Source organism: Pyrus communis, chromosome 2, assembly GCF_963583255.1.
Source record: "Pyrus communis chromosome 2, drPyrComm1.1, whole genome shotgun sequence".
NCBI classification, from domain to species: Eukaryota; Viridiplantae; Streptophyta; class Magnoliopsida; order Rosales; family Rosaceae; genus Pyrus; species Pyrus communis.
In genome coordinates, this window is record NC_084804.1 from 19,627,847 (window position 1) to 19,698,316 (window position 70,470).

General features: G+C 37.7%; 8 protein-coding genes and 1 pseudogene across 9 annotated transcripts in view; 4 read left to right on the forward strand and 5 right to left on the reverse strand.

Annotated features, from left to right (window-relative positions):
• Positions 1-26,962: 26,962 nt before the first annotated feature.
• LOC137725901 (small ribosomal subunit protein uS14z/uS14y/uS14x) lies at positions 26,963-27,775 on the reverse strand. The gene is made up of 3 exons (XM_068464739.1): positions 27,616-27,775; positions 27,269-27,368; positions 26,963-27,153 (listed from the first exon to the last, which is right to left on the reverse strand). Exons 1-3 carry the CDS (start codon positions 27,675-27,677, stop codon positions 27,145-27,147), a joined length of 171 nt encoding a protein of 56 aa, XP_068320840.1. The 5' UTR covers positions 27,678-27,775; the 3' UTR covers positions 26,963-27,144.
• Positions 27,776-35,412: 7,637 nt separating this feature from the next.
• LOC137726513 (uncharacterized) lies at positions 35,413-36,868 on the forward strand. Its single transcript, XM_068465447.1, has 4 exons — positions 35,413-35,541; positions 35,634-35,776; positions 36,294-36,419; positions 36,528-36,868. Exons 1-4 carry the CDS (start codon positions 35,509-35,511, stop codon positions 36,655-36,657), a joined length of 432 nt encoding a protein of 143 aa, XP_068321548.1. The 5' UTR covers positions 35,413-35,508; the 3' UTR covers positions 36,658-36,868.
• Positions 36,869-37,041: 173 nt separating this feature from the next.
• Positions 37,042-38,594, reverse strand: LOC137724922 (FAD-linked sulfhydryl oxidase ERV1-like; annotated as a pseudogene).
• A 1,231-nt stretch (positions 38,595-39,825) lies between these two features.
• On the forward strand, positions 39,826-42,142 carry LOC137725604 (probable polyamine transporter At3g19553). Of its 2 annotated transcripts, XM_068464347.1 has the most exons (3): positions 39,826-40,078; positions 40,173-41,226; positions 41,422-42,142. In XM_068464347.1, the coding sequence occupies exons 2-3, from the start codon at positions 40,244-40,246 to the stop codon at positions 41,966-41,968; spliced, it is 1,530 nt and encodes a 509-aa protein (XP_068320448.1). In that variant the 5' UTR covers positions 39,826-40,078; positions 40,173-40,243; the 3' UTR covers positions 41,969-42,142. The 2 variants fall into 2 exon arrangements, with proteins under 2 accessions (XP_068320448.1, XP_068320449.1); XM_068464348.1 differs by having other exon boundaries at positions 39,826-41,226.
• A 1,423-nt stretch (positions 42,143-43,565) lies between these two features.
• LOC137726546 (uncharacterized) lies at positions 43,566-45,694 on the forward strand. Its single transcript, XM_068465478.1, has 2 exons — positions 43,566-43,661; positions 44,102-45,694. The coding sequence occupies exon 2, from the start codon at positions 44,242-44,244 to the stop codon at positions 45,295-45,297; it is 1,056 nt and encodes a 351-aa protein (XP_068321579.1). The 5' UTR covers positions 43,566-43,661; positions 44,102-44,241; the 3' UTR covers positions 45,298-45,694.
• Positions 45,695-46,734: 1,040 nt separating this feature from the next.
• LOC137726770 (protein SYM1-like) lies at positions 46,735-48,779 on the reverse strand. Its single transcript, XM_068465733.1, has 4 exons — positions 48,350-48,779; positions 48,019-48,250; positions 47,329-47,453; positions 46,735-47,166 (listed from the first exon to the last, which is right to left on the reverse strand). The coding sequence occupies exons 1-4, from the start codon at positions 48,689-48,691 to the stop codon at positions 47,080-47,082; spliced, it is 786 nt and encodes a 261-aa protein (XP_068321834.1). The 5' UTR covers positions 48,692-48,779; the 3' UTR covers positions 46,735-47,079.
• A 12,196-nt stretch (positions 48,780-60,975) lies between these two features.
• Positions 60,976-63,248, reverse strand: LOC137725215 (leucine-rich repeat protein 2-like). Its single transcript, XM_068463829.1, has 7 exons — positions 63,090-63,248; positions 62,759-62,891; positions 62,577-62,648; positions 62,203-62,346; positions 62,032-62,103; positions 61,832-61,903; positions 60,976-61,222 (listed from the first exon to the last, which is right to left on the reverse strand). Exons 1-7 carry the CDS (start codon positions 63,166-63,168, stop codon positions 61,156-61,158), a joined length of 639 nt encoding a protein of 212 aa, XP_068319930.1. The 5' UTR covers positions 63,169-63,248; the 3' UTR covers positions 60,976-61,155.
• Positions 63,249-66,518: 3,270 nt separating this feature from the next.
• On the forward strand, positions 66,519-68,700 carry LOC137726786 (mediator of RNA polymerase II transcription subunit 28-like). Its single transcript, XM_068465746.1, has 4 exons — positions 66,519-66,657; positions 67,001-67,213; positions 68,204-68,316; positions 68,401-68,700. The coding sequence occupies exons 2-4, from the start codon at positions 67,036-67,038 to the stop codon at positions 68,533-68,535; spliced, it is 426 nt and encodes a 141-aa protein (XP_068321847.1). The 5' UTR covers positions 66,519-66,657; positions 67,001-67,035; the 3' UTR covers positions 68,536-68,700.
• A 264-nt stretch (positions 68,701-68,964) lies between these two features.
• LOC137726950 (uncharacterized) overlaps positions 68,965-70,470 on the reverse strand; it is a 4,674-nt gene continuing 3,168 nt past the window's right edge. Inside the window, exons 4-5 of the mRNA XM_068465899.1 lie at positions 69,313-70,470; positions 68,965-69,200 (exon numbers count right to left, since the gene is read on the reverse strand). The exon at positions 69,313-70,470 is cut by the window's right edge and continues 925 nt beyond it. Of these exons, the coding sequence (XP_068322000.1) occupies positions 69,141-69,200; positions 69,313-70,470 (1,218 nt within the window). The 3' untranslated portion in view covers positions 68,965-69,140. The remainder of the gene's footprint in view (positions 69,201-69,312) is intronic.

Consider the following 70,470-nt stretch of genomic DNA (forward strand, 5'->3'; position numbering starts at 1 on the left):
AACTGCACAAAATAATTAGTTAGTATCTAATTCTACTCTATTTGTGGAGCAAAATAAGTTTCATAATGGTCAATTAATAATAATGTATAATGATTATAGAAGCTGCACAATCCTCTATATGAAGTAAATACATACAAATAGGAATGAGCTAGCTAACCTCCATGAAAACAGCATTCAAGCAAAAACCAAAGTGGTTGATGACATCAATTAATGATCCTTAAACAAAGCTAGAGGGTGACTAAATTGCAGTGTGTCATTTTTGCAAGCTAAGTCATTTAACCCATTCTATAGCATTAGTTTTGTAGAGAGAGAGAGAGAGAGAGAGAGATGCCACATCTTTTTCAGTCACTCTCAGTTTTTATAGTTATGCCTTTGCTTTCAACATATTCCCTCTCTTCTTATAAATCCTAGACTTTTCTGTGGGTAAATATTGATATCCCAAATCACCACTGCATTAGATCTCAGAAGAAATTGGATGGTCCGAAGGAAAATTAGTTAATCACTTGTGGTTAAATTATCCCATCTACCTAATAATTTCCCTTTCAAGTGAAAAAGCAACAAACAAAATATGAACAGTGTAACCAACTTTTCTCTCATCTTCAAGAATTGCTATTTCACATTCGCTTTCTTCTAATTCAGAAGAATTTAGCAATAGTTGATACAATCCTAAAATGATAAAGTGGAATGAAGTTCCTTTACCTAAATGATAGAGATTGCAAGATGCAGCTCCACCTCAACCAATTCCAAAAAGAGAACCTAGCCATATAAATCAATACAAAGATGGAGACGTTGAAGCACAATTTTCTACAGATAGGATGGTTAGATTAAGCGTTGGTTTCTTGATTAAACGTTGATTCTTTAAACGCGCCAAGACCCCTCTTTTCAAACAAATTCATTTAGAAGGCGAACAACAAGGTCAAACTCTTGTGAGCAAGATCATGAGGGAGTTGTTCTTGAAGGTCTTAGGTAAACTCGTGCAGAAGTTCAAATCCCGTTATATAAGGTAGAATCCTTAGAAAGTATTGCTACATTAAGAAACCCCCCTTAACCAGAACCATCATGGTCAGATGTTAAATCTAAAGTCTGTGCCGTACCTAAGTTTGAAATTGATAGAAAAAAAAATTCATGAATTAGATTATAGTGTGAAGAACACTAAAAAAAGAAGGGTTTAAGAAAACTTATAGTTGTGGAAAACACGCATTCCTTCATAAAAGCTCATTTTCAATTTATGAAAGAAATGAAGTTTAATGCAAGGTTCTTTACTTGGCATGAGTGGTGTGCTAAGAAATGGAAGTTCCTTGAATATGCGTATGCGTTGTTGAAAATGCCTTCAAGACTTACATCACTAAGGAGGGAAAAGAAGAAGAGGCAATCCACCAACCAGAAAAGACTATTCAAGTGAATAAAAAAGGAACCACTCCATATAAAGAAGTACCTAATGTGCAACAGGATAGTCAAACAACTACCACTTCTTTAAATGATGGAGTTTCTGCTCTTATACAACAGAATAATTACACCAACAATTGTCTCCAATCCTTTGGAAGGCAATCATCTAGAATTTGATAATTCTGAAATGGGAGCCTAGGGAACCAAGGTGGATGGGTTCGACTTCTAGTTCCATTGATAACAAGAAGAAAAAAAAAGAAGATAAACCCAGCCAAGCCCTGTTTAAACCATCATATCTTCCTAACGTAAAAGATTCGGTCATCATTGAAAGTTTGAAACCCAACTCTCAAATTTATACGAGCAATCTACTGAGACAGTGCCTAAACCGGGACTATAGGATAATATTTGGTAGAAAAGTTCTTATCTAAGGCCATCACCAATATATTTATAATTTGAAGAAAATGACATGGATGATAAAGTCTAGTATGATGGAAAATCAATTGTTGAATGGAACATGATGGACAAACTGAATATCAAATAGTCAATACCATGAGGCATATGATGAAGCTCTCATATGCGAGTAAGTTGACCGGAAATTGTGATAAAGGAATTGCTCAGGCCATAGTTGTAGGATTTATAGGTCAACTTTGTGGACAGTGAGATTTCCATCTAGCGATCAAGCAAAAGAACAAATCTTTGCAGCTACAAGTGTAGTAGGAGACAGTAATGGTGAACCAATATACCACGTAATAACATTTCTAAAATTAAATAAAACATGGCATGATAGGCATAAATCAATACGAAAGCATATGTGGAAACTATAAAACTTTATATATATATATATATATATATATATATATATATAAAAAAAACAAATGCCCACTCATTGATGCATCGATGGGTTGTAGCCTCCTAGCTTTGTTAGTCCTCGTACCTCCTCGGGGTAAGTCTCACCTATATGTGAAATAACTTTACTAATTAATTAATTAGGACCTACACAAAAAGGCTAGGAAAATCCCCCATAGTTTGCTCAAATAAAGGGTTTAATGTACAAAAACGTTCTACACAAAGTCACGGACTCGTACACGTCAGTCGGAGGTCGGACACACCCTCACGTGCCACCTAGCCCACGACCACACGCGCGCCCATGCGTGGGCCACATGCTGACAGACCCAGAGAATATTCTATCAGACTTGATGAACTATTCCGCTAACGGTAACGGCGTCAGTTAATGGCGTTACCTAACGGCGTCAGAATATTTCGTCAACTTTGACGGAATATTCTCCTTCTTCTCCGATGGTCCTCCACCATCCGCCGCCACCAGCGTCGCTTTCTGGTTTGCCAGTTTTTGGAAAAAAATTCAAAATCTCATATTTTCTTCATTTCTTCAACCATTTTTTATGCACTTTATATGGAAATGAAGCTCATGAGGAGTAGAACAAGTCTATACCCTTCAAAGAACAAGTCTATACCTTTCAAAAGTCCAAAAAGTGGATGGAAATTATCTGGAAATTGCTTGAAGTTATGGGGTCAAGTTCCAACTCCTTGAAACCGTGTGTTTTAACGTCGACTTGGCTTCAAGCTTGTACTAGGGGCCTCGAGGGGTTATGTCGGAGTTCCTAAGCTGCCCAAAACCTTGTAACTCAGTCAGATATTCGTCGAGTGAAAACTCACAGAGTTGGAGCTTCCGAGCTGAACGTTCAAAACTCAACCATTGTTTAATCAGCTTGTATGGATGAGTTCGTGAGGATGAGAATAATGTGATTATGGTGGTTTGAAGTTCGATCTAAGAGCTTGGGTGTGTGTTCTTAGTGGTCGTAGAGAAGAGAGAGTTTCGGTGAGAGAGAGAGAGAAGGAGACAGTTTCTGATTGGGTGAGACAGGTGAGGAAAATGACTGATTGGTTAAGGGAAAAGAGGGAAAGTGAGTGATTGGTGGTGAGGGAGACATGGGACAGATTTAAAGAAAGAAAGAGGATAAGATTTCATATTTTTGTGCAATATAAAATGTACATAAAATCTGGTTCACCTTATCAAAAACAGTAATTTCCCACATTGAAAAATTTACGCACACGTGTACAAATATACCCATTGTTAACGCACTTTAATTAAATGTAACTTTTCGTTACAAGTCCGTTTCGGGTTTAGCTCGCACTCATATGTTCGTAACGAGTACTACTTAATTACAATAACAAGAAAAGTAATTTAAAGCCGAATAACTAAGTCCACGTCAGGTTCCACTTTGCCAAAAAGGGCATAAACGTCAATTTACACACTCGACGAGAAAATTACATGGAAAACTAGGGACGGGTCGTCACAACCTACCTCCCTTAAGAAAATTTTGTCCCCGAAATTTTAACACTACTAAAGATCAGTCAAAGAACAAACGTCGATAAAGATCTTACATACGCTCATCTGTCTCCCAAGTAACTTCCTCAACAGAGTGGTTTCTCCATAAGACTTTCACCATGCGAACAGTTTTGTTCCTGAGAACTTTGTCTTTCCAGTCAAGAATCGTCACTGGAACCTTATCATATGTCAAATATGGGTTAATCTCTAACGGCTAAGGAGGAATCATATGTGATGGATCAGGGACGTATCTCCGTAGCATAGGCACGTGGAACACATTACGCACTCTTGACAATTCTGGAGGTAGATCAAGTCGGTAAGCAACTTTACTAACTCGTTCAATAATTTGATATGGTCCTATGTAATGAAGATTTAGCTTCCCTTTTTTCCCGAAACGTACAATGCATTTCCATGGTGACAACTTTAAAAATACCCAATCTCCAACCTTATATACTTTGTGGGTCGAATGTCTGTCAGCTATACTCTTTTGTCAATCATGTGCTGCTTTCAGGTTAGCTTTTATTGCTTGAATATTCTATGTCGTCTCATCTACAATTTTAGGACCCACCAGAACTCTTTCACCTACCTCGAATCGACATAGTGGTGTTCAACATGGTTTCCCATAAAGCACTTCAAATGGTGACATACCAATGCTGGAGTGGAAGCTCTTGTTGTAGGCGAATTCTATCAAAGGTAAGCACTTATGCCATGCATCTTCGAACTGCAAGACTAAAGATCTCAGCATGTCTTCCAACGTTTGAATATTTCTCTCTGACTGCCCATCGGTCTAAGGATGATAGGCGATGCTGTAGACTAATTTCAAACCTAAAGCTTCTTGAAAAGCTAACCAAATTTTTGAGTAAATCTAGGGTCCTGATCAGAAATGATACTAACTGGAATACTGATGCGGGATTTATACGCACACAAATTAAACCCTCTTTTCGTCAAATTGTAGTATATGCATAAGTAGGGATCGTTCTAGACCGGGGATTAGGAGGGATTGTTAATCACTTGGATTTGACTCAAAAACGTAAAATAACAATATGAAACACTATACTAGACTCAAAGAATGCAAAACTAAACTTTAAAACACTCAAACAAACCAAAAGACTCAAAACAACACAAACACACTCAAATCTGCCTAAAAACCACTTTCTGGGCAGATTTGAGCACAAACACAACTTTGGACGAAATTAAGTTATGACTTGACTCAAGACTCTTAAAAACACAAACTAAATGTAATTCTAACTAATCTAACACTTTAAAATAAATGGGGATTGAGGTTTGGACGAAAATAAACTAAATGGACAGATTCTAATTAAAACAGATTATAAAAACGAAATTGATGAAATGGAATGAATGGATGATAGAATAGCTAAGGGGTTCTTCTCCACACATGTTACACTTACATAATAAAAAGATTTCCAATTGCATTTCAATAAATTATTAAACTCATCACCCCGGGTCAATTAGGTACGCTTAAATTAACCGTCAAGTTTTCCTTAAGTTAATGAATTGGATGGGTTAGCGCAACGCAATTCACTACATTCTCCAAAAGTCCTTTACGTGAACAACACAATAAAGATACAATCAAAGATCATTAAGCATTATGAAAACTATAAGTGTTGACGAGGCATTCGTTACTATGATGAGCATGAAACTCGTGCCAAGAATTCATTTAACGCGATTGTTTATAAGCAACCTCCACTACTTGTGAATATAAGTTCATAACGATTAGGTGAAACTCACTTATATTCTAGCGTCATATTCATGCATGAAAATTAAGCGCGCATTCTTAATAAACAAACATAAATAAGTTATCAATCAAACGGTTAAACAAATTGAATCAACAACTTATGAAATTCCAACGAAAGTTAATCAATTCATATTGCAAACATAAACATAGTTTCGAATCACCCCCTAGCTAAAGGGGGTTTAGTTCCTCATAACTTTGAAATCAAAGAAACACCTAAACATTCCAACAACTCAAACTTGAATTGTATGAACGTTTAGGCACTCTTCTCTTCCATTCCTCATACGTACAAAACAAAGAGAATTGAATTTAAACATTGAAATCAAAGAAACACCTAAACATTCCAACAACTCAAACTTGAATTGTATGAACGTTTAGGCACTCTTCTCTTCCTCGTTGTTGTAGCACAAGGTCTAAGGAGATGTTTACGGCTTTAGGTGTATGTGCAATGGAGTGGGGAATGGTTGGAGTGGCTGCAATGGAGGAGAAGAAATGGTGCAGAAATGGAAGGGGATTTGCGGCAAAGGGGAAGTGTTTGTGTTGTGAATGGAATGAATTGTATGAATGCATTGCATGGTTTTATAGGGAGAGAATGGATGGGAGAACATGTGAATGGCAGCTAGGAATGATTAAAGAAGGGAATGCATGTGTAATGACAACTAGATTGGTTGGTGGAAATCTGAAAATGCAAATGGGAATGCTGGAAATGCAAGGGATGCCACGGCAAGGTGGGGTTTGGTGTGCATGTGGCTGATTTGTTTGTTGGGAAAGCATGTGGATACAAGCTAGGGTGAATGATTAGGAATGCATGTGGATTAAAGAGGGAATATGGAAGTGAATGTGCAGAAAATGATAGGATGAATGCATGTGGCTGCAAGGTTGTGTAATGATGGAGAAAAATGGGATGGATTTTGCACGGCAAGGGTGTGTGTGTGATGTGTGAATGTGGTTGATTTGTGGTGCAATGATGAAAGGCAAAGTGCATGTGCAATGTTGGAGGATGAATGTGTGATGGTGTGATTGAATGATTTAAAGGGGCATGTGGGTGAATTAAAGGATGAAATGCATGTGAATTAGGTGGAAAGAGGTGGGTGTGCATGTGAGATGAAATGCATGTGTTTAAATGGTTGAAATGTGTTGATATTTATGGGTATGATAATTGATAAGTGTATGGTTATGATAAGTGATAATTGAATGATTATGATAAGTGATAAGTGAATGATATGATAAGTGATAAGTGAATGATATGTTAAGTGATAAGTGAATGATATGTTAAGTGATAAATGAATGATATGTTAAGTGATAAATGAATGATATGTGATTATGATAGTTTGGTTTTCAATTTCGTCCATTCCTTTTGCTCCAAACATAAGCTATCCATTCCGAGTCCGATTTTGCTCCAAAATGCTCCAAAATACATCTTTTTGCTTCCTTAGCCATATGAACCTAAAAACACACGAAAGAAGCGTAAATGACTAAAATATCTAAAGAAACATAACGTAAATGTACGAGAACAAGCCATTTAAGTCGCATGAATATGGTCCTATCAAATACCATGATACTTGACAATTTCAGAGATGAAAAGTTCAGCCAACCAACTCAATGGGTAGTTTTCATGAACAGGTAGAAAATACACTGACTTGGTAAGCCGATCTACAATCACCTAGATACCGTCATAGCCATTTTGCGTACGAGGCAACTTATACATGAAATCCATTGTGATATCTTCCCATTTCCAATGGGGTATGGGAAGTGGCTATAACAACCCGAAATGTTTTTTTCGTTCTGCTTTGACCTGCTTACAGACCGAACAACTACCCACGTACTCCGCAAATTTTCTTTTCATTCCTGGTCAATAGTAGAAAGGTCAGATAGTATGATACATTTTAGTACTCCTGGGATGCATCACATAAGCTAAGATATACGCTTCATTGAGTATTTCTTTCTTCAGTTCTTCCACATTCGGTACATACATTCGATCGCTCTGCATAAGCATACCATCAGGCCTTTGAATCTTGAGATATCCCATATTGCTGTTCAACGCTGCTTGCGTTAACTCCTGGGATTCTGAGTCATTCATCTGAGCCTCGAGAACATGATCTAATAAAATTGGTCTGATATGAAAGTTGGCAAGTAAGGCTCCTAGTGATCCACTTCCAAAATTGCTCTAGTAGATCTTAGGTCGGTAAGAAGAGGAACACGACATGCATAAAGAGCATTAAGTTGACGGTGAGATTTCCTACTGAGAGCATATGCTACGGTATTCACACAACTAAGGTGATATTCAATTGTATAGTCATAATCGCTGATCAATTTCATCCATCTACGCTGTCGGGGATTAAGTTCTTTCTAAGTAAAGATGTATTTGAGGCTTTTATGGTCCTTGAAGATTCAACACGTTTCCCCATAAAGATAGTGCCACCAAATTTTCAAAGTGAAAACAATAGCTGCCAATTCAAGATCATGAGTAGGGTAATTCATCTCATGGGGTTCTAACTGTTGTGAAGCATACACGATCACCTTTCCATGTTGCATTAATACACAGCCAAAGATGTGTCACTATAGATCTCGAAATTCCCATTGTCATCGAGAAGTGCCAAAACAGGCGCATGAGTGAGATAGTACTTCAATTGTTGAAAACTCTACTCACAATTGTCACTTCATTCAAAGTTAACTCAATTCATGGTCAACCTTGTCAGAGGCAGTGCTATGCCTGAGTAGTCTTTCACAAAGCGTCGATAGTAGCCAGCAAGACCAAGAAAACTCCGTACTTCAATGATAGTCTAAAGTTACTCCTAATTTTCCACTGCTGCTAATTTCTGAGGAACCACAGAAATCCCCTGAGCTGATATCACATGTCCTAAGAATGACACCTGATCCAGCCAAAACTGGCATTTACTAAATTTAGCTTACAATTGATTCTCCCTTACTTCTTCAAAACCAGACGTAAATGTCTAGCATGGTCAACCTTGCTCTTAGAATACACAAGAATGTCATTGATGAAGACAATTACGAACCTGTCAAGATACAGGTGGAATACCCTATTCATTAAGTTCATAAAAGCTGCTAGAGCATTAGTTAACCGAATGGCATCACAAAAAACTCATAATGACCATACCGAGTTCGGAATGCCATTTTCAGAACATCATCACATCTGATCTTCACTTGATAATAGCCAGACCTTAGATCGATTTTTGAGAAACCACAAGCACCACGAAGCTGATAAAAAAGATCATCGATACGAGGAAACAGATAACGGTTTTTAATCGTCACCCGATTCAACTATCTGTAATCGATAAATAGCCTCATAGTTTCGTCTTTCTCCTTACAAACAAGACTAGAGCTCCCCAATGAGAAGTGCTCGGCTGAATGAACCCCTTATCAACAAGTGCTTGTAGCTGGGTTTTTAATTCCCTCAACTCCGCATGAGCTATACAATAAGGAGAATTAGGGTCAGTATCTGGAATTAGGTCAATGGTGAACTCCACTTCACGATCCGATGGTAGGCCAGGTAAATCTTCGGAGAAAAAAAATCAGGAAAGTGTTTGACTACCCAAACGTCTTCTACCCCTGCAGGAGTCTGCTCAGTCATCACTACATGAGCCAAGTAGCCTTAACAACTCTTCCTCAACATCTGCTTCACCCTCATGGTAGAGATAACTCTGTGTTTCATACCACTACGTTCACCGATAAAAGTTACCATTGGCATGCCTGGTCAATGGAAGGTAACAATTTTCTGATGATAATTCAACATGGCGCGATTGTAATCTAACCAATCCATGCCCAAGATAACATCGAAATTAATGATGTCCAAGGGAACAAGATTATCTGGCATTACGACATCCTCGATGAGAACGGGACATCCTTTGTACTCCCAACTAACATAGCAAATCCCTAGGCATCGAGAACTCAAACTCATAACCGAGGGGAGTGGGGTGAGGTTGAGTTTTTTGAGCAAACAATGGGAAATAACCGAATGAGTAGCACCCAAGACAATTAATATTCTAGCAAAATGGCCAAGAACATTCAACATACCCATGATTAAATTGAGGTTACTTTGAGCATCCTGCAAGGTGATGTTGTTGACGCGACCCTGCATTTGTTGTCTGCCTCCATGACCCCTGTTTGCTTGATTGTTACGTCTTTGATTACCTCGACCGTGGTTGGTTTGATTAGGCTACCTGGCCAAGCCGCCACTGCTAGAAGCTACATCAAGATTCTAGTACTACCCTCCAGCATACCACTGTGATCTGTCGCCCTAATACGAGGTATAACCTCCCTGGTACTGCGAATATCCGCCCTGGTAATAAGGATCAGATGGGTACTGATATGCTCCTCCCAAGTACTGGGATATTTCTCCATGGTAGTGAAAAGCACCACCATAACCTGTCAGCGTGTATGTACCAGGTCTTGGAATCTACTGTCGAGGAACTGTAGATGGTAGTGTAAAAGGTTGAGTTTTCTAATTCTAAGGGCATTGATTAGCTTTGTGCCCTATCTGACCGCATGTATAGCATCCATTACTTCCCCTCTTACATTTACCACAGTGGCGACTATTGCATCTACGACAAAGCTGAGCGCCAGAATTGATGAAGTTCCCTTGACTCTGAAAGCTTGAACTGCCCATGGACTTGCCGCCCCTTCGAGGCGTATTAGAACTTGAACCACCGCTTGAAGATCCAGAATGAAAAAAAATTTGTGAAAACAAGTTCATTTGAGCAACATCTATGCATCCAATTAACAATTAAAGGCCAAATCATGCTTGTATGCATTGAAAAACAAAACTTTACCCATTAAATTCAAGGCCTAGTAGTTGTGGTGAACCAAGACTCAACTCAGATCTTAAAGAAAAGAGTTGAGAAACTTTTATACCTTTGAAGCACCTCTTTGCATAAACAAAGGCTAATCACCCAAGAGAAAGGGCCTTCATTCCTTACTTCTTAGCTCCATGGATTTTTGTAGGAGAATGGTTGAATGGATTCTCCAAGTTCCCAAGGAAGGGAACCTCTAAGTTTCCACACCAAAGAGGGACTTGAAGAAAAGATGAGTAACCTTGGAGGAGGATTGATACTGGTAAATCCCCTCCAAGGGGGCTGGCCTCTTAGAGAGAAAAAGAGAATTTCCTCAAGAAAGAACCCTAATGAATTTTGGCTATAAAGTCCTTTATATAGTCATTTCACTTAAGTGACAAAAAGAACCAAAACTTTCATTCATGATATGGCAGGCCTTTTAAAGGCTTTGAACTGTTTGGGCCTTTTTGAGTCTTCAGTCATTAAGTTGTCATACAACTTAAGGTAATGGGCTTGACGTTTCTAATTCTAATGGGCCTTGAGGTCCACTAATTACTTAAAAGCTAAAACAAACTTATTTGTTTGATTAATTAACATATTAATTAATCCTAGCCATAAATAATTAAGCCATTTAATTATCCTTACTCATCTCCGTTGTTTCTTCAATTTCTACCTTACACGGTGTATGATCCATTAGGTTCCTTTTAGCGAGGTAGTGGGTGATTAGAACTCTTCAAATCGATTGCGAATTGAAACTTACTTTCAATTCTCCCTTTAGTGATTATACACCTTTAGGGCTTCCACAAACCATGTGTGACACCTAGCAATATGTCATGGCTACCCAAGCTAATCAGAAGAGGTGGAGAACCTATTCAGTTTAGGACTACAATGCAATACAATTTTTCTCTAATACAGTACTCTTGACCACATTGTTTGATTTGATAGTTTATTTATGTCTATTATCCAATGTGATTCTCTTACTTATATGATTACCTTGATGTGATTTGGAACGAATTCCTAAATCTCATTCAAACTCTGGCTAGAGATTCTTAATCATATCATAGAGTATTCTCCCTCAAATATTTTGAAGGTTAGAGATCCCTTGTTGTGCATTCACTTGCCTCCATGGCTAAGTGGCTTAACCCCAACTATGTCGTGGACACCCTTTGACAGAGTGACTTTTTGACATAGTCAAAGATCAAGGACCTAACTATAAGATAATTATGATGCCTCAGGTCAAATGATTACTTTGCATTATCCTAACCATGAGTTTTCATGTGACATGAGTATGAGAACTCCTTGTTGATCGCGTTCAGTGGACTCATTCTCTATTGAGCGTGCTTGTCTTGGTGTCAGTCACACCAATGACTCGAGACCAGTCACTCTCTCTAAGAGAATACATAACACGTACTAATCTTAATGGAGTGTCAATGCCTAATTGGCAATCCTATAATCAAGAACGTTTATGATATATATACGAAAGAGAATGGTCTCTTGAATCTAACTTCTTTAGATCACATTCTCCCAATTATATATTTCTTGGACTTATTGTTTAACCATATAACATTTATATGAGATGGCTTTAAACAATAATCTTTGCCCTTTATATTAAACTAGATTAAGTTAACATGTGAAATGTTCGTAAAGTATGATCATATGATTGGCTTTAGGGCATATTTCCAACACAGAACTGTTACTGCTTCTCTTGAAATTCTGAGACTTTCGAGGGCCAAAGGATGATTGCCCCCTGTTATCATTCTTCTGGTGATTATTGTTATCATTTTCATCATCGTCATCATCATGAGCATTCTCGGAATCTTTGACACGAAGCAGAACCTCAAAGAATTCTTGGTAGGTAGAGCATGAAGTAGGAGTCACCAAAGAATGCAATCACTTACAAGTCCTTTTCTTAAAATAACAGAGCATCTCTCTGGGATTCCCAGCGATCTCGGGACAATAACGGGATAAGTCAGTGAACTTTTGGTGGTACTCTGTGACTGACATTTTACCCTGCTTCAACCCCGTGAATTCATTTTTCATCTGATCCTTGTATTCTGGAGTGTGAATCTAGCCTCAAATAGGCACCTGAAAATATCCCAATTCATGGCTTGAGCAGACAACGGGCGTGATTCCTGAGCCCACCATGATTCTGCTCCCAGATCAATGAACTAAGTCACTGTCTCGACCCATCCCTCCGTTAGAAGATTCCCTTATCGCTACATAACGCAAAAGGCCTTCTCAACATGGTCTATCCAAACCTCAGATTTCTCGAGCCTCTCATTGCTAAAGAGATTATTTATTTGAAGATGGGATACGGTCTTTAAGGTAGTCCTTTGGAGAGGATGAAGTGTTGAGTGAATGATGTTGGAGATAGCCTCACCGAGTTGCCCAAAATGGATGAGTAGCGCTCTACATGGTGGCATGATTCTAACATAAGGGATAAAAAAATTATTAGGACCTATAACATATACGAGGAATGCAGGACTGCCAAACCTATACTCTGATACCAAACTAACACACCCCAACCGGAGTCAAGGCATGATGGCCATCACCCGAAGGTGACGTAACCAAAAAGGGAAGTGAAGCATAGAAATATGGATAAATTTAAACCAAAACTAATATTTATTTATTAATGGCGAGTGCGCATTTGTAGGAAGAACCCATAAAACATCAGTGTTCAGAGCATAGATGACCTAAAAGTGTGCAGTCAAAACTAGATAAAGTACTTAATACACAACCGGGAAAAGTCCCCTACATTAATTTATGGATATGTCGGAACCGCTAAAGATTCCTCATATGCCATAGAGTAACAACTAGCTAGAACCTGGAGGGGCGAAAAACATAAGGGTGAGTGGGTAAAAACAAAGGTTTATAAAACACATTTATTTTTTGAACATACGAACCCCTCGCCATAAAACATGTATGGTTTCCAGAAAATTATACTACGTATAAGTATGAAATCAAATGCAAACCAACAGTAAGTCTAGAAATACACCAATCATAAGATCTCAACAATAGTATAAGTAAAATCAAGTGCTCATCAATCTTTGCTAACACACGAGTTCATGCAGAGGGAATCTGACATGAACATGACTGGGTGTAATCATAAGATACGTTCTAGTGCTATGATCACTCGAAGATTGGAGCTATTCGCATTCATATATGAGTCGAAGGTGCCTATTGTAACCTGTACAACAAGACTGGCACCTACTGGGATCCAAGGTGAGCGTGCGGGGCGAATGTGAACATACACGTGAAAGACTAGGCATGGCCCTAGGTGAGCACTAACACCGGGTGAAGCAATGTATAATGAGCAAATAAAATGTACATGAACATGCCATTATAGTATATAAATCTCAACTACGTAATAACATTTCTAAAATTAAATAAAACATGGCACGATAAGCATAAATCAATACGAAAGCACATGTGGAAACTATAAAACTTTATATATATATATATAAACAAATGCCCACTCACTGTTACGTCGATTGGTCGTAGCCTCCTAGCCTTGTTAGTCCTCGTACCTCCTCGGGGTATGTCTCACTTACATGTGAAATAACTTTACTAATTAATTAATTAGGACCTACACAAAAAGGCTAGGAAAATCCCTCATAATTTGCTCAAACGAAGGGTTTAAATATACGAAAACGTTCTACACGAAGTCAAGAAGCCATACACGTCGGCCAGAAGCCAGACGCGCCTTCATGGGCCGCCTAGCCCACGGCCACACACACGCCTACGCGCAGGCCACATGTTGCCAAACCTAGGGAATATCCATTCAGACTTGACGAAATATTCCGCTAACGGTAATGACGTTACCTAACTGTGTCAGAATATTTTGTCAACTTTGATGGAATATTCTCCTTCTTTTCCAATGGTCCTCCACCCGAGAACTTCAAGCAATTTCCAGATAATATTCCGTCTGGTTCGCCAGTTTCTGGAAAAAAATTCAAAATATCATATCTTCTTCATTTCTCAACCATTTTTTATGCACTTTATATGGAAATGAAGCTCATGAGGAGTAGAATAAGTCTATAGCTTTCAAAAGTCTAAAAAATGGATGGAAATTATCTAGAAATTGCTTGAAGTTCTGGGGTCAAATTCCAACTCCTTGAAACCATGTGTTTTGATATCGGCTTGGCTTCAAGCTTGTACTAGGGGCCTCGGGGAGTTGTGTGGGAGTTCCTAAACTCCCCAAAACATTGTAACTCGGTTAGACATTCGTCGGGTGAAAACTCACCAAGTCGGAGCTTTCGAGTTGGAGGTTCAAAACTTAACCATTTTCCAATCGGCTCGTACGGTTGAGTTTGTGAGGATGAGAGGAGTGTGATGGTGGTGGTTTGAAGTTCGATCTAATAGCCTTGGTGTGTGTTCTTGGTGGTCGCAGAGAATAGAGAGTTTCGGTGAAAAAGAGAGAAGGAGACAGTTTCTGATTGGGTGAGACAGGTGAGGAGAATGACTAATTGCTAAAGGGAAAAGAGGGAAAGTGAGTGATTGGTGGTGAGGGAGACACGGGACAAATTTAAGAAGAGAAAGAGGATAAGATTTCAAATTTTTGTACAATATAAAATGTACATAAAATCCGGCTCACCTTATCAAAAATAGTAATTTCCCACACTGAAAAATTTACGCATACAAATTTAACCGTTGTTAACACACTTTAATTAAACGTAACTTTTCGTTACAAGTCCGTTTCGGGTCTAACTCGCGCTCACGTGTTCATAACAACGAGTACTATTTAATTATGATAATGAGAAAATTAATTTAAAGCTGAATAACTACGTCTACGTCAGGTTCCACTTTGCCAAAAATGGCATAAACGTCAATTTACACACTTGGGAAGAAAATTACATGAAAAATTAGAAACGGGTCATCGCATTTAGCCTTTTGAAAACCATTCCAAAACAAATCGTAGTTTTACTCCATTGTTACCTTCTTTGAACACCTCCCATTTCTTTCATATATATATATATATATATATTTAGAAAATGTAGCACGTATGTAATATTATTTTTGAAAACTTTCATGAAAAGGATTTGGGCTAAATTTATTTTAATACAAAAAAAACCATGCAATAACTTTATTTAATTAAAAACACTTAAATTTTAATGAAAAACTCTTAAATTTTAATAAAAATGAAAAAAGAACTTAAATGTTAATGAAAAAGACATAATTTTAATATTAAAAAAAAATTTGACGCGCAGACCTACGCGTCCTCACACAAACTATTTATGAAACTTTCTACACTATTTATGAAACTTAATGGTACTACTACACTGTTTATGAAACTTACGACACTGTTTATGAAACTTACGACACTGTTTATGAAACTTACTACATTGTTTATGAAAACTTACAACATTGTTTATAAAACTTACTATACTATTTATAAAATTTAACAGTACTACACTATTTATAAAATTTAACGGTGCTACACTATTTATGAAATTTTACGGTACTACACTATTTACGAAATTTAACGGTACTACATTCTTCTCTCTCCTTGAATTTTCTTGGCACAATCTCACCTTCCAAACACATTTTCTTCTTCTAATTTTCTTCAATACTCACCAAATTTTCTTTGTATCTCTTCAATTTATTAACTTTCTACACCAATTACATAATTTTTTTCTATTATCTGCCCATCTGCAGCTTCCTCTTCTTCTCCACGTACAATCTTAACTTTCTACACCACGTGTTATTATGTAATTGATAGGAAATTTTATTTTTTAACACAAGGATTTCACCACTTGTATAGAAACGTGATGTATCACTCCGTGTTCCGGACGCATTGAAAAATCTCTTGTCATCTTCATTAGTATTGGGAAACAACACCATAAAAATAAAATTGGGAAAAAAAGTAATTCAATTTGAAGTCTTTCACTTATTCTAAGCAAAAAAATAAAAAACAAAAAAATAAAATAATAATAATAATGTCTTAATGATAGCTGACGATGAGGAGAAAACAGTATGTAAATGGAGGGTGGGGTGGGGTGTATGCGCGCCAGAGCATGTGGTGTTTTTTATATTTTTTATATTTATTTATTATTTTATCCCTTATCATTAATAAAGTTAGTAGATGATTTTTTATTAAAATGCAAAAATTTGAAATTTTTTTCATTAGTTTTCCTATTATTTTTTTATTCCAAGCATGAACTTCATCATCTATTCAATAAAAAGACAATACCATCCGCAATTAAGATTTTATTATGATTTTCTAATGCTATCTAAGAAGCCCTAAACTAAACCATGTGGTGTTTGTTGTGTAAGTACAACCAAGTTTATTAATTTAATTATCAAATTAATTTGCTTTTCATTAAGCAAACATAATACTTTCTCTCTCACTATCCCACATCAGACGAGATTTATCACCCCAAGCTCAATCAAGGCGAAAAGGATTCTTCGAATCCCTTCCATCTAATTCTTCTCATCAAACGATTCGGGTCTTTGAAATTTAATCCAACAGCTAAAAATAGGGACCCACTTTAAAAGTTATAATAACTTTAGATGTTGGATCAAATTTTAAGGGTCCGGATTGTTTAATGAGAAGGATTAGATGGAAGAGATCCTGCAAGGATCCCTTTCCAATCAAGGCCTTATTGGTACTATCCCACATCAGACGAGATTTATCACCCCAAGCTCATGTGCAGAAGGCATTTTTTGAATCACAACGTACTACGCGTGACTTATACGTTTTAAATGTAGTTATATGCGTAAATTGACAAAATGAAAGTCAAATAATGAATAATCTTAGATCATGTTAGAAGAAACTCCTTATAAACCAATTAAAGCAGGTAAATCCATATAATAAAATCGGTCTGTATTGAATTTATATTAAGAATAGACAAAATAATATTTAATAAACAACTAATTGAATCATATTATTGCTAGCTCATTGTGAGGCTAAGCTCATCCCCTCACCTTTAGTGTAGATAATATCGTTTGTTAAAAAAAAAAAAAAAAAAAATCATTTGACAACTAATTTAATCACATTATTATTCGCATGCAAAAGACTTTTTTTATAATCGGTATTACACTTCTCTTAAGATGTTTTGAACATGTATAAAAATAGAGAAAATAATATTTAATGAACAACGGATTTAATCACATTATTGCTAGCCTATTAAGAGGTACTAATTATTAAAAAAAATTAATTATTAAAAAAACACTATTAAAATGATGAAAATACTCCAACCATATTTGATGCATTATTTTGGGTTGCTTTTGAAGTTTTTTTGTTTGAGAGGTATTTTTGTCCAATTATTTTCTTTGAAGCTTGTGACACCAAAAAACATTGTTCATTGGGCCATTGGCTTTATATATAAAGATACTACACTTAGAGGGGTTTGTAAGTTTAGCATACTGAATTTTTTTTTTATTTGAATACACACGATATTGGAAAGAGAATCGAACACATAATTTCGAGTGCGTGAATAAACACTCTTAACTACTTGAGCTACAAGTCTTATAATACAAATCTATTAAGAACCCCTTATCACCCTAGATTATGGATTCACCAATTATGAAATGACATCTTTTGGTTTTAGTTAAGGCTAATATATGTCCTGAAATGATGATAGCTTTGGATTTTTTTTGCAGCCATGTGACTTAAGGTACACTCCAGTTGAATAATTAGTTTAAAAGTAACACACCCACTAGATGGTTGTTTAATTGTGTATTAGTTAGTTTGTTTTGAAAGTGATTATAAACTAGAAGAATGATTTTGTCTGCACCATCCCCCATAGATTTCCAATAACATTGCTTCTCCTTTCCTCTCCAACCCCACAATGAAACGAGTGCGACCATTTCTTTTCCAAATAAAAAAAAAATGTGACTAATTTTACCCTAAAATGGATGTGATGAGTACGAACTGTGCGAGTCGTTAAGTTAGAGATAATATCAGTGTTGGAGTAGTTAGTAGTGGGACGTCGTTGGGCGACCTATTTGCAATCTTAACATTCTGTAGTTTTATAATCCAAGGTGGAGGGAAATTTGACGTTGATTGGAACATTTTTCACCATTAAGAAGAGATGTACCATTAGACCAAGTGCGGTTAAGGTGCATGGCATTTGGATTGGCAATTGTGAGTATTAATGAGATTGAGAAATCGAATGACTTGCAGAAGCTTTTACCTGAATGATAGCTGGAGAATTGATGATGTTGAAAGAAGGCATCTGGAAAAGAGGATTTGGAAAATAACTTGGAGAAGAAGAAATTTTAGTCAAGTAGGTTGGTGAAGTAGATTATTATGCAGGTACTTACTTTTGTGCTTTTTTAGTTTAGGTGATCTTCTCAATCGTTGAAGATGTTGTAATGCACAACGTAGTTCAGGAATTGGGATACAAAATATGATGCTAATACAAGGATCAAAATACAAGTTATGAATTGGCATTGTTTTCCAGAGTCCCCACCGATTACGATCACAATGTAAAACAGAAGCATGAGGAATAGAGACATGCAAGTCTGATAACAACTGAAGAATCCACACAACTTCAAGAGTGGTAGTTGTCATAGCCCCATACCCGCCTCTGTGGAGGACCATGAGACGGTATGTTGTTTTTTGGACCGAGAAGAATAACAAAACCAGAAATTGATCTCCTATCTCAAATCTAAAGTACCAGTTTGAAAATGAACATCAAAATCGATGGTCTAAGAATCCTTTTATGTCATGCTCCGGATCCAGGTCGTAAGAAATCCTAAGTCTGGAGCGCGAGTTAAAATTAAACAAATAAAAGAAACTCAATTGTGTGAAAATAATTCCTCTTATAAAATTAACCAAAAATTCTTTACAAGGTTACAAAGAAATAATAAAACTCTTATTTCTTACAATGAAACAAGAACAGCTCAAGCCTCCTATCTAATTTCATCTCATCTTGCCTACCCTTTTGGATTGCCTAGTTCATAAACCTCCAAAATATAGTTAGGATGAGCTTGAAAATCTCAGTAGGGACTTATATCTTCACATATATAATTAACAAAATTCCATTATCAATGAATACTTAGAAACACATGTAAAATGATATGCATGAATGCCATGCAAAACACCTTCTCAATTCTTGTTAATCTGTATAATTGAAAAAGCAGATATGCATGTTCTATATCATACATTTTACCACTATAGTTGTGATCTGTAATGCTCAATTTTACAAACTAAACCCCTTCCCAAAACATCTCAACCCCTTTTTTTTGTTAGTCGTCCTGTCTAACTTTTTGTTGTCAATTCCGAATTACCCGATAAATAACACATACACTTTGAGCTGACCTAAGACCTAATACTTCTAAGACTCCAGCTCAACTACACAAAAGATCTTAACCATTACCATAATTACATAATTTCATCAACAACAACTCAGCACATTCTCGTATCATGTGTAGTTCACAAAATCAAGTACAAGCAGTGCGTCGTTATTCCGTAAGTGATATCCCTATACAATGCATCATAAACAATAATTATATACATACATATAATAATAAGGTTTCCAAAACCCCCACCTTGTATCCAACTAGAACGTAACTCCAAGTCATTGCCACATTCATCAAGTACTTTGATCCAGCTCGTATGTGACATTGTGATAAGATTCATAAAAATTAGTTTATCAATTAAACTGTGATATGTTCCTCGATCTACAAGTAGGACAGGTTTCTATATTCCAAGTTCATCAAATAAGCTAGCTAGTCGTATAAACAATATGGTTCATCAATCCTCTCCCCTAAGCTTGAAATGATATTTAATATCCTCAAAGTTCGTTAAGAGTAGCTACCACTGGAAGGGACATTGGATGGATGTTGTGACACAAGCAACACCAAAAATCGTAAATCTCCCGATTATTAATGCTATTGTTCAAAATTTAAACTCAAATTCTAGTTTGTTTAGTCTTCCATCACTACTTTACATCCATTCTCAACCATCTTATACAGAATGCTAACCTAGTGCATCTTTCGGGTCAAGGACGTATTTACACGGTGGCTCAAAGAGGACAAATTTTTTATTGTGCTCAGAAACATGAGTTATACACCACGTGTTATTATATAAGTGGTGGAAAATTTTATTTATTTTGTTAATTTTTTATTACAAGTATTTCACCACTCGTATAGTGTATCATCCCATGTTTCGAGCACACTGAAAAATCTCTCATCAAGGAGGTCAAAGGTTAATAGTATTTCCATAGAAGCATTTCCAAGATGACAATAAAAATTGGAGTGTAGTTGAACTTCCAAGGGGTAAAAAGGTTGTGGGCAATAGATGGATTTACAGGACCAAGTTTCACTCAAATGGGTCAACTGAAAGACACAAGGTTTAGATTGGTGGCTTGAGGGTTTACTTAAACTTTTGGAGTTGATTACTAGGAGACATTTGATCCAAATGCCAAAGTGAACACCGTAAGGGTTCTCTTGTCAGTGCCTGTCAAACCATGAGTGGCCATTGTATCAAATGGATGAAAAAAAAAATCCTTTTTACATTGAGATCTTGAAGAAAATAGGAAATTGTAGCAATGGTCCATGAACTTTAACTCAATTGGAGTAATGGTCCCTCAACTAAAAATATGTGGTCATTGGTCCTCTAACTCGTCAAAATGTGTAGCTATGGTCTTTTTTGTCAACTTCGTTACAACTTCCTTCAAAATGAGTCATGTGTCATGCACGAGAGGCTGAATGAAGAGGTAAATATGGAAAACCAAATGAGAAAAATTGTTGCACTAGTCCCTCAACGTTAACCCAATTGGAGAAATGGTCTCTCAACTTTAACCCAATCGGAGCAATGATCTCTCAACTTTAACCCAATTGTAGCAATAGTCCTTCCAATATGACTCATTTTGATGGAGTTGATGAAAATGACGATAGCAACACGTTTTGATGAGTTAAGGGACCAATGGTCATAAATTTTTAGTTGAAGGACCATTGCTCCAATAGGATTTAAGTTGACAAATCATTGCTACAATTTTCTCTAAAGAAAAAGTATACATGAATTACCTCCTGGTCATCAACATAGTATAGTAAGTAAATCATCTGCGAAAGCTTTTCATCTTGCATTACCTAACTAATATGGAACTTAAAGTTGATAATTTACCCCTACAGTGTTCCAAGATCCCAAATAATTAAGTCTAAGAAATGAACCACAATACACAACGATCAAATGACTGTTAAGAGCTGCTAACGTCTTAGAGTTGTTTTTCATACCCAACAATAATCCTCAATAAATCTTCGAACATGTAACAAATCATATCATCGTCTATACCTGTATTCTAGTCCTTATTCCATACCAATATTTAGGCCATAGATTAGTAGCACAGTTGAGCTAACCATTTCATTTGGTGACCTGTTTGTTTCGCTTCATATCCTAGATTATATAAAATTCGAGACAATTTCTTGCGGTTGAAGAAATTTAAGTTTTGAAAGAGTTGATGCCAAACTCAAGTGGGCGGTTATATAAAATCCAACTGGTTAAAAAGGCTTCACTAACTATTCCAATCTCTCCCTATCGTGGAGATTTTCTCGTGCAACCAGTGTTGAAAAAGTGTCCCAACTGTATATTAGATGATGAACACATGAATTAGTGATATGAAAGAATCTCTCTCGTATCTTTAAAAAAAAAAAAATAACATGTGCTAAGAGCAAGTCTACCCCACTGGGGTAGGCCGGCTCAAAGCACAAAAAACAGCCTGGTACCACCCAAAACTCCTCCAGCCCAGCCTAAGCCAGCTTCTAGGTTAGCCCAATATGTGATGAGCCAAGGCTCGGCCTATGTGACGTCACGCTGTCATCAGCATGATGTCACAGGCCAGTTTGAGGTTTTTTTTTTGCTCCAGACACGTGGGAAACACGCGTGAGTGGCCGCACGTTCTCGACAAGAAAAAGGGGGCAGGGTCCGCATGTGTAGGCGTAACAGATGGAATTGACGGGATGGCACGTGGCTCAGTATGGGCCGTTGGATTTCCAACGGCTAGTTTTCTGGACCGTTGGATTTCCAATGGTCAAAAAAATTTGAAAATCAAATCCAATGGGTAATGACGTGGCGCGTTCTAGGCCGTCCGATTTCGAGATTAACGGTTCATGATTTTCACCCAAAAATGCACAACAGTTAGAATTATGATCGTTGGTCACGTGTCAACATCTAGGATGTTGCATTTGAATCTTTTTCAAATCCAACGGTCCAGATTAATTAACTTAATAAAAACTAACATTTGCCTACACACTTTGTGTGTATGAACACATTTTTTTAGAAAACAAGGAGAGAGAGAGAACGTGGGGGGAGTAGGAGGTTTTTGTTTTGAGTTTTTTTTTATATTTTATAGTGGATGTATTTTAACATCACCTATAGGTGAGGCTTCAATAAAAAAAAAGTAAAATTTGGACCTGTTAAATTACATTATTACCCATCATTTTGTTTTTTTGTTATAGAAAACTAAGTTGCCTTTTCACCATCTTTTGGTTGACAAAGAGGATTTCATTAATTAGTAGAGATTAATAAAAAATTGTTTAAAAATACAGAAAAATTAAAAAATTAATTATTATTTTTTTCTATAAATACCTTTTCAATATTTTCAACACTTTCAACCAAAGCTTTCATATACTTTTTTGTGGAAAAAATGGCTACGTGGAAGCTCATCGAAGATGTTACATTGACTGAATACTGGGTTCAATTTACTCATGACCCACTTACGGATAATTAGATGGAGTTGCGAGAAATGTGAGGATGTAAGGTTTATATGAACCAAAAAAAGAAAATACGAGGTTCTGGACAATGTCACATGGCACTACGTGATTGGTTGAAAATATTATCGAAATCTTAGCTAAATTATTGTAAACAGATAGTGAAATGTGACGAGTCGGGATTGGTTGAAAATCTAATCGGAAATCTATCCACAAAATAGTACGTTTGGATAATAACACGTGGCATGACAAGATTGGTTGAAAATCTGATCGAAATCTTGGCTAAATTATTGTAAACAGATACTAACACGTAGCGCATCAGGATTTGTTGAAAATCTTATCGGAAATCTATCCACAAAATAGTACTTTCGGATAATGACACGTGACGTAACAATATTGGTTAAAAATTCTATCTGAAATTAAAACTTTTTTTTTATTATTTTGCAAAAAAATTAATAATATTTTAAATAAGCTGAGTGCCAACGCATTTTGTAGGAGTAGAGTTCATTTGTGTCAACGCATTTTTTAGAAGTGAAGATGCGTTTAGACAATTATTGTTCATTGAGGTCTACCATTGTTCATTGAATGGATTAAATGAGTTGGATGCCAGCATATTTTCTTAGGGATGAAGTTGCTCTAATGATCCAATTCATCATCACCTCTTTTATTCTGGGAAAAAAGAAAAGCAACACTTGAATAGTTGCTAACTCCCTTTGGAAATGGTTGCATTCTGCCGTATATCTACCCACCCAATTAAACGCATCACCTACTTCAACTCATGAAAAAAAAAAAAGAAGAGGAAATTAAAGAAAAAATACATGACCTTCCTAAATCAAATATGTACATGTACGTATCGAACAATTCATATCCTTGAGAGTTAATCTGCATCCATTTCCTCCTGCGCTTCCAAAAGTCCAAATTATACACTTTCTTGTCAAGTTTTGATAGCGTGTCATTTCCATCTACATCTATTGAAGATACGCAACTTGTGGTCAAAAAACTTGCAGGGCTTCTCAGAAATAACAACAGAGCAACGATAAACACTCATAACAATTTTGCGCCGCTGTCTGCAAACTTTTGCATCTGCCACAATTTCTCGATCTTCTTCACTCACATATCTCTTCTTAGTTTTGTCTGCATGAAAAATGACAACCCTTTTCGAAGTCCAATTTGGCCTCAACCACTTCATTGAGTCCACCAAGTCGGATTCAAGTGAAAAAGTCGAACTCAAGTCGTTTTCCAATTTCGAAGCGGTTGAGGCCAGATTGGATCCCTTGTCATTTTTCACTCAAATGAAACTAAGAAGAGATATGTGAGGGAAGAAGAATGAGAAATTGTGGCGGATGCAAAAATTTGCAGACGGTGGCACAAAATTGTTATAAGTGTTTATCGTTGCCCTGTTGTTATTTCTGAGAAACCCTGCAAGTTTTTTGACCAAAAGTCACGCATCTTCAATAGATTTACATGGAAATGGCACAAGCTATCAAAACTTGACAAGAATATCAAAAATATCTTCTTAAACTAACAAAGATAAAATCGCAATAAACTAACAAAGAAATAGAAAAATTAGTCACCAAGTGCAGGATCCAGGGCCGTAGTTCTTAGGGTGAGAGTTCCAGACGTTTGAGGTCATCTCCAACCGAGGGCTGGCCAGAGGGCTTGTTTTAGCCCTCTGGCCCTCCAAGATTCTCCAAGATATTAATATTTTAATGAACAGTACAGGGTCATATTTGCCTCCGTCTCCAACCAAGGGCCAGAGGGTCAGAGGGCTCATTTCAGCCCTGCCACAAAAAATCGTCTCCAATCGAGGGCCAAAGGGCCAAACATAATTTATTATTTAAATTTAAAAACTACAACAACTTAAATTTAAAAAACTACAACTTATATTTAAAAATTACAACTAAAATTTAAAAACGACAAATTAAATTTAAAAACTACAAATTAAATTCGAAAACAAGGTCCAAAAAAAACCCTAAAAGAGGCCCAAAAAACCCTAAAAAAAAAAAAAAAAAATTTGAATCCAACGGTAACTAGCGCCAGCTAGCCGTTGGATTCAAAATTCTTTTTAAAAATTCTTGTCGATTATAACCGACAGGAATACATTTATATTAAATAATATAAACGTATTTATGTTGGTTATAACCGACAGGAAAACTGAATTTTCTGGCCAGCCCTCCAGCTCTCTAGCCCTCTCCGATTCTGTGGGGCCCTCTCAAATTCCACAACCCTTTGGCCTAGCTCTTGGTTGAAGACGGTTTCGGGCTATTTTCGGCCCTTTGGCCCTCTAGACCCTTCGGTTGGAGATGGCATGAGTGCCCATGATTTAGTCGGTGGAAGCAGAAGCTCTGGCGGTAGCAACTGATTCACTTGGGGGCTGCTTAGGAGGAGAAGGAATTTTGCTTTGCAGTCAATATATATAGTAGGGAGAGAGTCAATACCCTAGCCTTCAGATTGCTCCGGGGATTTCTGGGCAGGTCAGAGCTTGGGCAACCCAAATTTAAACAATCCGAACCAACCCTGTAGTTGTAGACAAAACAGTATAGTTACAAATTTTCACTTTGGTCCTTAAAACATATTTGGCTTTTTATTCAAAATAGTCTTTGAGATTTGCATAATTTTTCATTTTGGTCCATGAGAATTGAAATAGATAAAATTGGTCCATCAGTTTGTCCACAATCAATCATTTTGGTCATTTCGTGAAAAAATTTCATTAGATAAGGATAAATGACAAAAATACCCTTAACTTATGTCGAATTATTTTGCCTTATTATTTATTAAATTGAAGATAGTTTTGTCATTTAAATCTTTATTTAACATAACTATTCACGGAATGACCAAAATGATTGATAATAGAAAATCGTAGAGATCAAAGTGAGAAGTTATACAAATCTCAAGAACCATTTTGGCTAAAAAACCAACATATTTTATCCGAAATTGATCAATTAAACTCTTGAAACCTCGTTTGGCAACTCCAACTGTACCGACTATTTTCAATTGGATATGATAAATAGTCACCGGATAGTATTAATTAAATTAGACAGGTGTTTGGCGCAATATCGGACTAAAGATCACTAAATTAATAATGCATTTGGTACTGTACAAGATAAATCGTACTGTTATTATACTTATGAAAAAAAACAATTTCCATATTGGTTTTAAGTAAAACAAAAAATTTAATAAAATGATAAAAAGGAAAAAGATTGATAGAATAATCCACATAGGAGGTCATTTTGATATTTGCTTGTGCAGATTTCTCCTTCTTGCCTGCCTCGGAGAGCTTGTACAAGACCCTGACCTTGATCAGCTTCCCATTAGCTTGTACAAACTCTTTAACATGTCTAAAGAAAAAGCCCCATTTCACAATGGAATTTTTTTAACGACCCACGATCGACCGGGTTCGCTAGTTAATCAAACATTTATTGGGCAAATCAGCCCATGAAATCTGAACTTCACTTAAATCAAAGTAAGCCTATAGATCCACATACCGTTTTCTCAATTTCAGTTCTCATAGCATTCATTTATCGACCACTACAAATCTTGACACAATCTAAAAAATATTTCAAATTTCAAACAAATAATCTGGCAAGAAAATGTTCAATCATCTTAACACCGTTGACAGATTACTAATTGTGGTAGAGGCAATCATAGAAGCTATGAATTCTGATCCATACCGACAACACAACAAAAACCGATGACATGAACAAACAAACACTTAAAATTTATCTGCAAGTGAAGCAAGTGCAAGGAGTGATCCCCTGGCAAATCCTCATATGTCGCCTCAAGCTTCTGATCTGCATCATAACTAACATAGCGAGAACATGGTACATCGGCTTCAAAACAAACACTACAGATAGATAGTGGATGACACACTGCCAGCCCGTTTCAAGTTCACATTTTCTGTTCGACATTAGATTGATTGTTAAGCAAAAACTTATTCGGACCCAAGGAATGCTTAAGCAAGAATGAGATGTATACATGTCACTTGAGATAACCAAGACGAGGACAAGAGAAACATCAAACAGCCACAAGAAATAGAACATAAATCAAACTTTAATTCATTAATAACACAACAATCTTAGTCTGACAACCAATTCAAGTTCAACAGCAGATAAACTAAAACAAAAATATCTTCTTAAAAGTTCATGAGAAGTCAGAAACCAATACTACTCTTCTTGGGCCAAAACATGAGTCCTGGAATGTTGAATATCTGCCATTTAACGGTACTGCAACCATGAAGTTGAAAAATGAAACCAGATTACATAGTGGAAATGGTGTAAGCTCAGCTCCGTAAATGGAATCATAAACTGATCGGTAGCCAAGGGTTCTCGAAGGCTTTACCTTAATGAAGCCGATCTCCTTGGCATTGCTGCGGAAACACTGCCTGCAGCACATGAGGCCGTACTTCCTGATCAAACCATGAGGGTTTCCACACACGCGACTGTACAAAGGAACCAAAGCAAGCGTACTCAATAACAATTTTAACCACATAACAAGCATCAAATCAGAGCACAAAAATGCACGAACACCCGAATACAAAAAAATGCATCGAATCGGAACTCAATCCCAAATGTAGATACACAAAAAACGTTCAAAGCAGAAAAACACAATCTTTTCAGAAACTGAAAAGGTAGCAGTAACACAGATAAATCGCAATAAACTAACAAAGAAATAGAAAAATGAGTCACCAGGTGCGGGATCCAGGGCCGTAGTTCTTAGGGTGAGAGTTCCAGACGTTTGAGTGCCCCATGATTTACTCGGCGGTAGCAGCTGATTCACTCGGGGGCCGTTTAGGAGGAGGAGGAATTTTGCTTTGCAGTTGGTATATATAGTAGGGAGAGAGTCAAAACCCTAGCCTTCAGAATGCTCCGGGGTTATCTGGGCGGGTCAGAGAGCTTGGGCAACCCAAATTTAAACATTCCGAACCGGCCCTTGTAGTTGTAGAGAAATGGTCTACTTACAGGTTTTAGCACGAAACTGAGGAATTTTTTTCACTTTGGTCCTTAAAACATACTTGGCTTTTTATTCAAAATGGTCTTTAAAATTTGCATAACTCTTCATTTTAATCCTTGATATTTGAAATCAACAAAATTGGTCTTTAAGTTTGTCCACAATCAATCATTTTGCTCCTTTCGTGAAAAATCTCCATTAAATAAGAATAAAATGATAAAAATATCATTAATCTTCGTCAAATCATATTGGCTTATTGTTTATTAAATTTAGGATAGTTTTGTCATTTAAATATTTATTTAACATAACTATTCATTGAATGACCAAAATGATTGATGGTAGACAATTTCAGAGACCACTTGTATTGATTTCAAATCTCAAAGACCAAAGTGAGAAGTTATACAAATTTCAAAGATCATTTTGACTTAAAAGCCAACATATTTTATTCGAAATTGGTCAATTAAACTCTTGAAATGAGGCCAATTAAAGACTTTCATTACAAAAGTGGACATAAAGTTTAGGTCCTTAAAAATTGAAAACCTGTCCAATTCAAACCTATTGGGCTGGGTTTTTCTTCCTTCTCATATCAACGTTTGCTTGAGAAGAGTTGAGAACCGATTAATATAGTTTATTATTGATTGCAATAATTGATAAGTTGCTTAAATTCCAACTAATCCAATGGGGTTTCCTAAATCATTCTATCTCTCTTTCTTCCTTGACATATAACTAATGCATTTACATTGTTAACTAGGGGTGGGCATTTACATTGTTAACTAGGGGTGGGCAAACGGGTCCTGGACCCACCGATCGGGGCGGATCTTTGCGGTTCGGGGCGGGTACGGGGTGGGTCCAAAAATTACAAATACAAAATAGGGCGGGACAGCCCGGTTCTAAATATTGGGAAAAATGGGCCCCCAGCCCGGACCGTTTATTCCCTACAGTGATTACCCTTTATTGTCTATTAGACTATTACCCTTTATCCATTATTCTCAGACCTACTTTGACCCTCACCTTCGTTCTTTCCGCTATCTCGATCTCTCTCTGATCTCTCGATCTCCTCCCCCTCTCTCCCATCTCACCTCCAGCTCACTCGCTGTAAACCATATGCTCCACAAGCGGCCATCCATAAAGCATCACCAGCTACGCCACAAGCCGCCGTCCACGCCCTTCTCTCTTTCCTCCAATCCCGCGCTTGAGCTGCCGTAACTCTCACTCTCTCCGGACGCCTCTGTCTCTGATCTGTGCAGCTCCGAGGGGAGCTCAATCGAGAGGTTTCAGATGCGGATAAACATGCGGAGGATCTAGGTCGGGTCAGGCTTGGCTGACACGATATCTTGCAATGATTTGAGTCTGTGTGGGGGACGAAGCTTGACGAGCGAGTTGAATCGCTTGGGCGGATAAGGGTCGGAGATCGAGTAGAAGATATGGAGTATGAGCACCTTCGGGAGGCGACCAGAACCAGAAAGAAAAAAAAAATGACCTGTGGACCCGTTCCAAACCGGCCTGTTTCCCTTTTAAGCGGGTTCGATCCGGTCCTTTCAAATTTGGGCCCCGCCCGGCACGTGCCCACCCCTATTGTCGACTATTGATTATCCGTCTTAAAAATCCTCAAATAGATAGTCTCATGAAATGTGCAGCTTTACCATAACCCCTAGCCAAGTTATACAATGGCAATAATGTTGAATATATCACTGCCAACTCATCTTTGCCAGCTCATCAAAACAGTTGTAAAGGATTGGATGATGTAATAGTTAGTTGAAAGAGTTAGTTAGTCCTCTAGTTAGCTATATATAGCTATTGTAAACAGATAGTAAAGTTAGTTCATTGAGTTTAATACAAAAGCTTCATTCATTTCGTTCTCACATTTATCTTCTCTCTGTGAACCTTCATTTCTTGATTTGATAATTGTTCATCTCTGCTACTTCTCCAATGTAGTTAACACGGTATCAGAGCCACCAGGCTCACGCCTTCCACTTCCGATTATTTTTCATTTGTTTCTAGCTTAAATCTTTCCAAATTTCCATTAGATGTTCAGATAAATTTCCGAGTGCTCCCGCGATCGTTGTTTTATTTCTGGGTTGATTTTTTCTGGACTATGATCAGAGATTTCTCTTTTGAATGTGATTGATTTTCACCAATCTTTACTTCTCATCGATTTTGGGGATCAATTTTTCCGTCTTCGTTCTTCCACCGCATAGTTTGTTGTTGCTCTGTTTGTGTGGGACGATTTTCTGTTCTTGGTGAAAGTTCTTGGTGCTCAAATCTGGGTATTTCAACAGGGAAAAGATCTATGCACTCCAGCTGTTTGATAGGTTGTCTCAGACGATCCTTGGTGCCATTGTCTTCCGCTGAAGGTTACAAACTGGTGATCTTGTTGGGAAGCTTCAATTTGAGTTTCTTCATCTGGGTTTGGATTCGTTCCTCTAGTGTCCAATTTACGATCACCCAACAATGTCGTTATCACATCTAGGTCACCAATTTATGATGATGGACTCTACATCAAATTCGACATCAAGAACTTCTTTCAATGTCATCCTTAATTGGCAAGTGCATTCTTGCACATTATCTGTTTGACGAAATGTCAAAGAGTGATTTTGTTGGTTTCTTGTTGTAAGATTGTGCAAGATTATTGGTCTATTTCTTTCTTCTTAGTGTTGTTTGCAAATCAGCTCTATGAGTTTTATATTTGCCACTACTTTGTGTTCCCTTCTCTGGTATGGAGAGATTTTGCAGATTTAGGATGTTGTCAATTTCTTGATTTGTGTCTGCCTTGTGATATGGGATCTTCTTAGGTGATATCTGCTCTACATTCTTGGTGGGTTTTCTGGTAGCTGGTGATTTGCTGAAGTTTTTCTGATGGATTTTTCCGATCACAAGCTTAAGTCTCAGGTTTTGCTACTAAATTCTGCACTTTATCTGTTTGCTTAAATGCCGAAGTGAAAATTTGTTTTCTTCGATAAGGTTTCTTGTATGTAAGTTTATCTATTAAGGCCGATAGCCATTCTTTTTTGTTGCGTGATTAGTTCTTGGCTGTTTGAGATTTGTGCACTCTATAAGGCCGATTGCTAAGAGTGTGTTGAATGCAATTTGTTTCCTCCATAAGGCCGATAGCCGGAGTGAAAAGTTCTATCTCAAATTGTGTGTTACTCCTTAAAGGCCGATAGCCGGAGTAACGTTCTTGACAAGTTTTGTTTGTTGTTATTGTGTGCAACTCCATTAAGGCCGATTGCTGAAGAAGGTTGTGTTTCTTGATTTCTGTGATTGTAAAGCTTGTTGTTGGAATCTGTGAAAATTGAAGGTCTTCTAAGAATGTTGATTGTGAAATATTGGAAACCTTATCGCAAAGAAAACAGTAGCTACAAAGTATGGATTTAAGTTCTGAATACTTGTCAGTTTGAGGAAGGTGCAGATCATGTAGTTGAATGTGATTTAACTGTTACAAAAACCCATGAGAGAGTTGAGAAGAATTGGGGTTTTTGGTGCACTTATGGTGAAGAAAAATGAAATTTAGAATTTGATATTGCTGTTGAGAATTTGACAGGTGCAATGGCGTCGCATGAAGACTGTTGAAATTATACCACTCTCCACTCACTTTCCGGATACCAAACCAATGGTCCTGCAAGTGACAGCTAAATGCATTTTCAAGCTCAGGATCAATCTGCAGTGCGTCCATTTGTCCATATTTTAGTATTTGCTATTTGAGACACCTTTAAACACCAAGAACATATGATTAATTGATGATGGTAGCAGGGCTAGGAGTACATGGACAAGAAGCACTTCATAGTTCTGCATTTGTCAAAGCACTCATTCAATCTCAAACTGGGAAACCCAGTTGCGATTGAGGGGGGATGTTGAATATATCACTGCCAACTCATCTTTGCCAGCTCATCAAAACAGTTGTAAAGGATTGGATGATGTAATAGTTAGTTGAAAGAGTTAGTTAGTCCTCTAGTAAGCTATATATATCTATTGTAAACAGATAGTAAAGTTAGTTCATTGAGTTTAATACAAAAGCTTCATTCATTTCGTTCTCACATTTATCTTCTCTCTATGAACCTTTATTTCTTGATTTGATAATTGTTCATCTCTACTACTTCTCCAATGTAGTTAACACATAAGAGTTAGGCATGTGATGGGGGAGAAATTATGTGGTCTAGTAACTGGACCACGTTTCTGTGCGACTCTAGACACAAAAATCACTCACGTACTCCACTCCATAATTTTTTATGCTACTCTAACCCACTTTTGATCCCACCCTGCTTTCTCAACCCTCCTAAGTCCTAATCTGACTCCATTATGGAAGACCTTCTCATGATCAAGCGTATCAACTTTTGTAGCAAACACCATTATTGCCTCATTAAAAACACTTCTAAAAAGCTTAAGGACAAACTTGAGCAGAAAAAAGATATATAAGGACCAAATATCAAGACCAAAAGTTATTCTAAGACTTCAAGGTGCAAATTTGTAATAAATGTTGTTATTCCCATCTCATTGTCTTATCTTCCCGCTCAATGTTTAATGAAAATTTTTAATTACAAGTTCACCTATTTGTAAAATGATTAATAAAGACCTTTCAAGATATATAATAAAAATAGGCTAGGCGCAATTCCAACTCCCGCCATCTTTTTGCTTTATCTTTTAAAAAAAATGAAAAGGTTGGGTGCAATTATTTGTTAATAAACAGGTTGGGTAAGATTCTAACTCCCGCCCTTTATTCAGAAACGATTTATCTTCTCTTAAACCCTAACTCATCTTTCTATCTCCTTTCATTTAGAGAAAGCAAAAAGAAAATGAACTTAGAACATGACGGTTTCATTAAGAGGTAGAAGATGACGTTTCCATGAAGGAGGTAGAAGATAATGTTTCCATTGAAGAGATGGAAAATGACGTTTTCATTGAATAGTTAGAAGACAACGTTAACAATGAAAGAGGTAGAAAACAATGTTTCTATTGAAGAGGTAGAATATGTCGTTGTCATTGAAGATGTAAGAAAAACATTTTCAAATCACACACACACACACACACACACACACACACACATATATATATATATATCAACTTTTTCATGTCTACTCATGCATGTTCATGATATTTATCTCGAAGAAAAAAAATATTAGTACAATCTTATTCGCACAGATTTTATTTACCTTTCCATTGAAGTTGGTAATTGTTGACCCTAAAAACTACCAAGTCTACGTGGCACACATGCCGAGTAATTAATAAGCTAACTACGTCCTTCGATTGTGTGCGAGGCATGCCAACTCGTTGGCCGAGCTCGGCCGGGGAGTAAAATGTGTTGATGTCACGTTGGGCACTGCTGACTTCTTAATCTTGTGACTGCAGCCGAGGAAGGAACACGTCTCAACCTTCGGGTTTTAGAGCCTGAAGACAAGGTTGCTAGTCTTGCAAAGTTCATAGATCGTCAGAGCTGGGTTCGGTCACGGTGATTATATCGTAAGAGTATAAGCACGCCGAACTGGCACCAAACTATACATACACAAGTACTCAAAAGAGATGTATGTTTAATGGTAAATGTGGTTCGGCAGTCAGAATGCCAAACTCTAAAACTTACTTATGAATATCCAATCATAAAACAACTCGGCGTTCAATGCGTCGAGCCCAGTAATCTGTAACACCTCACTTCGCTGAGAAGGCTAATGAGATGACCTCTACCAACAAGGACTCGAAAATCCTTCTTGACCAAGAATTTGATAGATAACCAGTCGACCTCGACGCAGTGCTGTTTATCCAAACTGAAGGTGCTCCACGATCAGCTGATTCTACGACAACAGTGTTATTATCCAAACTCAAGATGCCATTGATTGCCTTCATAGTGCTGTTTATCCAAACTGAAGATGTGTTGGCGGAAAAAGAAAATAAAAATCTCAAGGTTGTTAAGAGGTTTCGTGTAGAGCGAGAGTTTGCACAGGGTAGTTTGTGTGTTGAATTGGAGAGAGCTTCACTTGTTGCAATGCACCTTGTATTTATAGCATTCATATCTTCTACTAGGCACGGCTAGATAATTTTGTAGAGTTCAACTACAACTCTAACTTGCGGAACTGAAATTGATCCGTGTCAAATGCCAAGGCATAGCCTTCATATTTCATGACTTTTCAAACAAAATAAAGCCTATCCAGGCTTTATCACATCACATCAGAAACCTAGCCCACCTAGGCTTCTTATCTCATCAAAAACCTTCATCAGAAGCCTTTAAAACTCACGATAACTTCCATCACCATGCAAAAAGGCCTAGCCTACCTAGGTTTCTTATCTCATCATTATCCAAGACCATTAAATCCTAGGCTTATCACATCATCGTAATTCCATCACCCTTAAACCCATCCATGCATGCATCCTAATCAAATGAATTTCAAATTCATTTTTAGCTTCCAAGTGCCGTCAGACATCCCAAATCAATTCGAACTGTACTGCTTGCTTGGGATATAATTTGCATCCTATTTATCTGGTTTAAGAAGATGCAGATAATTCATATTAAAAGATAATTATTATGATAAAAACCATAATATTATCCTTTAACAATAACAAAATTATTTTTACTTTTCCATCCGACAGTTAGGAGCTATGCTTACTCAATGGCCTTGATTGCATGGGCCGATGGTGTAAATTTGGGACCAAACAATAATCAATTGAAATTTGATTACAAAATTGATTAGATAATTCAATTGAATGAAGACTTCACCGTATGAAAAAAAAAAAAACAAAGATAATTAGGAAATTAGTCTCATTTCAACTAGGACTCATCAACAAAGTTGTCGTTCTTATTCCTTTTTTCATTCTTTTTTATTTTTATGTATTCCTATTATTACATTTTTTTTTTCCTTGCAGGTAAATGAATCTGGCAATAATTTAGCATCTACATATATAGTGGACTCTACTAGTGAATTTACCACAAATAAGGTAGGATATAATAAGCCATGGTCTTTAGAATGGACTACCTTGTACATTGCTCGTATACTATAGTTCATATCCATTCTAGGGTTTACTGTCATAACTAGAGAGACTGTGAAGCTTGACGAAAATTGAAGTCAGTGCGGTGCTTGTCCACAATTTATAATTATTTCTGTGTTGATTGACCTATTGTAAGACTTGTTTGCAATTTAAGCTTCAAGACGTTTTCTTTAACTTGTATTAGGTCTCTGGAAAAAAAGTACGTGATGTAAAACTTTTTTCTTAATATGAAACAATCATGTATTTTTCTTATGTTATTATGAAACAATTATGTAATTTTTTTTATGTTTGATGAAACAGATGAAATTCTCATGATCATGTCCTTTATTTTAATTTTATATATTATTTGTTATACTCTTTTTTCTAAAAGACAAGTTTATAACTTTAGATTTATATTAGAGTTTATTTGAGGAATAATTGTGAGCGGGAAAATATCATTTCAATATTTTAATCTTTATAGCGAGGGAGATTATAATATGGGTGAAAAAATAGGATGAAAATTTTGTAATTAACCCCAGATATGGGGTGGGATTATAATATAGCGTGAGTGCAGCAGCTCCCTTGTAATTAACCCAAGGTAATACATAAACCGCGGCTTAAGAGCAAAGATTTTGCAGAAGTCCGCAACTTTGTCCAGAGTGAGACTCTCTCGGTGTTCATCCATGGCAGCCCAAGCTGGTTCTTCTTCTGCGCAGGTAAAATCGATCACTTTACGCCTTGGCTGAACCCGAAATCTTGATTATTTTGAAATTTAAAACAAGGGGTTCTTGTCAATTATGTGAATCAGGAGGACCAATTTCTAGAAAACGAGGAAGATTTATTTTATGGAGCTGAATCGGGTTGGGTCGAGGCCCGAACATCTTGCGATCACCTTGCTTCCCTGTCCTCTGATCTCGCTCACATTCCCACTCCTGATACTGCCTGCAACAGGTTCCTATTCAATTCTTCTTCTTCTTTTTTTGGTCAGTTCATTCAAATCTTTTGTAATTGTGTGTTGTTTGATTCGTGCCAATCTTACCCAGTTCTTGATTCGGCTTTTGATCGCTGAATATTTGTACTTAGCATATGCATAACCTATCTCCTTAAGGTTGTGGGTTTGCTTTCTCAATTTGTATGCTGTTTCTGAAACATATGGATGAATGCTACTATTGATTGTCATAAGATTTGCAATAATAAGATAAAAGTTATAAAATTCTTACCCACAAGGAATCTTACATTCTATTTTTTTTCGGTTAGCGGAGGGAATTGCATCGTTATTCTTAGCTAATTGTTTCGGTTGGCTGAGGGAACTGCATTGTTATTCTTAGCTAATTGTTGGAAGTTGTTGAATTACAAAGATCTGTGGCATGCTTCTGCTGATTCTTTATGCTTTACATTGTCCGAGTGTCTGATTCCTGAATCATGCCTAACATCTTTAATCTGCGGATCAATTCTCGTATTATACTAGATGCCAGCACCCCAATGAGAACTGGTTATGTTTGTGCTGTAAGGACGTCCTCTGCAGCCGCTTTGTGAACAAGCACATGCTCCAGCATTACCAGCAGTCAAATCATTGTCTTGCTCTCAGCTATAGGTTCAATTACCAATCCTTTCTACCATGGCCTCCTCAACTTTTTTTCTTTACTTCTTTAGTCTCATTTCTTACAAATTCCTCTTCTGTCTTGGTTTACACTTCGTGCAGTGACCTATCTGTCTGGTGTTTCTCCTGTGACGCATATTTAGATGCGCAACTGATCCCACAGCTGCGGCCTGTATATGAAACTGCCTACATTCTGAAATTCGGCGAGGCGCCACCATTCCGTACTGTTTAATAGCAGACATGGGACATGATCTAACTGAGTTTTATCTGGCGGGCATATCACAGTACTCTTCCCAGAGTTAATCTTCACTTTGTTTATGTTTTCTTTTTTGAAAGAGAAGATGGTATCAGATGATCTTCATTACACAAAGCTTGTAATTTTGACCCTTAAGTTGCTCGTATCTGAACGTGTAAAGTTATCAAGCTCGACGAATATCGCTTTGTCCGACTCTTTCCGCATCACGGCTTGATAATAGCAGGATGGAGTTTGCTTATGAATATCAATATAAAAATTATATGCAACTCATGAAATTCTTTATATGAAAGTTGATTACAATCAATGATTTCAGCAAGATTACCATCAACCACAATCATTCAAATCTACTCCAGTAAGTGCTTAGTATCGCTGTTCGCACTCGAATAAAACGAAGGTGATGAGCAAAGTTGAAAATGAAGATGAAATTGTGAACCTCAGAATTTCTTGAAAGTGATCTGCGCATTCCTTGCAGGGGTACATTCGTGATAATATCGACATCTGCATAGTAAATGCAATCAACATGAGTTGCTCAGACTACCTACTCCAGTTCTTGCACATTGTGTAATATCAGTTTCACCGGTAAACAATAATTATCTCAAGGCTCCTTGTGATATTCCAACGTAGAAAGAAGAACATGCTCATGTATTACAAATCAAAACTAAAAAACTTAATTGCAAAACGAGAAGCATTTTTCGGTCTACATCATCCTGCTTTGAATTCTGATGAGACTCCATCCAAAAGAAATAAGGATTGAGTGTGCATGTATTTTACAAGATCTTCAGTCTGGAGTGCCAGAAGCTAATTGAGAGGGAGGGAGAGAGAGAGGGAGAGAGATTATAGAGTAACATACCAATTCCTTTACGTCCTTCTTCTGTTGCCTAGTCGGTTTATCTGGATACTAAAATTTTTGAAAAAGTCTTACCGAAGTTAATCCACATTAAACAACTTAATTACATGAAGCATAATATATCGTTGTGAACAAGTGCAGAAGAAGCAGTTACACAAAAGTTATTTTCTGCCAAACAGTTTTTTTTTTTGCAAGTAATGCGGCAATTATACTTCGTCAAACATTGCAAAACAATTACTAATACAAACTGTTTCATTTACCTGAGCAGCAAGAGTGTGAAGAAAAGTCCAAGTAGATCTTCCAAGCTCTTCTTTCGTCAAAGGAGCAGCAGATTTACCTGAACATGAGAAATTGATTCAAATGTAAGAACAATGCACTTTCGTGTTCGAATTCTAAGTAGGTTTTGACGGAAAAAATGGAATGAAAATATCATGGAGGCTAACTGTGATATTGGTCCACAAACAAACCCAAACTGCATGCATTCTCCGAAAAAACCACATCTTTCGCTTAACCTATACAACTAATGATGATAATAACAATAAAATAACACTTCCAATTTAAAGGGCTACAAGTTAAACAGCTTGTTAAAAAGCCACTTAATACTATAGTCTGGTGATACCTTTTTTTCACTTGTAAGTGAGAGGTCTTAGTTTCAATTCTTATCAAAGGCGAATCACATTATTACTAGTTCATTGTGAGGCTAAGCCCGCCGCAAAATCAGTGAGCGTACCGAATACCAACGACCAAGATTACCTTTTTCGTGCTGAGGATGTCTTTGGGTTCGGGATTATCGGCGGAGCCATTGTCTGACGAGGCTACCACTCTGTAGGAGGAGGAGGAAGAGGTGGAGAGAAGGCTTTTTTTGGGCGGTGGGTGATGGCTTGTGAGGTTGGGCTATGAGATTCGAGAGTTGGGTTTGCATCGAATTGGAGACTTTTGCAAAAGTTTGAAACAGGGCATGGAATGGATGCTCCGATATCTTCACAGACATCGAAGGGGGCAACGTTTGGCGGGAAATAAGGTTGGTCTTATTGTTTATAGGGTTTTTCTTTCAACTCTTTTTAGATGAGTTCCTTTTTTGTTTGCCAACCTTAATTTTCTTCTAAATACAACGATATTGGAGTTGCGCATTTATAAAAACCATATGGTAAGTTTTGTGTTTTCCCATTAATCGGTGTAAAAACTAAACTCACGCGCTTGGTAGTGCTACATATGAGAAAATGACTAAACGAATTGACAACAATATTTTGTTCAACTATATTATTAGTTTGAGTGCTAAATCAACTCAAATTGTATAGCTATTAGTATTTCTTTCTTGAACAATGAAAGTTTCAAAATAATGAGCGTATGTGTGTCAATATTGTTGCAATATAAGATGTTTGTGTATTTTGTTGACCGCGAATATAAAAGTTATGATATTGTAAATAAGGTTTTAAAAGACGCTAGGCGCTAGTCAGGCAGTGGACTGGGGCCTAGACGGGTGCCTAGACGAATTTAAGTAAATCTATTATATTTCATGTAAATAAGTGTTTATTTATACTTGAAATATATATAATTTCATCATACACTACAAAATAGAATGCCATATATATTATGAAGTATTGGAACATAATGAAAATATGGGGAACAAGCATAAAATGTGTGTTCATTTAAGCATTCAACAAGTGTCTTACAATTTATTGAAAAAAATAAAATGAAAAATGAAAGTTATCTGTTTTCTGTCTAAGTGAGTCGCAACCTAGGCGGGCCTGAGCGGGCTAGGCAGTCTAGGAGGGCACCTCAACAAGTCTAGGCGTCCTTTTTTAATTTTCAAACACCTAGGCATTAATTCGGGCGGTTTTTAGAACAGTGGTTTTAGGCGGCGGTTTTTAGCACCTAGGTGGGGGCCTAGGCGGCACTAGGCGGAGATTTTTAGAACAATGGCTGTAAAAGAATCAAACCGCATAGGTTAGTTAATTTGTATCAAATATCGAACTCAATTCAAATGTTAAATCATCATGAATCAAATATAAAACTTCTACTCACAAGTGAAGATGAAATTAAAACGTAGTGCTAATTGATGAAGGTGGTAATGAAATTGACACATTCACATTCTATTATATGCTATTTTATTAAAATTAACTTATATTATACGAATACACCGTTATGTTATGTGATATTTTTATAAATAAAAAATATATATATATATTTATATTATTAACATGAAACGCTACCAGTTTTAGGAGGCCCAAGAAAACATCAACATAACTCACCACAGAGCTGGGACCATTTTGCCCATCACGCACCGTATCTTCCCTCCCTTGCCATATTCTGTACGCAATCCCGGACAATGGCGTTTGGAGCCCGGGACCTTCCCTACAGCTCTCGTACCGCATGCAACTTATCCAAAGTCAAACATTGACTTGGTACAAATCAAGAGCCCATATTTTCATCATGACTCCAATCTGCCATGGTTGATTTCCCAGAAGCAGAACAGAAGAGGATTTACGGATCCGAAACCTCTCCTGTGAAAAGCATGCAAAACCCAGATTGGAAAATCCTTCAATAGAGGTACTTTTTCCTGAGAAAAATCAAATCCAACTTCTTTATCTGATTGTTTTTAGTCATGGATTTTGGTAGAATTGTAATCAGATCCAAATTGTAGGCAAAACCCAGCTCGTTGAATCAATTAAAGTGGTTTGAGATTGGGTGAGTTCAAGTATTTCCCTCTGCTATATGTGGATGGCTGAAGAGGGAATAATGGTCAGTGAATCCAAGAACGCACCTGCAAAAACAAGCCCTAAGCTGACACTGTTGCCTCTCATAGCTTTAATTTTCTATGAGGTTTCTGGCGGTCCTTTTGGAGTGGAGGATTCCGTCAGGGCCGGTGGCGGCCCTCTTCTTTCTCTGCTTGGTTTCTTAGTGTTTCCTTTGATTTGGAGCATCCCAGAAGCTTTAGTGACGGCTGAGCTCGCCACAAGCTTCCCGGAAAATGGCGGATATGTGCTTTGGATATCAGCAGCTTTTGGGCCTTTCTGGGGTTTCCAGGAGGGTTTCTGGAAATGGTTTAGTGGGGTTATGGACAATGCTCTTTACCCTGTCCTGTTCCTCGATTACTTGAAGCATTCGTTTCCTATTTTTAACCGGATGGTTGCTCGAATTCCAGCTCTTTTAGGGATAACATTCTCATTGACTTACTTGAATTATCGCGGATTGCATATTGTCGGGTTCTCTGCTGTTTCCCTTGCAGTTTTCTCCCTTTGCCCATTTGTTGTAATGGCGATTATCTCGATTCCTAGAATAAGGGTTAAGCAGTGGCTGGTTGTAGATTTTAAGAAAGTGGAATGGAGAGGATACTTCAATAGCATGTTTTGGAATCTGAATTATTGGGATAAGGCAAGTACACTTGCAGGGGAGGTTGAAAATCCAAGTAAGACTTTTCCGAAGGCGCTTCTTGGGGCTGTTGTTGTGGTTGTTTCTTCGTATTTGATTCCGCTTCTTGCTGGAACTGGAGCTTTAAACTCTGCATCTAGTGAGTGGACTGATGGGTATTTTGCACAAGTTGGGATGTTGATAGGTGGCGTCTGGCTTAAATGGTGGATTCAAGCTGCTGCCGCAATGTCTAACATGGGGTTGTTTGAAGCAGAAATGAGTAGTGATGCTTTTCAACTTCTTGGGATGAGTGAGATGGGAATGCTTCCTGCGATATTTGCTTCAAGGTTTGCATTTTCGTACACTTGCGCTCCCTTTACCGGTTCAGTTTTAGCCAATCCGCTGTTTTCGAACTTCACAATTGCAACCTTCTGTTTTGAAGGATCCTTCTGTAAAGAAAACGACCTTTTACTTACAAATTTAGTTGGATGCACAGTGGATGAGCGCTGAGCTGATTGTTTTCTTTAACTCTTATCTTGTAGGTCAAAGTATGGAACACCTACCATTAGCATTTTGTGCTCTGCTACCGGAGTTATCTTCTTGTCGTGGATGAGCTTTCAAGAAATCTTGGAATTTCTTAATTTCTTATACGCTATAGGAATGCTTCTGGAGTTCGCAGCTTTTATTAAACTGAGAGTGAAGAAGCCAGACCTTCATAGACCGTACAAAGTTCCCTTCGAAACATTCGGAGCAACAATGCTTTGCCTGCCCCCTGCATTGTTACTTGTTCTTGTTATGTGCTTGGCTTCTCTGAAGACTCTCTTTGTAAGTGGTGCTGTAATTATCTTTGGGGTTTTGTTGTACCTTGTTTTAGTTCAAGCAAAGGATAGAAAGTGGGTGCGTTTTGATGGAGAACAACCTGCTGAGACTCCCATTCACTGTCCGGATGGCCATTCCGCGGTTTCACACTTGCATGAAGAAGGTGCAGACGAGGCTGCAGTCGGCCTGCTCACAGACTTGTCATCGGTTGATACAGAACAACAGTCCTCCAAGTTAAGGTCCGAAGAAGAAGCCTTGAAGTTAGAGTAGCTGTAAATCTCTATATTTTTTGAAGCTTTACGATTGCATGAGTCAAAGCACGATGCGTTAACCAATATAATGTGTATTTAATTAGTGCAATCCGTGTGTAATACAATGAAAGAAAACAATGTGTCAAGTTGCATATTGTATTGTTTAGACTTTAAGAGAAGCTAATAACATTTTCTAGAGAAACTGAATTTGAGATTGAACTTTATATTAATGTTGGCATTCCGGGGTGCAAAATATAAAAACCCGTCGTGGAAAATTGTTAGTCAAATTAGTGTAAGCAATATATAGAAACAACTTTTTACGCTGACTGTGCGATAAAATATCATAATCTGAACTTTAAAATTTTCCTTTTGATGTGAAGATTAATAAGTGGTAATACATCCTCAAACTTGAAGAACTATGAGTGTCGTCTTCCCCCCACGTAAATAAAAAACAAAAGCTGATAGAAGAAACCCTTCTTGAATCAAGACGATGGTTCACGTACGTAGCATGGTTTTTTCTTGAAGGACAAGAAACTTGACATCAATCCACAAAACTCTTTAATCAATGTGACTTCCAGGATATATATGTCATTGCCTCCGTTGGTGGAAATTTGATCCTGGTTATAGGTTGAAGGAATGGATTTTGATGTAGAACTTAAAGAGTTGTCCACAATCACTGAAGCTACTATTGCCCATACACGTCACCAGAATAACGAAGTTGCTCACCATCTCTTGCTCGCTACGCTCTTTCTAGTTCTAGCAACTATTCGTGGTTCGAGAAACCACCTGACATTATCACTAATGTTCTGTTTGCTGAGTGTAATGTCTAAGTTTTTGTTGCTGTTTCGGATCATCATTTTGTATTGAACCTTTTACCAATGAACTAATATCGTCGCTTTCAACAAACAAAAACAAAAATAAATAAATAAACACTTGCTTCTCTTCAAATTCGAGTTAGTTGCTTCTTGCTATGAAATTGATCATCTGTGCACCAGCAGACCTATATATTGGCAGATTAGCATACTGGGGCATAAGTATTAAGGGTTACGCTCGGATAAAATCAATGTTTATATCAAAACTTCAAAGTTTTGATGAATTTTTTTTTTTAAACAAGAATATTATCTACACTAAGGAAGAGGAGTTGGGCTGAGCCTCACAATGAGCTAACGATAATGTGGTTCAAATTCACCTTTGACGAGAATCGAATTTAAGACCTCTCACGTATAAGTGAGGAGGAATACCACTAAATTGTAGTACTAAGTGGCCTAAGACCTCTTATTGACAAATGAAGAGAAATACTACTAGATCATAATACTACGTGGCATGTCCTGATAATTAAATAGAAGTATTTGAGGGTTCTCTACGATTTATCGGTAAGAAAGCAGCTCATTATGAGTTTAACCTAAGCGAAAATTTTCAGTTTTATGACAGATACAGACTTATTACCATATATAAAAAAAAATGAGCGCAAACAAACAGCCCCTAACCAAGTCTTCACATCCGAGTTCCCAAACTCAGAAAAACGCGCGTTGTTTTTCAGATAAGAAGGTTCGGAAAGCACACAAAGCCCTTTACTTTTAGTCCCTGTTTGGTCTGTCCTTGTTATAACAAGAACAGAAATATCTCCCAAATTGAAAACACAAACCAAAAGCACCAAAAAACACACTACAACTCTCACAGGGTCCATCCAACCTCGCCCACCTTCGACTCAGGTGCTCTCTCTCTCTCTCTCTCTCTCTCTCTCTCTCTCTCTCTCTCTCTCTCTCTCTCTCTCTCTCTCTCTCTCTCTCTCTCTCTCATCCTTCTTTGGTCAATTTGCTTGTTGGGTTTTCAATTCACACCAAAATCTCAACTGGGATTCTTTCATTTATGTAAATTGTTGTTCAAATCTATTAAATTTGTTTACGTTTTTGCTTCTGCTAATCTTTTGTTGCTACATTTTGAATTTCAGGAAGATATTGTGATCTATATAATGTTTTTTTTTTCTTTTTTTTGTAATTTTTTGTGAGCTCTTGAATGGTCAACGTTTAGTTCCCAATGATTTCTTTCTTTCTAATTTTAGTAATTTGAGCAAAATTTTATATCCCGTATTCAATTTGATTGAGAAATTGGGAAATTTGCTTCTGATGCTGTAATTCTGGTGAATATACAGGTGAAAGCATTGTCTGAAAATTAGGGTTTTAGGTTTTCGATTGAAGATCATGTGTTCTGTGATCTGGGTTTTGCTGGAGAATTCGAGGGTTCGATGAGGATCTGGTCTTGGTGAATTCTGGGAAGTGGAGTGGGGGAAAAATGGTGCCCAATCAGAGCTATTCTCGTATCGACACTTTGGAGCTGAAAGCTCTAATTATCCAAAAGATTGGGCATCAGAGAGCTGACAAATACTTTGATCTGATGAGAAGATTGTTTAGTTCGAAGATTAGTAAGTGCGAATTCGACAAGTTTTGCAATCGGATTATTGGGAGGGACAATGCCTATCTTCATAACCTGCTTATTAAATCAATCCTCAAGAATGCCTGCCTTGCGAAAGTTCCGCCCTTGACCAGTGTTCGGAAAAGGGGAAGTACCCTTAATGTTAAAGTAGCAAATGGTTATCAGAAGGATGGTCTTCACTCGATTAATGCAGATGCATTTTCCCCATCCCCTCACAAGATCCTGTCTCCAGTTAATCGAGAACACAAGTTTCAGGACCGCCCAAGGTCTTTGAGGCCGAATGGAAAGTCCCAACATTTTTCCAAAACACAAGAGCAGCAAAGTGCTACTGAATTGCTTTCTCTTGGAAGCAGGCCGCCTGTTGAAGTTGCCTCTGTAGAAGATGGAGAAGAGGTCGAACAGGATGCAGGAAGCCCAGCTATTCAAAGTAGAAGCCCTGTAACAGCTCCTCTCGGAATATATTTGGGTGGATCACGTAAAGCTCTTCCTAATGTATCAATATGTAGCACTTACCACCCTTTGACCTGTCAAAACAGTGGTGAGCTACCTGATGCCAGATCATTAAGAAGTCGTTTGGAGCGGAAGTTGGAGAAGGAGGGTATTAGTGTCGCTGTAGACTGTGCTGACCTCTTGAATAATGGATTGGATGCTTATCTGAAGAGGTTAATGGAACCTTGTATTCGGCTAGCAGGGACAAGGCATGGCAATGATCACTTAAAACAACTAAGTGGTCCATATCCGTACAACAATGGATCAAATGGGATGTCGCTTGGGAGATATATGCAAAGAGAAACAAAATCTACTTATGCAACCATGTCAGATTTTTCTTCATCAGTGGAGCTAAATCCCCAAATGCTTGGTGTAGATTGGCCCATACAGCTTGAGAAGATTGTCTTGCGTGCATCTGAAGAGTGAGAAAAACCTTATACACAATCAGCAATTGATGAGATCGCGGGCCATGAAATTGCACCCTCATTTAGTCACAGTTCAGTGTTTAGAGTCAATTCTTTAACCTTATCGACTTTTAGCCTTTGCCTGTTTACGGAGTTTTGAAGCATTGGAATAGGGAATAAGTTGTAGATTATGTGAGAAATTTTGGGTTTAGGTTGCATTTAGATGTAGGCTTGATAATTGTTGGGGCATGTTAATACGGTAGTATGTAAACTTTTCGATACAAGCAGGACATCAAAAGTGTGAAGAATTTTTTGCACAATTCTTCAATGGAAATTGTTTCTACTCCCTTGTTTATTATTACCATGTTATGAGAAAAATGAGTTATTCAGCGTTCAAATTATTGCGGTTGGAAAAATAACATACTACATAATTTACTTTTCTTGCTTACGTTATTTTAACTTGTGTTTTTTATTTGTCTCAACTTGAGTTTGTATCGCATTGATCTCAACCAGGTTGAATTAATCCAACCATGTAGGTTACATAGTTCTTACTTCTATGTCCATTGCTGCTTGGTCAAACTTGTATCTTTGCTCCTCTCAGCTTTTCAGCAAGGTTCTTCATCGGCATTGCTTTCGTTGAGGGATTGCTTCAATTTCTTCTTCTCGAGGAAGACTCATCGAAAAGCAATTGCAAGCTCGTTGTGTTTTGTAACAGGTGAGGTTTTGAATATCAAGCATATTAAATTGTTCAAAGTAAGCTGTAACATCACTGGGAGGTCATTATTCGTTGCCTTATATATAAATCATGCATCTCTTTGAATGTGTTGCTTAGAAACCATGTTTCCCAACTCAGATTACGGGACCTTTCCCTTCGAAGGCCCTTCTTAATTCTTAGGAATGAATATCTGCTGTCTACGATGATTAATCTGATCTATGCAAATATCTTCTGGTTATCTGTTTGTTTGTTATGCAGAAGACCTTTTCGACAACAAAATCAGGTAAGCATCCATCTGCTCTCTGAATCTTATGTCCTGTGTATAGGCACTCAACTGTTTTCAATGGCCGTCGAAAATCAGTTCAAATTTGAAGAAAGCGCTAATTAACCAGTATTGCTGGAAATATTTAGAAGGTTGCGATTTCGTTGCTGGTGTTTTACTCCAGCAAATCTGCTGAGGACCGTATTCAGGTTTTGGGTTTCTTTTAGCTCCAGTTGTATGAAGAATCAGAAACTCACCAAAGACCAACCAGAAAAACGCCTTTCGTTATGTATGTCGGCCTGTTCTGAAAACCTTTAATTGCTTGCCCTAGATCCTTGTCATGCGTAACTATCAGCAAACAGTGCGGAAAGACGGTCCCTTCCACAACTGAAGAAAAACAAATGTAATGTCCAACCGAAGTTTTGAATCCTGCAGTCGTTTGTTTCAGACCAAACTAACTGGTAATTGATACTTCCACTGTCTTCAACAGCCTATTGCTTTATACAAAACCCTCAAAGTTTCCCAACATAAATGCATAATGTCTGAATGTTTTACACGTATGGTGAAAACACGATCTAAATGTAATTACCAATGAATCTAATTCATAAATAGTGTAGCTCATTCTAGAATTCATAAAGAGAGCGAGATTCATGGCCTGCGCTTCAACCATGGTCGGGCTGTGGATGTCATGCCAGCGTTTCTGCAAAGGCATCCAGAAGGTTCACCGTGTAAGGCATCACGAGCAACTTCCAAGCAGGGTTTGTTGAGACATGTCTAAATCTTGAAGACGAGACTAGTAAAAAGAATAGGCGCCTACAGTCAATCAGCTAGGCCGTTGTGCCTGCTTTCTCCAGGCCTGCCATGTACGTGATGTAAATGGTCCACAGATACGAAAATCCATTGCTCACTAATGGCTGTTCAATACGCGAGCATCAAAAACAAAGTTCACAAGTTAGTTTCCAGACGTGTTTTGTAGGAATAGAACTCGGCAGCCCAGCCATTCTCAATTTCACTTACATCCAAAATCCAAAAAAAAATTTGATAAAGGCCAAGGCAAAAGAAAGACATCCACGTACCTGTAAATGGACAGGAATGAATCTGAAAGTGATAAAATCACATATTGGCCAGTACATAACGCCATTTAACAATGTAGGGAACAAGTCTCGCTGTAGGCGGGCAACAATTTCTCCACCATTTTCACCTGGAATTGGCAATCATGGTAACAACTTAGACCATATGACATTACTATGAAGCACCATATAGTATCACGCATCTCTCCGCAGACACAATTTCACTCTATTTTTCAAACTTCACACAGGTGAAGGTTTTCTTTGAAGAATCAATTAACATAGAGAGGTGTTTATACACATTCATTATGCATCAAAGTCAGTACATCTAGACCATTTTTATAGTCAACTATAACTTTCAGTTTCAGCATCCTATGATGAACTCTTCATCAATGTGATACTCAGGTATATGAACCGGAGAGCCAATTACCAAAGGAAATTGCTACCATGAAGTGTAGCAGGCTCAATCACGATTTTGTCATCGAATAAAATCTAAGAGGACCTAGTTCACAATCATTGACAAATTAGTCTAATTTCCACCTAATTCAACCCCGGAAGCTTCAACTCTCCTAAACAAAATTATACCCAAAATTTAACACACCACGCACCATTCATCATACAATATTTCGACAAAATCAAACATACAAAGCATCATTCATCATAAAAATTGTGTCATTAAGAGAGAAGCTTTATGCATACCTTGTAGACATGCATTCAAGGAGAAGAAAGCAAACGTCATTGTAGGTCCAAAAAGCACCTGCCCCATTGCCATTTTCTTCAATGTCGAAAACATATCCCGTTTCGGGTAAGATTTCGACATGAAATTGAACCAGAAATGCAGCGACGGACCCAAAACCAGCATCCCATATCCAGCCATGCGCGCAGTCCTTACAAGATCATAAGATTCTGAAAAGGATGATTTTGCTAATGTCTGATAAAGATCATTACTTCATTAGATACAAGAGCCAAATGACGAAATGGGTAACCACAAAATTCCCAAAAGCGAAGATATAACTACAGTAGGACCCACCTGGGAGGACAAATCGGCGGCGGTGTAAATAAGCGCCGCGGTGACACTCTTGGTCAAAACGGGGCGGGACTGGATCATACCCAGGTACCATCCCACGAACCCAAGCTTGGAGACCGACGGAGCTTCGACGGAGGACTTGGCGGAGGAGAAGGCGGAGGAGAAGACAGAGGGGGACAGGTCGTAGTCTCTGGCTTTGCGGAAGACTTGAGGGAAGCGGAGGTAGGCTTTGGAGTGGGTTTGGGTTTGGGTTTGGAGCAGCTTCGGGGCTCCGAACGGGTCGGTGATGGAGTTCTTCTGTAACAGGCGGGTGAGGTTGGTGCTCCAGCGTAAAGCGGCCGTCATGGTGGCGGTTGGTGGTTTTTTTGGCCGCGGAGCCTGTGAAGCTGTGACGTGGGGGTTTTAGGGGGAGAGGGGGTTTTAACAAAAAGGGAAGAGAGACGTGTGGGGGGGTTGTATAGGGAGAGTGACGTTTTGTTAAACTTGTTGGCAAGTTTGGGGAGTTTGTTTTAAATATTAGAAATTATTTGGGTTCAAATTTCAATTCTGTTTGCTCGACTCTATAAATCAAGTTTGTACTCGCCTTCCTGACCTAGAGTTTTATTTTTATTTTTTTTTTGTATTTTTATGAACATTGTGCAATATTACGTTGATGTACATTGTGTATCTCTTTGTGATTCTCGCTCATTTTCAAACTTCTTCCACTCTTTTAGTGATTGGAGAAACTGCTTGAGAATATGTAAATGTTTATGAGATTTGAGAGTGGATATGAGTAGACTTGTTCTTTCATTGGGGCGAGCTAAACTTTTTAAGTAATACGTATAGTGATTGAATTAAGCTGACTATGAAAAACAATTTTAATTTACGATGGATTAGAAATATTTTTGTCAACCTTGATTCGATGTTTTGAATATGAGATATAGTTACGATATTTATTATGAATAAATATAAAAACACTTCTAAATTAAATTATTACTTTTTTAGTATCGAAACCCCTGCAAGACAAAATATAATTTTCACATCATGTAAATTTTAAGTCAATGATAAATCATATAGGTAAATGTTCAAATTATCTGCACCCAAAAAATATTATGGCCTCTCTTTGGTCACTCATGAAACATAACAGTTGTTCACCCACTTATCCACCTTAAATGGGGCTAACTCCTCGTTATCTCCTCAATTTAAATTTTAAAAAAAAAAAAAAAAAAAAAACACCAAGCATGCATTCTTCTTGCGAACTCCCTCCTAGCTCTGGCTTCCAAAATTCCCAATTAGTTATTTGTATATCAATGATCTGATACCTCCAATGGGTGGAGGTGGTGGACATGGACATGGAGGACGAGAGGGAGGAAGCTTTTGATGAGGCGGTGGGAATTCTTGAAGCGAAGCGAGTAATAAGGGAGTTGGGCAAGATGTTTAGTCAACAAAGAATGACAGAGAGAGACGATAATGAAGAAGTTAATTCAATTAAAATGAATAAGTGAATGAACAAGTATCATGTTTTTAAGATAACTACATAAAGATTACAATATTTTTGAAGTACATAAGATTTGAGTAGGCCGCCTCAAGTGTTGTCATGTGCATAATTGAATTTTGACAACAACAAAAAAAGTGTCTTACTTTCCCAAGATGGAATGGAAAAGTCCCCCAAAAAAATGAAAAGGAAAAGAAACTTGAGAGCGGATATACACATGGAGCAGCGTTACAGCGAGTTTGTCATTTTACCAGAAACGCAGCAAGTGGGTAAAGAAAGTCACATACATCATGCATGGCCGGATCCGGATATCCGGGTCCAAATTATAAAGATCTCAAGAATCCTTACATCTTAATTATTTATCGTGTATCGTACGATAAAAAATTATTTAATTTTTTTATTTAAAATTAAATATAAATAATACCTAACAAAAAATAACAGTAAAATATTTTACGATCAACAATTAAAATGTGAAAATCTTTAAGATCCCTATAAAGTAGATCCGGAGAAGATTCCCTACCTGCATGGCCGACCTTGTTGAAGGTCGCTGTTTCCTTTCTAACACCCAAATGTTGTTGGATCAATTTCCAGAAAGTTAGGCGCTCCACTGGCACACCGACACATGTCTTCCTGTACCAATTTGCTCATGCCACGTGTGTGGCAATTCTACACGTTGCCTTTGCATTAGCAGTGATGCCCTTGGACATTGCTTATTTTTGTTTCAGTTACTTAGGTCATCTCCAACCGAAAGGTCCAGAGGGCCAGAGAGTAAAAAATAGTCAGAAAACCATATCCAACCGAGAGCTAGGTCAGAGGGCTCTGGAATTTGAGAGAGCTAGAAGGCTAGAAGGCTAGAGGGTTGGCTGGCTGGCTAGAAAATTCAGTTTTCCTATCGGTTATAACCGACAGTAATACATTTATATTATTTAATATAAATGTATTCCTGTCGGTTATAACCGAAATGAATGCTTAAGAAAAAAATTCAAATGCAACGGCTAGCTGACGTCAGCTAGCCGTTGCATTTGAATTTTTTTTTTTTTATAGTTTTATTATTATTTTTTATTTACAAAATTTTTCCTATAACTTCTATTTTTAATAATTTTTTTTAAATTCTATTTTTTCCTATAACTTTTATTTTACAAAATTTGTTTCATTTTTTTTTTAAATTCCATTTTTATCCTATAACTTCTATTTCAAAAAAATTGTTTCATATTTTTTTTAAATTATATTTTTTTTCCTATAACTTCCTAAGCCATTATACAACATTAAATTAAGTAACATGAAACAACATTAAACAATATGAAATAACATTAAATAGCATTAACCAACATACAAATTATACAACATTAAAAAAAAACATTTAACAACATGAAACTTAAACAACATTTTAAAAAACATTTAATAACATAAAACTTAAACGTCTACTCCATGCTTCTTTTAGCCCAAAGATGTGCAACAAGATCATGTTGTAGGTACTTGTTTGTGGCACGAGAACGTATCATTCTATAACGCCTCATGTACTCATTTATAGAAATACTACCAGTTCTTGGATTGAAAGGCAAATTAGGTCCATCATATATTTTTGCACGAGCCCTTCTTGACCTATTTGGATCTTCTTGGTCGTCATCGGACTCTCCATCAATATACTCATCTCACTCATCCTCCACTATCATATTGTGTAATATGATGCAAGACATCATGATGGAGTCCAAATTTTCTCGGCTCCACCCTCTTGCCGGTTCGCTAATAATCATCCATCGTGCTTGTAGAATACCGAAAGCTCTCTCAACATCTTTCCGGTATGCCTCTTGGTGTAAGGTAAACAACTTTTCTGCGTCATTCCTAGGGTTTGGAATTGCTTGGACAAGTGTCGCCCACTTTGGGTAGATGCCATCTACCAAGTAATACCCCATATTGTATTGACGGTTGTTGATGTAGTAGTGAAGTTGAGGTGCTTTACCTTCCGTCAAGTTATTGAAAAGGGGTGAACGCCCAAGAACTGTGATGTCATTTTGGGATCCAGGGACTCCAAAGAAAGCATGCCAAATCCATATGTCATATAAGGCAACCGCCTTTAACACAACAGTTGGCTTTCTCAACCTTCCGCTAAAGCCTCCTTGCCATCCGGTGGGACAGTTCTTCCAATCCCAATGCATGCACTCTAATGAACTTATCATGCCCGAAAACCTATGGTCTTCAGCTTTGTGAAGGAGCCGATTCAGATCTTCTTGATTTGGCTCGCGGAGGTACTCGTTTTTGTGAACCTGAATAATTGTGTCACAGAATTGTTAAAGAGTATCAAGGAATGTAGACTCAGGCATACCATAGGTTTCATCCATCGAATCAGCTAGGGAGCCATAAGCCATCATTCGAAGTGCAACAGTAACCTTCTGATGAGGTGAGAAACTAGGACGGCCTGCTCTGTCCAACTTCTGTCGAAAGTATGGATTGACTTACTAGACATCACGAAGTAAACACTCAAAGACATGACGCCTCATTCAGAAGCGACGTCTGAAATCCTCTTATGTGTACACCGAGTTAGGGTTGAAGTAATTGTTCATCAGATTGGCATGCGACATCGCTCCATTTCGTGGTTTGTAAGAGCGACCAGCAATAAAGCCACACCATTGAGGTTGTTCCTCAGTTGGCTGACACACCATGGCTGCTGCCATGTTTTGTTTGTTGCGCCTTACTTGAACTTCTTCATCACACTCCTCATCTTCTCATCTCATTTGCGCCCATTTTGCTTCCAATTTGGAATTGGATGAGGACCCTCAGTTGGAATCCGAAGAGGATCCAAGGTTGGAATTCATTGCAAACTTGAATTGAAAAAGATTGAATTGAAAGAGATTGAATGGAAATAGATTGAATTCAAAGTTGTGTGAATTATAGCCCAATATCCACCTTATTTATAGCAAAAGAAAAATTCAAATCCAACGGCTAGCTGACGTTATGCTAACGTCACTTAGCCATTAGATTTGAATTTAAGTTGTAGTTTTTAAATAATAAATTATGTTTAGCCCTATGGCCCTTTGGCCCTCGGTTGGAGACAGAGGTAAATATAGCCTTGTACTGTTCATTAAAATATTAATATCTTGGAGAATCTTGGAGGGTCAGAGGGTTAAAACGAGCCCTCTAGCCAGTCATCGGTTGGAGATGGCCTTAGGGCTGGTTTGATATTATTGTGCTTTGAAAAAAAAAATTGTTTCTGTTGTGCTACGATAATAAACAGCTGTGAAATAAATTAGTAAAGTGTTTGGTAAACTTTTTTTGTAAAAGTGCATTTAGTAAAAAAAGCAATGTTAAAATGTTTCATAAATTTTTATGTAAAATCGCTGCTGCTGTGTAAAATAACTAAAAAAGATATGATGTTGAATATTATATAATATTTTTTTTATCTTTTCTTTTATTATGGCATTTATAAGATTTATATAAACAATTTATAAACAGTTGTGAGCTTTGAAGAATGTACTTTTACCTTTTTTTATTAAGATATTTATAATTTTTTTATTCTATTCTTTTCTCTGAGAGTTGTTTCTTCTTTACCTTATACCTATTTTATTTTTGCAGAACCTTTGTATATTCTATGTGAAATCCCGTCCTCGGAATTTCACTATTCATTATGTATCTCGTAATTTAAATTCGTATTTCACGTTTACATTATTTTTATTACTTAATTTTAATTCTGTAAATTTTGTGAATTAAATCGAATAGTTATCGGGTTTGAATTTTTGTCATTAATCTTTAAGATTCGTTGACCTTTCGAGCTCACAAGTAACGTTTTCGAATATATCTAGAAACCACGAACACATAGGCGGAAGCCGTTTGGAAGTCCGGGTTTTAATGGTATAGTTACGGACATTTGAAGTTGTTACTAAATTATAGATTTTAAATTTATTTTGAAACTCCCACCTTGTGGGAAAAGGACCAATGAGATAAGAGAGTGAGGGACCAATGATACATTACTTGATCAAATTATGAATCGACGATCCGACTGTCAGATCATGATGAAATTTTAGTATGTTGTTCTAAAGGCATAATGTGGATTTTAGAAGATTACGGATCGAAAATCCGATATGCGTATCTTCTGGATCAAATTACGTAGGGATGTGGACCCTACTGTTGATCGGAAGTTGACTTTTGGTCAATAGGTATTGAATCATTTAAATTACTAAAATTAGTATTGCTAGAGACTCAGTGAGGCTTTGCGGATTTATCTTGGTGAGTGACTTTAATATATGTGATATGATTATTACCCTGTTTTCTTATATTAGTATCCTTTGTGGATATGACTTAGTTTTATAAATGTGTTTTTTGTTAAAATGTGATTTTATAATTGGTCATCGATCTATTTTTATTAAATGTGATTTGATTCATGGATTGGAAATATTTTGTGAAAAGGTGATTTGAAGTGCATATTGGAATGTTTATGAATTGTGTTATAAATATACATTTGAAATGTTGAGAAATGCGAGGGTTAGTAGGGGATCGTTACCCTAGTATCACAGGGTTAGGTGACACCAAGTCTGCATCATGTAGCAGTGGTACATGGATGGTCCTGCTTGGTTAATCCGCGAGGGGGGACCATATTATTTATGGATCACGCTTAATTAATTTGCGATGGGCGATCCTTATGGCCATGTATACTTAGGAGTGATCATGCTTGGTTAATCCGCGATGGGTGATCACTGCCTAACAGTTATGTAGGTGTGACTCTGCTTGGTTAATCCGCGATGGGGGGTCACTAGTGGTCCTGCTTAGTTAATCCGCGATGGGGGTCACTATGCGATTCGATTCTCAAGTTGTGATTTGCCACATCCCGGAGGCGGGATATGTTGAGATACGGTATTTGGTAACGTCACGTGTTGATCCTTGACGTATGTCAGGATCAGGATGTGACATTCTATCTTCCGCCGCTCACTCCCTCACTCCCCCTTCTCTCTCTGTCTCTCTCTGCTTGATCCTAAGGAAGGCTAAGTCGTGGGCAAAAGGAAGGCTGGGTCGCATCAACTGATTTCCGGAAGATGGATGAACTCCGATTTCAGGACTTACCACCCGAGTTAGCAGCGAAATCGTTGACGCTTTCCCTTTGAGATTTTGGGTGTCAAGTAGAAGGGTGCAAATCTAGCATTCTTTATGCAACCTAAATTTTGACAAAGCTCAGAAATCCAACGAACCTCCCGCCACTCATGTCCCAGAAATCCGAAGAAGCTCAGAGTTAGAGAGGACGGAAGAGAGACGTGGCAAGGTTGGTGACGAAGTCGACGAGTATAATGTATAATTTATTTAATTGCTAAAAGCCATTTTGGGTATTGAAAATTTTCATTAAAGGCCTCAGCGCCTCTTCCGAAATCAGTTTGCGCAAAAGTTGGGCAAGTAAAAAAAGCAGGTTTTTCAAAGCTGGGTTTTGCAGCTTTGTGTTTTTGGCTTTTTTTCCACCAAAAACTGTGAAAAAAAGCTGAAGTTGATGTTTACCAAACATAAAAAAGCTAGGAGTTTTTTTATTTTATTTTTTTATACCCACTTTTTTCAAAAGCACCTCAGTATCAAACCAGGGCTTAGTCTAGTTGCTTAGCCTCTGGATTTGTGTAAAAAACCTGTCTCGTGTGGAGGGTTTTATATGTCACGACAACACTATCACTCTAACGTTCTTTCAATAATTCAATATTATGTGGAGACACACTTTGCATATGTCATGATATCATTACTTCATTCGTAATTTTAATTTTGGACAAAATAAAAAAAATTCATTCATTTCTTCTTTTAAATTGTTTGTTAAATAGAAATGGTCCTATCCTAATCAGTAATCATTCATTTCTATTAAGCGAGGCCTATGCATACATGATTAGACCACCCTTAATACTATATTGATAACTTTTCTCATTTTTTATGTACAATATGAACTACTGTGTTATTATATTACTATTTTATATCGCTTTGCATTTTGATCTAGCAACGACATGAGATGAATATAAATTGGTAAATCCGAACACAACCTATGTGGCTCATCCAGCTCTTGCTTAGGGTGAAAATTATCAGGACAAGATTTTGTTATAAGAAATGTATTTTCATTAAATGAAACTGGTTATATTTGGAGTATTTATACACAACAGCTAATAATATTTAGTTAACAACTAATGTAACTAATTAAGCTTAATCTATGAATTAGTTACAATAGAAAACTTAAAGACTAAGCAATTGATGACTTGGACTCTAGCACTGTTGGGTTGACTGAGAATAATGTGTGTCTTTACACCCCCTCAAGCTGAACGAAGGGGAACCAAGTGAAAGCTTGGAACGAAGAAACTGAAATCGACCCTTGGACATGGACTTAGTGTGAATATCTGCAATTTGATGGAGACTAGGAACAAACTGAACTTTCAGTAGAGAGGCTAAAACCAGTTCTCGGATATAGTGGTAGTCGATTTCGACATGTTTCGTTCGAGCATGAAAAATTGGATTTGAAGCAAGAGAAATTGCAGAGACATTATCACACCAAAGAATGGGAACCCGGGACAAGGGAAAGCCAATGTCCCTGAAAATTTTGCAAATCCAGGTGATCTCGGCAGAAGTGTAAGCCAAAGAACAATATTCAGCTTCAGTAGAGGAGCGAGCAACCGTGGGTTGTTTCTTGGCGCTCCAACTGATAAGGTTGCGACCAAGATACACACAGTAACCACTTGTAGATCGTCCATCAAATACACTGCCAGCCCATTCAGCATCTGAGAAGGCAGTAAGAGTGAGAGAACGTTTTTTGAACCAGATGCCATCAGTAACAGTGCCTTTAAGAAAACGTAAGACACGTTTAACAGATTGAAAATGAGTGTCTCTCGGACAATGGAGAAATTGACAGAGTTGATTGACAGCAAAAGAAAGATCAGGTCGAGTCCATGTCAAATACTGCAATGCCCCAACAATGGACCGATATTCATGGGGATTAGAGAGAAGTGTACCACTGTGGTCTAACTTTTGAGTACCAAGAGGAGTAGTACATGGTTTGCTGCCATCCATGTGAGTCTTGAGAAGAAGATCCATGGCATATTTATGTTGAGAGAGAAAAATGCCAGTGGAGGTGCGATGTACTTCTAACCCCAATAAGTAGTGTAACGGGCCTAAATCTTTGACAGGAAAAAGCTGACTAAGCTTGTTAATGAAAGCATTGCATGCTGGAGCACTAGGTCCAGTAACTAGTATATCATCAACATATACTAGTACAATAACAAGAGATGGCTTGAAACTAACAAACAGGGAGCAATCAGATTGAGAGTTCTGGAACCCTAGAGAAAGTAAGGTTTGAAACAGTTTATCATACCATGCTCGTGGGGCTTGCTTGAGACCATACAAGGACTTAGAAAGCTTGCAGACATGAGATGGCTGGGAAGAATCAATGAATCCAGGGGGTTGTTGCATAAACACCTCCCCCTTGAGTGTCCCATGTAAGAATGCTGCTTATATCCAACTGGTTTAAAAACCAATCAAATTGCACTGCTAATGTCAAGATAATTCGGATGGTGACAGGTTTGGCAACTGGGCTAAAAGTCTCCTGGAAGTCAATGCCTTCCTGTTGATGAAATCCCTTTGCGACTAAACGGGCTTTGTACCTGTCCACACTACCATCAGGTTTCCTTTTGATTCGAAACACCCATTTACAACCTACAATATTTTGTTGTGGTGTAGAATGGACAAGAGACCAAGTGCCTGTAGACTGCAGAGCTTGAAACTCCTCAGCCATAGCTTGCATCTAGTGATCATGCTGTGAGGCTTGAAGAAAGGTGGTAGGAACAAAATCTAAGGAATCAATAGGATGTTTAGTAGCAGCCAAGGCTTTGGGTTTTAAAATCCCGACTTTGGATCGAGTAATCATGGAATGAGTATTGGTAGAGAGGGGAGGTGGATGTGGGAGTGGAGAATGTGGCACTGGTAAAGAGTCTAGCACTGTTGAAGAAGTTGACACTGGGGGAGGTGATATAGGGTGGATAGGAGAAGTTGAGACAGTGGGAGAATTGGAGACGGTGGGAATAGATGAGGAAGTGGAAGGAAGCATAGAGGGTGAGAAAGGACAGGGAAAAGTGAAAGGAAGAGTGAAGGTGGGAGATGGGGAAGGGGGACTGTGGGGCAGCGGAGAAGTAGACACAATGAACTTGTGTGGTGTATGAAAAGGAAAATTAGATTCATTAAAAAGCACATGGCGAGATGTGTAAACCCTGGATGTAAAAGGATCTAAGCAACGATAGCCCTTGTGGTGCAAACTGTAACCGAGAAAAACACAGTGAATGCTCTTCCCATCAAACTTATAAGTAGAATATGGATTAAGCCAGGGATAGCAGCTACAGCCAAAAACCTTGAGCTTGGAATAATCCGGAAACTTATGGAAAAGTAATTCCCATAGAGATTTATCAAGATTAGAGATGGGAAGCCTATTGATCAGATACAAGGCAGTAGAAAATGCCTCAACCCAAAACTGATGAGGGACCTTTGATGCAGTAAGAAGAGTCCGAGCAGTCTCAGTAAGGTGTCGATGTTTGCGTTCAACACAATCGTTTTGTTCCGGTGTATGAGGACAAGAATATTGATGCAGAATGCCATGTTGCAGAAGAAAAGAATTAAAACAGGAGCTTGTAAATTCACCCCCAGAATCTGATCGAAGAACTTTGATTTTATTACCAACCAAGTTTTCTACATAAGCCTTGAAAGTGACAAATACTGAATACACCTTAGACTTGAGCTTTAAAGGAAACAACCAACTGTACTTGGTGAATTCATCAACAAACAACACATAGTACTTATAGCCAGTGACAGACAAAGTGGGGGCAAGTCCCCAAACATCACAATGAACAAGTTCCAAAGGCACAGAAACAGAACTGAGACTTGCAGTGAAAGGCAATTTGTGATTCTTACCAATTGCACAATCCGAACAGAAGAAAGAAGTAAACTTTTTACCACTGTAAACTATAGAACTACTAGTTAAAGCCTTCCGAAAGATAGCAGAAGAGGGGTGGCCGAGTCGATTGTGCCAAACTGGTAAAGAAGCCTTGCTACTGACAAGAGCAAATGGAGAATTAGAAGCTGGAGGAAGTCCTTGAAACGGATAAAACTCATCTTTAATGGGCCCTCGGAAAAGCATCATCCCCGACATACGATCCTTGATTGTAGAACCATCAGAATCAAGGGTTAATTTGCAGTGATTGTCTCGTAAGAATTGATACGCAGAAAAAAAAAATATGTTTCATGGCAGGAACATGTAAAACATTATTCAGACGAAAAGTGGTAGCAGGAGTAGTGAGAAAAGAACTACCAGTATGGTGGATGGGCATACCTTGACCATCACTAATATAAACCTTGTCCTGACCATTATAAGGAGCTGGAGAATGAAGAGCAGAGATGTCATTTGTTATATGAGACATGGCACCGGAGTCCATGAGCCAAGTAGGAGCAGAAGAGGGGAGATTGGTGTGAGCACACATAGCTGCCAATTTTGCAGGAGGAATTTTACCGGCAAAAGCATGATTCATGCGTTCAAAGCAGTCCAGAGCATCATGATCAGGAGAATGACAGATTTGGCATGGATCACGATGACTATGGGGATGACTAGAGGGACGAGTATAATTGCCAGAATTGCTACGATAGTTGTTGCCTCGATAGTTGTTGCCCCGATAGGTGTAGCCTCGATAGGTATTGGTGCCACGAGAATTATTGCCTCGATAAGATCCTTTACCACGATTGAATTGCCTCAGTATAGTATAGCCCTGTGGTGTGGGAAGAAGAGGCGATTGAGACTGTGGAGACTGAGCCACATAGGCTTAAAATGGTTCAGAAACAGATGAAGCAACAGGTTTCTTCTTACGCTGCATGAACAATTCTTTGTTAATCAGTAGGCCATGTAGTTCATCCAAGGAGGTAGAAGAGATGCGAAGCATAATGGAGTCAACAAATGACTCATAGTCATCAGAAAGGCCATTAAGAGTGACTGCAATCAAATCACTTACAGAGATCGGAGCACCGGCAGCCATGAGTGCATCAGAGATGGATTTGATTAGCTGAATGTATTCAGAAATCGTAAGATCCCCTTTCTGAACAGTATGCAGGCGGGAGCGAAGCTGGTGAATGTGAGCAGCAGAAACGCCGCCAAATCGTTGCTCAAGATTCAACCATAGTTCGCGAGAAGAAGTAACACCAACGGTGAATGGAATGAGATCTTCTGAAATAGTAGAATTAAGCCAGATAAGGATATTTTGATCATTTTCATACCACATATCAAAGTCTGGATTTGGAGTACCAGTGATCTTGCCAGAATCATCAAGCAAGAAGGAGGAAGGACAAATCTCAGAGCCATCAACAATCCCGGTAAGCTTGTAGCGACGAAAAATTGGAGCAAACAACGCCTTCCAAACAAGATAATTGTCCCGTTTAAGCTTGGTAGGAACCATACAACTGATATTCTGAATAGAAATCGAAGAAATGGAGTAAGAAGGCGGAACCGTAGGGAAATTAGGGTTCATCGGGGACGAATTTGGGGCAAGAACATCAGGATTCATTGGAGATGAACTCGACGAAGGCATCGTAATCAAATCAGATAGGAGAAAAGAAGAAGGTAACGATCAAGATCCGCAAGAAAATGAAGAGAGAGGATCAAAGATCGAAGAAATCAGAGATCGCAGGGAGCGACGAAGAAGAGGATCGAAGGAAAAGCGGTGAAGCGAAAAAGGGATGATACCATATAAGAAATGTATTTTCATTAAATGAAACTGGTTACATTTGGAGTATTTATACACAGCAGCTAATAATATTTAGTTAACAACTAATGTAACTAATTAAGCTTAATCTATGAATTAGTTACAATAGAAAACTTAAAGACTAAGCAATTGATGACTTGGACTCTAGCACTGTTGGCTATTGGGTTGACTGAGAATAATGTGTCTTTATTTGTTACCCTAATACAGGCGATATTGAGGAAGAAACATTTGAACTTCGGACTTACAATGTAAGAAAGAATATTCTTAACCAACTGAGCTACAACCCTCTTGCCAAAACGCTTTTAAATAATACAGGTATTGGTTTTTGTATTATATAGTCTCAGCAGCTGCTTTGCTTTACAGAAACTCTGCAAAGAGAGATACTATGGCTTCGTACAAATGAATACAAGGGATAATAGTGATGGTTCCAATCTCACAATCATTTTATTTTTGCTTGCAATTGTGTTTTCTTTCATATCCATACATTAAGGGTGTACTGTTTTCAGATACATAACATAATTAGAGATACGATGCTGCTTCTTTATCATACAATGTTTACTGTCTCTCTTTTAACGGATGATCTGCGAATTCCACCGTCTTCTTCAGCACCCAAAGTCGTAGGATACCAGCCCTTTCAGCTCTGGGCCGTTAAGTCTGTTGTTTTCAAAACTGAAACAGAACACCAGGATGCAAACACGTTAGAACTAGCTAGTTTCGTCAATGAGTAATTTAGTTTCTGAAAAGAACTGATATAACTAGTTTTGTAAAATAGTCTTGAGTGGAGTTTGAGATTTTAGTTTATGAGTATTCATTCAAATCATCATGCTTACCACACTCCAGACTCACTCTAAGACTAACTATCGATTAGCAATATAAATATATAACTGCGATAATTTTCGTGTGGCATTAAAATTATCCAAACTCATTAAGACCATGTCATCTTGGACCTGAATGCGATGGCCATGGTTTAATGTATATTTGGTTTTCTCAGAGAGTATCTACAATGCGTAATGCTTATTAGACCCACAACACATTATCAATGGCCACGTTCGATGAAAGCTGAAACAATAGCCTCCCCCAGATGGCTAAACCTATCATTCAACCAACTATGAAACTCAAAACTCATTTATAAATACTTTGTTTCTTCAGGCAATGATTGGTTTCTGTAAGTTAGCAAAATGGAAGCAACAAGCAATGTTAGGTCACTTCGTTACGTAACCCGGTGCCTACTGCGCATGATTGAGAGGATCAAAGCTAGGAGAGTGACGGAAGTGATACCTTTCCATTGGGAAAGCCCCAAATGGACCATCAACTGGAATTGTTCCGCACAGATCGTTGTTAGAAACATCACTGCCACAATAAAATCTCATAAGAAAACTGCTAGTAAGACAGTATATACCAAACAGATCATCTTAGAAACAAAATTATACTCAGACTTCAGATTTTTCGTTTCCAGTTCTCCAAAAATTAGGACTTACAAAACTTTGAGGTCAGAGAGGCCAACGAGTTTCCTCGGGATAGATCCCGTTAGTTTGTTGTTGTTAAGCCGCCTGCGTATCAATTTAATCATATTCAATACAAATTAGTTACAATCTGTGAAAGACAGTCAATGTTGAAAAGTTATGGAAACTCAATCTAAAAGTACTTACAGAAATCTGAGTGACTTCAAATTGGCGAAAGATTTCGGGATTTCTCCTTCAAACCTGTTGTCATACAAATCCATGCTAACAAGGCTTTTCAAGCTCCCCAACTCCTCTGGGATTTTACCACTTATGTCATTTCTATAAAGTTCCCTGAAACTCAAAAAAATTCACTCAATCAATTCTGACTTCTCCAATATGTTCATCAAGTCAAAATTTGATCAATCTTTTTTCCATAATCACTTAATCAGGTTTAATAAGTGAAATTTCTACAATTCTAAAAGTTCAAAACAGTACAAACATGGAAACTTTTTCTTTCCTAGATTTTCTGAGCAACCAAACACAGCATAAGAAAAAACTTGGTATGAGAAAAGGAAGCATACAAGTACTGCAGGTGCTTCAGCTGCCCAAGCTCTGGCCCCAAACTCCCAGAAATGTTAGAGTTGCCCAAATCCCTGAAATCCAAAACAAGAAAGTTAATCGAGCCAATTAAAAAAAAACCCAAATCATGAAATCAAAATTTAAACAAACCCAGAAAAAAGGATTAAGAAACTAATAATCTTACAATCTGATGACATGGCTGTTGGAGTCACAGGTAACGTGGAACCAGGTGCAGGGATTGACCAGCGTTGGATCCCAGCTCTGCAGAACGTTGTTGACATCGTTGAATCTGCTTCTCAGAGCATGCAAAGCATTTCCTGAAAGAAAATTAAATCAGAAAAATACCACGAACAGAAATTGGAAGGTGAAAATTGACATGGGTTTTGGGGAATCTTCCCGGATTCTGTCCCCTTAGAGTTCCTCAGCAACCAAACAGAGATTAACCCAGTGGAGGAAAAGGTAGGAAATTTGAAACGCAGGAGAGATATTATGAGATGGGTAGGAGGAGGAAGTACCTTCGGAGTTTGTGGAGAGCGCAGGAGAGAGAAAGAAGAGGAAGGTGAGAGAGAAAGGTAGTACGGAGAGAGGAGCCATTGGAGAGAAATGAAAAAGCAGAGGAAGTGGGAAGAGCTTTGAGAGGCAAGCAAACGAAACAAAAACAAAGAGAAAGAAGAGGTAGTGGGTTTGGTTCCAAAAGTAGTCAAAGTCAAATATGATTTGTGGTGTGCGCTATGACTAGTATTATAATACTGTTTAAAGTCTTTTACAATTTTAGACTAGAAACATATGGATTATAAGTTAAGACTTTTATGCAACGGAATGTTATTCGAGTCGTGCTGTGTGTAATTTTTGGAGAGATTTTAAAATAACTTCCATGTAACGGATATTGAAATTAATTTGGGTCTCATAATTCATGAGATTTTTCAAATGTGTAAAAATTTGAGAACGAACCAGCTCATAATAACATAATCAAAATTCTTAGTTATTGAATTTTTAGTTCAGAACCAAATGACTAATAATGCAACGATCATAAATTGTAATTTATGTTATGCTATGAGCGGATTCATAGTAGAAAAACTCCCAAAAATGTGATGGGCAATTGGACGCAAGTGGGAAACTCATGCAATGCTCATGGCTGACTTGTGTACCGCGAAAGTCTCTGACTTGTGGAACGGGGAAGATCAGATGCCCTTGAAAGTTTGGAAACTTTGATTGCCTTGCCTGCCGCGTTAAGTGGGGTCCACATGACGGGAATCTAGGAAATTGAGTGAGACCAGGTCCTAGCTGAGTTGGTGTCACTTTAGAAGATTAGTTACATGATACAGAGGTTATCGATATTTGACGTTTTTATTGAATAATGTATCATCATGTATACGTTTTTCTTTACATAAAAATATATTATTAGACCGAATGTCGCGTAATAGTAAACTTGTTTTATATAAGTTGCTTTCATAACTCTGGGAGATTGGGAAAACACCAAAACAGCAGCTGAAGACCTGGGTACAGTGAGAAGGTGGGGGTGGGTGGAGAGTTGAACTGGTATGTTGTCCTGCCATGTTCGGCATGCCCGAGTTCCTGACCCGATTATATGCACTGGGTCCTCATTGTTGTACATGTCCATGTTCAAGGACTCTAAAGATTAGATGCTTTACTTCTTCGCATCTTCTCTTGGAAGAACCCTTATTGACAAGGGTGTGCGAACATAGGTTCTATTTAATTTTGTTGGTTGTTTTTATTTGATAAATAAAAATTCTCTGTAAAAAGTGAGAAGTTAAAACGGTTGTGTAAAAATCAGTTTTCTATTGAAATCACAGTTTGAAGACTTTCTAGTATGCAATGGTGTGTATAGTTGAATATTTGTCTATTGAATCATTGACCGCACGTCTAATTACTCCATTGCATCATTTTGAAGTGTTTTTACAATAATTGAAAGCGCTTTTAGATGAAGCATTGTTTTTTGTTCCAAAATCACTGAAGTGTTTTCCCTAGATTTATTTGTATTTTTACTAATGATTGATTCTAAAAACATTTTCAACCGAAGAGCTTTCAGCAATTGTAAAATCACTTTCAAATGAGTTAGTACAATTTTGCACAATTCAATATTATATGAAGAAAAAAAATAAACACACGCAAATGTAAAAACATATGCAGAAACTGTAATTTGTAGATAATTAGAAATAACTAGTTTCAATGGATACTTCAAGTATATTCCTTTTCCTTTTTGAGTAACTATATTTTTTTAATGCTACATAACCCAAATTTTACGATATTTTTCCACCTCTCTCACCAAGAATCTCTGTACAAAAATAGAAATGTGACTTTCACACATGTTTTTTTACTTAAGATATATCAAACGGAAGCAATGGTCAGAATTAAACAGAGGTGTGTAAGAGGCTAAAAAGGTGTGCAAAAATCATTTCCCTTCTTACTTCATGTTAACTTTCTCGTCACAAGTGTATACACTATATGTTGATACCAGTTTCGTTCTCTTAGATCTCATGGTTTAAGAAAATTGTAATCACCCACTGTTTGATCCTCATAATAGGTTTTAATTTAACTATCGTACTTTCTTCTCCATCGTGGGATTAAACCAAAGGAGAATGAGCACATTTTCTTGGACGAAGGGGTCTAAGGTTTTAATATAAATGTACTATCCCGTGTTACGGACACATTGAAAAACCTCTCACAACAAGAACCACAAGAGCTAGCTTCAGCCGCATGTGAACCCATAACAAATGGACACAACCATCTATTTTTGTGGGTCCGACGGGTCCCTCATAGGTGAACGATTGCGAAAGCATAACGCGTTCATGGGGGAGCTAGAAAACGGGGCATTGACAAAATACAATATGATCAATGACTATGAGATGCATGCTCTCGGCCAGGATAACCATTCATCATTCAAAATTCAACTTCATGAACAGAGTAACGAAATAGTAAAATACACATGATATGAAACACAATCTACAACCAGTCCCGATCTGCAAGCTCTTCAATTTTTAGGATCACTTTTTCAGATGAGGGAAACACGCGAAAACATCCGCCTTACAGTGTTTTGTTTTCGGGAACAGTGTTCCCGGCTATGCCTGTCAAAATAAGAACCGGACAACTCTACGATCTCACCATCATTTTGATTTCGACTTTCGAGAAAGTAGGAGCTAAAGAAATGCCAAGGGGAGCAGGGTTTTCGACTATGCTCGTTGGTGTAGTGCACCACCTTCTTTCGTTCAACTCTGTATATAGTCATCTTTATGAGAGAATGGGTTTAATGAAGTTGTCATGGTAAAATTGGATTGTAGAACTGCCATAAATACAAAATTGATTGCGTATCAAAACATAAATTACTAGGAGAAATGCAACCTTTATTTTTAAATTAAATTTCATAATTTTACCACAAAGAATTGACACACGTAAAAAAAAAACATAGCATAAAGCCAGCAGACAACCAAATACTATCGAAAATAACACACTTAAAACAACATACACGAAACCAGGAATCATCAATGTGATCTCTTCCTCTCTACTACCATGTTTTCCTTTTTTGGCCATCCAATTATGTCACTCCTCAGCTTTAGTACTACCAAATTAGAGGGTCAAATGATCACGTTAGGTGTAGTAAATGATTGAAGCATACGGAAAAATTTGACAAAATCACCAAATTGGGCCACATTGTGTAACTAAAGTGAAATTCAAATGAAAAAAAATAAACAAAAGTGAAACTTGACTAGTTACTAACACTAACACTATAATCTATAATCTAGTGGTATTTCTTTTAAACTAGAAGTTTTTAATGTTCAGCTCTCGTACTTTGTGCTTTTAGTTTAGAAAGTTTTAACGAAACACTTTCATGGTTGTAGTGTTAGTGTGATGGGCCTTTTCACTTTTTTTTTTACTCCCTCTTTGGGCTGGTCCTGCTGAATCTGTAATTAGGGTTTTGGCCCAAAAAAGGGTAGAAGATGAAAATTTTCAGCTACAGAGAAAAATGGAGGAGGAGCCGAGGAGGGAGGGAAAGCACATAAACGAGAGACTGTTTCGTCGTATCAAGTTCTGATTGAAGCTTTCAGTCTCACCCCAAATATACAGGTAACACCAAATTTCGAACAATTTGTCTGAAATTTTAATTGAGAATACGCATTTGGGGTTTTTTTTTTTCCTGAAGTTTTTGAATTTATTTTATGGTGATTCAGTTCACTATAGCGTAGTTGTACGATTAATTGATTCGGAAAGCCACACACTTTTAGCTACAGATTGAAATTTCATGCTGGTTTGGTTCGACCCAGATGCTCAAATTGTTTTGCATTTGATTTTTTTTTTCCTGGGTTTTTCTGGGTTTATTTATTTATTTTTTTTATTAGTGCATTTGCATATATAATTCAAGCTTCAATTTCCTTCATTCTTTATGTTTTGGTTTGTGGGTATTTTGCAGGTACTGGGTATTTTTTCGGTTTTTTGTTTTTTGACATGGCTGAGAGACAAGCGGTAGATCAGCAGCAGCAAAGTGATGCACAGATGCAATCGCCAACGGCTCCGAGGGAAGACATGGTTTCGTGTGTAATGGCGCTGGAGGCTGCTTTGCTTCCATGCTTGCCTGCTAAGGAGCTTCAAGCGATTGACCGCTCTCCCCTCCCCTCTCATCAGAGTTAGTACCAATCCCTAGCTCTACGTGTCTTCTGAGAGTTTTTTCAAGCTGTGTTGATCAAATGTATCTTTTTGGGTGCATTCATATTCGTTTCGATTGAATGTTTTAGCTCACTTTTACATTGATCAGCTTGATGGGGGTGTCTTAGGTCTGAATCAGATAACATTGTATGCGTTTTGTTGGCCCTAGGGGAGAATATTGTATATATTAATATTAACATTAAACTGGTTAAACACACTCGGGTTTGAAGTTATTTGCATCAGCTTTGGCATAAGTTATATTGCAACAGAGGAGTTGGGTGATTGGAAGAGAAAGATAGGTAGTTTATTCAAATTTGTGATGCATGGAGAACAATTGTTTGCTTGAAGACTCTTATTTTGTTTACGAATTAAGAACCATGGTTGAAATCAAATCTCAGATAACCAAGTGTCAGCGCTTTCTTTTTAGTTGGAAATAGCAGTGGAGGAAGAACAAAGTTGAAGAGGACATAATATAATTGTACCGGGTGCTAAAATTCTTTCATGAGTACCACAAGAGCTTCAATTCTGTCTGTTGTGCATATCTTATGATGGAAAAATTAGGTTCAAGAATACTGTCTGTACTTGAGATCCTTCTCTTGATGAAACTTTCTGTTCCTTTAATCTGATATTGTGTTGTTTCAGAATTAGTCGTTATGATTTTCGGTAAATCATGTGTACCCACCTGAAAAAAGTCATCTTTTTCATTGGCTACAAAATCCATGGATCTTTAATTTTACTTTTGTAACCAGGTTGACATGACCTGATGTTTGAGGTGCAAGTAGTCAAATGTACAAGGAGAGTTTGTTATTCATCTATTTTATCGAACCTTATGACTGTCACTCTCTCTAAATTAGTGAACGAAGTTGAAGCGTCTTTTCTAATCCTGACTTGCACACTAAATGATGGTGCACCAAGGTAATAACCTTTCTCTTTTGCATTTCTTCTAATGGTGTTTATTTTGCCACTCCAGTTGATGTGGAGAGGCATGCCAGAGACTTTATGGAAGCTGCCAAAAAGCTTCAACTGTACTTCATCGGTCTGCAACGTGAGGATCAGCCAACGAAGGCTGAGCAACTAAGAAAGGTCATCTACAGACCGTGTTGTTTAGCTTGTCTTTAGACTACCGATCATTGTTTCTTTAATGTACGTGCATTTTCATTTTTGCAGGAGATTGATGCAATGGAAGAGGAGTTGAGGATAAAGACTGAGATTATTAAGAAGCATGAAAGGTTGATCCAAGGGTGGAAAAAGGAGCTCAAAGACCAATTGGACAAGCACAACACTGAGCTTGAGAGGGTCTAGTGACTTGAGCAATACAATGATAGTAATCTAACAGAATTCCATTTGTTGGTCGATCATTTGGTAGCATCCGTAATGACTCTCTCTGTGTTTCTTTAACATCTTTTGTAATTCAACTGTATCGTGTACAAATCATGATCAGTAAAGATTAAAAATGTTGATTCTACAGTCCATTTTGTTGCCAATGGTGCTTTCCTTGCTCCTTCAAAACTAGATCATGGTTGATGCGTCATCGACAATCAGTTATGGCAATGTCAGTAGTTTCGAGATCACTTACTTTCTAAAACTCAATCGGAACCAATGTTGATCGGTGTTTAGATGAAATCCAACCGTAGATTGGATGATGTAGATTGGATGATCGGTGTTTAGATGAAACTTGATTCTGTTGGTTGAATTTGGGGATCCAACTCCAATCTACCAAAATCAAAGAACTAACCAAATGATTTACCATTTACATAGACAAATTTCATTCTCCTGTTACAATACAAAATAGCGAAAGCCATAAGAAAATTACTGAACAGAAAATAAAGAGAACCGTGGTTCGCAAATTTCACATTGCATTTACTAGTATCTCCTTCAGATCTTCCCTCCTTTTCTAATCGCCGGCTTTAATCTGAGAAAACCGTGTCTTGCCTCTTCTCCTCCTGTTCAGCTTTGATCCAAGCGGCCTACACAGAAATGGAAATACCCACGAAACAATCAGAATTTAAACTCTCTTTTTGCAGGAACGGAGTGTTGCATTGCAAACAACACAATAAGTACAAGAAATGGAGAATTTACCTTATCACGTTCTAGTTTTGAAACATGTGGCCTCATGGAGTTTCCTAAGCTTAAACCACCCCATTGTTCTTGCAGTTCTCGGTCCCTTGCTTCTTTACGAGCCACAGAGAATTTAATTTGGTCTTCTGGTTGCTGAGCAGCAGCCGCCTTCTCTCTTGGTCTCAGGGAGTTTCCTAAGCTTAAACCTCCCCATTGTTCTTGCAGTTCTCTCTCCATTGCTTCTTTACGACTGATGGAGTATCTAACTTGGTCTTCTGGTTGCTGAGCAGCATAGTCCTTTTCTCTTTCGAGCCTTGATTTGTGTTTAATGAGAATTTGGTCCAAACCACATGCTTCGTCTGCACGTGACTGCAGCTTTGCATTACTTCTCTTCACTTCAGTTGCTTCTTCCTCTGCACGGAACTTTATCTTCTCTTTCTCCAGTCTGGAAACATGTTTTACCAAAACTTTGTCCAAGCTCTCACATTGGGAATCGCTGTTTCCTCCCTTTTTCTTTTCGAATTTATAATTGTCTTCCATTTCCAAAGCTTGCATTTTCTCCCTTTCCAACCTGTGCATTGGTTTGAGAAGGATCTTGTCTAGTCTACCTTCAGTCTCTTTAGTTTTGGCCTTGTGAAGTGATTTTGTTTCACCTGCACTAGGCTTCACTTCTCCAATCTGCAGTGAAGCTTCACTTTCATTTTGCTCCATCATAGAATTCTCTTCGACATCATTATTTAAGTCGATATTTTCTTTCCCCACTGATCCTTCCCCTGAATAAGAAGTAGCCTTTTCTTTTGGCTGTGCAACCGAAGTAGATAATTCAACTTTCTTCTTCAAATAAGGGAACCTAACTCCTTCATGTGTGTCAGCTTGCCTTCTGTTCTTTGCTTCTTGGACTTCCTTCTCAAGTCTTGAGACACGTTTCACTAAGAACTTATCGAGGCTGGGGAGTTCTGAGTCATTCTCTTTTTTGTGACTCATTGCAGATGTTTTCACAAAGTTCTTCTTGGCCGCCTCAACTTCCTTTTCAAGCTTCGAAGAATGTTTAATTAGTGTAATTGCCAAGTCAGGGATGGCTTCAGATGATATTTTGTTGCTCTGTGAATTCTTTTGAAGCATTTCAAAATCTCCTCTTGAATTTTTCTTCGCCTCTTCAATCTCCTTCTCAAACTTTGA

Bases quoted from the DNA above. Each gene is read 5' to 3' on its own strand.
- LOC137725215 (XM_068463829.1), bottom strand. From the start codon at position 63,168: ATGGCTCCTCTCTCCGTACTACCTTTCTCTCTCACCTTCCTCTTCTTT. The intron at 62,892-63,089 runs GTACTTCCTCCT...ATTTTCTTTCAG, and splicing joins GCTCTCCACAAACTCCGAAG to GAAATGCTTTGCATGCTCTG. The intron at 61,223-61,831 runs GTATCACTTCCG...GTTCTGTTTCAG, and splicing joins GGGGCTTTCCCAATGGAAAG to TTTTGAAAACAACAGACTTA.
- LOC137725604 (XM_068464348.1), top strand. From the start codon at position 40,244: ATGTGGATGGCTGAAGAGGGAATAATGGTCAGTGAATCCAAGAACGCA. The intron at 41,227-41,421 runs GTTTGCATTTTC...CTTATCTTGTAG, and splicing joins CCTGCGATATTTGCTTCAAG to GTCAAAGTATGGAACACCTA.
- LOC137726546 (XM_068465478.1), top strand. From the start codon at position 44,242: ATGGTGCCCAATCAGAGCTATTCTCGTATCGACACTTTGGAGCTGAAA.
- LOC137725901 (XM_068464739.1), bottom strand. From the start codon at position 27,677: ATGGGGCACTCAAACGTCTGGAACTCTCACCCTAAGAACTACGGCCCT. The intron at 27,369-27,615 runs GTGACTCATTTT...TCCTTTGTACAG, and splicing joins GGCCCTGGATCCCGCACCTG to TCGCGTGTGTGGAAACCCTC.
- LOC137726513 (XM_068465447.1), top strand. From the start codon at position 35,509: ATGGCAGCCCAAGCTGGTTCTTCTTCTGCGCAG. The intron at 35,542-35,633 runs GTAAAATCGATC...TATGTGAATCAG, and splicing joins CTGGTTCTTCTTCTGCGCAG to GAGGACCAATTTCTAGAAAA. The intron at 36,420-36,527 runs GTTCAATTACCA...CACTTCGTGCAG, and splicing joins TGTCTTGCTCTCAGCTATAG to TGACCTATCTGTCTGGTGTT.
- LOC137726770 (XM_068465733.1), bottom strand. From the start codon at position 48,691: ATGACGGCCGCTTTACGCTGGAGCACCAACCTCACCCGCCTGTTACAG. The intron at 47,454-48,018 runs GTATGCATAAAG...TGCCAATTCCAG, and splicing joins CTTGAATGCATGTCTACAAG to GTGAAAATGGTGGAGAAATT. The intron at 47,167-47,328 runs GTACGTGGATGT...CGTATTGAACAG, and splicing joins TCATTCCTGTCCATTTACAG to CCATTAGTGAGCAATGGATT.
- LOC137726786 (XM_068465746.1), top strand. From the start codon at position 67,036: ATGGCTGAGAGACAAGCGGTAGATCAGCAGCAGCAAAGTGATGCACAG. The intron at 67,214-68,203 runs GTTAGTACCAAT...TTGCCACTCCAG, and splicing joins TCCCCTCCCCTCTCATCAGA to TTGATGTGGAGAGGCATGCC. The intron at 68,317-68,400 runs GTCATCTACAGA...TCATTTTTGCAG, and splicing joins AGGCTGAGCAACTAAGAAAG to GAGATTGATGCAATGGAAGA.